This window comes from Paramisgurnus dabryanus, chromosome 17, assembly GCF_030506205.2.
Source record: "Paramisgurnus dabryanus chromosome 17, PD_genome_1.1, whole genome shotgun sequence".
Lineage (NCBI taxonomy): Eukaryota > Metazoa > Chordata > Actinopteri > Cypriniformes > Cobitidae > Paramisgurnus > Paramisgurnus dabryanus.
Genome location: NC_133353.1, coordinates 28,385,594 through 28,453,029, shown reverse-complemented (window position 1 = coordinate 28,453,029; position 67,436 = coordinate 28,385,594). Strand labels below are relative to the sequence as shown.

The following is a 67,436-nucleotide window of genomic DNA, read 5'->3' as shown; positions in this document are numbered from 1 at the left end:
GCGCCGCGTCAGTGCCGTTGCTCGTGGCAAAAGTTGAACATTTCTCAACTTTTCAAGCGGCAGCGCGTGCGTCAGCCAATCATATCGCCTTATGCAAATAACCTAGGCAGAGCCAGCCAATTACGATTATGGAAGACCGGAGCATGTGCTGCGGCCCCTGTGATTGGGTGTTGGCCACGCTTCAGACAAGCCTTCCGTTAAGCTTTAACGCTTACGCCCGTGTGAATGCGCCGTAAGACATTTTTCGACTACTGCCGTTGCGGCAGTGACGCGACGCCAACAGATCCACAATTCAGTTTGGCAATGCTTGACGTCACCCATTAAAATTGAATAGGAAGTGTTAATGCTTACGCCCCGTGTGAACGTACCGTAAAGGTTCTCATAAATTGCGTTTAAATAGCACGCCGTTGAAAAGTCATGCAATACATACAGCAAAGTCCAATCCCATTCACTTAATACCACACATCTTTTCGTGTCTTTTTATGTATTGGTTTTTGGGGTTAGAACAACTTTGTTACATTTCAGTTATCTTTACCCAAACTCCAATTCTAACTCCAACTTCAAGCAAGCATGGCCTACGGATAGAAAAAAATACATACATAAAATAACATCCTAACCCAAATCCCAAGCGACAATAGTTTAAAAAAAGAAAAAAATTACACGAAAGATGTGTGGTATTAAGTTGACGGGAATGCAAAATTGGACTGCACGATATGTATTGCACGACTTTTCAGTGGTGTGCAATTTATACGGATTTGATGAATATGGGTGGAAAACGGGTGTGCCTCATATATCCTGAAAAGTGAAGCTGCTCTCTCTTTGATCGCCCCCTGGTGGCTGGATGCAGTACAAATCAGAAACCCCGCCCTCTCCATGCAAAAGAAACGGGATTCGGGTCAAAATAAAAAAAAATATTACACTTCCAATAAAATTTTCCGAAAGATAGTTTTGGTCCTTTACGTAGTTGTTATCACACGGATGTTATATTAGTCAAAAAGTTTCATTTTAGCTAGTAATTTGATGCTATAGAAACGGGGCGTGTCATTATGATTGACATTTGTAATTGACAGCTTTTCTTGGAGCTTCGAGGGAAGATTGAAGATATAACTAACTATTGATTTCTTTTTACAAAATGAGTTGTATTTAACTAACCATATTTTAGCAAGCCAGTCAAATGAGACATTCGAGGGGAGTGGTTAAAATGGGCGCGGAAGCGGTTGGCGGAAGTTTGATACCACATTTCCGCCTCCGGGCTCCCCGGACGATTCCTTCTGTGCATGCCCTGGCTCCAAACTGACGTTTTTGCATAACATATCAGCTTCCATCATCGAACATTTTACGCTCAGTTCATTACAATGGAAGGAAGCGGCGTCAGGTCGTCCAATTTTTTTTACAGTCTATGAAGGCAAACATAACAGAGGTCTTTTGCCATTGTCATGAGTTTTTTTTTATCGTTGCGGGCAAAAATCCTTGGTCTTGCGACACGTTTTCTTAAAAAATGCGATGGAATATGCAGGATATTTATGCAATTTTAAGTGATGAAACTGCATGAACTTGCAAAAACAAGCTTTTGAAGCTTTTTAATGATGTTCAGGTCACAATCACGTCACTTCATAACGTTTCCATGTCAACAGGGGACATGGCTGTGCTTGTGTGAAGCAAATGCAACATTTTTCAACTTTCTGCTATATTCTGCTAGATATATGTGATTTTTGCTACGAAAATGCAGGGATTATGAAATCATGCCTGCATATTTTGCCCACGGAAATCTGCAATTTATGCTGCGAAAGTGCGGCATATTTGAAAAAATTGGGCCTCTGCATAAATATGCGGACTTTGGCTGATTACGCGTAAAATCATGCGATCGCATAATCGCATGTTTCTGGAGGGACTGAATAAAGTTAACATTTATTGGCTTAGGATGGAATAGATGCATTTGGCAAATGCATTTATCCAAAGCATGTGTAAAGGCTTTACAAATCCAAATAGATAAAATATCCAAACTAAATAAATCAGAGGCCCCATTGACTTCCATAGTATTTTTTCTTACTACTATGGAAGTCAATGGGGCCTCTGATCGGTTTGGTTACAAACATTCCTTCTTTCGTTCTCATCAGATGAAAACGTTTTATACAGGTTTGACACAACAGAGTTATGAAATTATGACATAATTTAAATTTTTTTGTGAACTTTCCTTTTTAAGTAGAAATTCGGGAACTATACATTCACATGCTCAGAAGGGAAACCCCAAATAATTTTGAAGAAAACTTTATTATTTCACAAAACTTCTCTCTTAACAGCCCTTAAATGCTGACGCTTATCTTTGAGCAAGGTTATTCCTCTGTGCAAAGTACTTCGGCATAACATTTGACTTTTAACTCTGCTTAAAGCTCTTTGATTTGAACAAAGCGCACAACACAAAATGCGAAATAAAGGCAGCCCGTACAGAAGCCTTCACATCACAAGGCCTTATTCAAATGAAACAACACAGATAAGTAGCTATGGGGTGTGTGCGCACACATCATACATATCAAGAAAAGAGATTCACCCTTAGAGGATACCGAGGCACGTTATCAAATATGAGATGATCTTTGCATAAGATAACTCACTCCGCAGCTCTGAACATGCAAATGGAGAAGCAGTTGGAAGTGAAACAGAAGCCAGTTGAAAGTGAAATGCTCGTGGCTATTCTCCCTCTCTGATTTAAAAGGTCCGGCTTTGAGTTGGCATGCTGCAAACGCTTACCCACTTGAAAGGCCCTATTGACTTTTTAATGATCTTATGTGGCTCTTAATTAATGACTGGCTTGTGGTCTGTCCTCCCCGCAACATTGGTAAAGCAAGAACAGAGTTGGTGGAGCTCATGGGAAGGAATCTGCCAGCAGGTGTCACTAAGTCCTCTAAAACCTTTTTTTAAATCTCATAGATCTTCTACCTGTACATTTAAATACACTTGAGGGTCATCTGTGTGTTCGCACATGAACAAACGTTTCAGTATCATGATGTATAAATGTATTGAAGTATACTGTACACTGTCAGAAAAATGGTCCCATGTAGCTGTCACTGGGTTTTTTAAATCTCTTAAAAGAATAGGTTTTTTAAATAGGTCCTAATCAGTGGCGCCTGTTGACTTCTTTTTTCGAGGGCGCTCGATACGAAGTTCGTCACAACATGTATAGCCCGTCATGTGTGTGTGTGTTTTTTTTTTCAAAATATGTGTTCTGCGCGTCGAGTGATCCTATGTGCATCACGTGTCTTGTCAAAATAAGTGCCCTGCTGCAAACGCGTCTAAAGGGTTTATGATTAAAGAGATGATCGCGTTTGCCAGATACTCGCATAATCTCATGCGTAATCAGAGTTTATTGTTAAGTGAGTGTCTTGCGTGTATTTTGTGAACGTGAGCGTCTCTTTTATCATAAACAGTTTTAACGCATCTTCATCAGGCACTTATTTTGACAAAACACATGATGCACACATGATCAGAGAACTCAAAGCGCAGAACATATATTTTGAAAAAGGAACGACACACATGACTTTCCTCACACTTATTTTGAATTAGCGCCCTTAGGATGAGCAGTCACGAGCTGCCACTGGTCCTAATATGTCCCATTTAGGTACAGATATGTATACATTTTCTACCAATATGAGGTACTATTATAAACTCTTTGGGTGCAATGTGTGCTTTTTGAAAGGGTACCGCTGTAATGACAGCAAGGGATCATTTTGTGACCATTTTGTTCAGCCAGTGTGTATCTATAGGATGCCTTTAGTCTAAATAGTCGCATTTAGTGTAAAGATTATTTTTGAGGTTAAAGGGACACTCCACTTTTTTGAAAATATGCTAATTTTCCAGCTCCCCTTGAGTTAAACATTTGTTTTTTACCGTTTTGGAATCCATTCAGCTGATCTCCGGGTCCGGCGGTACCACTTTTAGCATAGCTTAGCACAATCAATTGAATCTGATTAGACCATTAGCATTGCAATAAAAAATAATTAAAGAGTTTCAATATTTTTTCTATTTAAAACTTGACTCTTTTGTAGTTAAATTGTGTACTAAGACCGACGGAAAATTAAAAAAAAATTTTTTTAGGCCTATATGGCTATGAAATATACTCTCATTCTGGCGTAATAATCATGAACTTTGCTGTCGTAACATGGCTGCAGCAGGCGTAGTGATATTACGCACTGCCCGAAAATAGTCCCCTTGGTTACTTTCAATAGTCGGAATGAGTATAGTTCCTAGCCATATCTGCCTAGAAAATCACAACTTTTAATTTTTTCGTCTGTCTTAGTACACGATGTAACTACAGAAGAGTCAAGTTTTAAATATGGAAAATATCGACCAAGTCTTTGGTTATTTTTTAGCACAACGCTAATGGTCTAATCAGATTCAATGGATTGTGCTAAGCTATGCTAAAGGTGGTACCTCCAGACCCAGAGATCATCTGAATGGATTCCAAAACGGTAAAAATAAAATGTTTAACTCTAGGGGAGCTGGAAAATTAGCATATTTTCAAAAAAGTGAAAAGTTATTTTAATTTGTGATTTATTGTTTTCTACAATACTTATCATTCTGTGAACATATAATGTTGATATCTTTAATATTGACTGAGTAAGGCCGTGTCAAACCAAGTAATATAGTTATGAGATTGAGATTTTAGCCTGAATTTGTTGCATTGATACAAAGTGAACGGAGAACACCAGTCTGCCATCTACTTTGGCATTTTCGGCTATACCGACCATAACATTGTGAATTCTGGAAGCCTTCCCGCTAACATCTGCCAGCGAATGGGTTTAAAGTTGTGGAAGACACTCAGCAGATTCCTCGGCATGTGTGAGGTGACAGACCCATCTGTCCTCGGAGGGACCTTTCACTTACCCATTTACTCCGAACACACTTCCGCTCCACAGTCCTGATTCTCCCCTTGGTTGCCATTCGGCCCGCATTGCCATTTCCAGTAATATGGCTTCAAGCGCGATCAACTCCGAGCCTCCTCATCAGAGGGACGAATGGACACGAATGGACAAAACTTGTTTTGGCAAAAGGTGTTCATTCTGTCACCGGGGCACATTTTACCCAGACTCGCACACTTCCTCCATCCTCTCTCTCATATCTCGGTGTAGCTGTGCACTTGGCTGCCCGTTGCAGGCCAGTTGGGTACTTGAGCAAGGCCGTATCACCCGAGCAGCAGCTCTCCTAACAGCCCCCAAGCTGCGAGAGACCGGAGCCCTCGTAAAAGTAGCAGAAAGATGTATTAAAGGTAGTAAATATACACATCCAGCCCAGTGAGCTGTGAAAGTTGCGAATTGGTTTTTAAAGCTTTGTTAAGACCAGAAAGCACAGATGTTAAAAACAGGTTCAGATGTAGCGACAGATGGTATTTGATTATGAAGCAGACTGTTCGTGTAATGCAAGGATGCTGCTTCAGCCCTACTGCAAGGAGCCTGTCGGCTCTGAGCTCAGGCCCCAGAGGTTCTTCCTCCGCGAAAGGGAGGAGGGAGAAACGGACGACGGACGTGTAAAGAACCCTGAAGAAACCAACTTGGCACGTTCAAGCGAATCTGTCTGGGTCTGGATGCGGACAGATGCAGCTGCATCCATGATGCCAGAAGGAATGATTGTCTTTTCACATAAAGGCAAGGTCGCATATGCCTGTTATAGTCTCGGTTTTAAATAACCAAAGCAAAGTGACCCGATCTGACATAGGTTTAGTCCGTCGTCTTTCCGATTTAAAATAATTTGCTAGTTAATTAATCTTTATTCACGCAAATAATAAGTGTAAGCGTTCATTGTCGGCAAGGTAATAAAATTCATTCTTCCACAAGGACGGGCTTGCGAGAATATCGAACAAAACCTTTATCCCCTCCGCTTTAATAACAACCAATTAATAACAGCGATCCTTCTTTTCTCTTTTCCGGGCGAACATGGCGCTAGCGACATTATTCTCGTGTTATCTCTTTAGGGAGGGGAGAGAAGAGGGGATGGTGGTAAAATTTTCAACAATGAATGGGCCAACACAAACACAGCTGTTTTATTGTTGAGCTGTTAAGATGTGCTTTTCAAAGGCGCGATGATGAAATCAAACAGAAGGGAAGCGGCGAGCGGCTCCGCTCGTCATTATGGCACGGAGGGTGGCGGTGGGGAGGGCTGACCCCACCTCCTGTTCAGCGGGGCCGCCGGAGCCGTCCGGGCCCACTAAAGTGCCTCTTTGTATCAGCCTATAAATTACAGCAGCGCTCCTTCCCTCCGCAGCGCCACAATAGCTCGCGAGCTGCTCTTTTCTTTCACGCTCCCCACGCGCACCTCTTTCCATCTCTTTTCTTTCCAATTAAGATCAGACGTGATCATATTCCAAGCGCTTTTTTCAATCGCTGATATTAAGCAAGTGGAAAACGACACCATTTTAGGGTTTTCTCAAAGTGACTGATGAAGTAAGTGTGAAGTTACAAATTTGATTTATATAGGAAAACACCTATACTGCATGAGCAGACCTGTAAAAAATATAATAAAATTTCAAAATTACACAGAATGCTCTTTACATTTTATATATATATATATATATATATATATATATACATATATATATATATATATACATATATACATATATATATATACATATATACATATATATATATACATATATACATATATATATATATATACATATATACATATATATATATATATACATATATATATATATATATACATATATACATATATATATATACATATATACATATATATATATATATATATATATATAATGTAATAAATAAATAATATATATAAAATAAATAAATATAAATAAATATAAATAAATATAAATATAAATAAAAATATAAATATATATATATATATATATGATCTATATAATGTAATGTAAAGAGCATTCTGTGTAATTTTGAAATTTTTAATACGGATTTTGCATGTATGACAGTTATACATGTGATACATTTTCATTTTCATAATACATTTATAAAAATGATTATCACCGACCCATGTAAATTTACTTTTATTATCCACATTTAGGGTCACAGGCTCCGTCAATGCTTCATCAGTCTGTTTCTGTATCATCCTCATCTTTCCTCTAACATCTGAATAACACGCTGAGCTAAATGTTAATAAACGGCAAAAGAAAACACCTGATCTAGGACTTAGTTTTTATTTTGCACAAGCTTGCATATATACTGCACATACATTCAGTTTCTGAGGAGATGGAAGGCACACGAGGCACTTTGACTACTGTACTGTGTAGGTGGTAAAAAGCAAAAGGTAAAAGTCAGATTAAGTGATTAGAAAGAAAAACTCCAAAAAAAAAAACCACACCTTCCAAACAAGATAGATGAGAAGTTTTCTTGTACATATTTTTTTTCATCATCAACAGTGTCTGAAATGAAAATGGCTACCTGGACACAAGTGTCTCTTTATGTCTCTACGGAGTTAAGGACCCCAGGAGAATGTTATATTGTGTCATTCTACCAAATAATATTACAGTACATCCCCAGAAATACCAAAATTGTACACCATCACCGAATAAATTATGATAAATTAAACCAATAAATTATGAAAATTCTGCATGACAAATCGACAACAAAATCCACAATGCTATGCATGTGCACAGATCAAATAATTCATCATGAGTATCCTTCGAAATGTGTGAAATAAAACCTGTAACAGTTTCAGCTGCAATTCCCATATTCTTTCATACAAAAAAAGCATATCAATGCTATATATTTACATCATATTGCTAAATCATAGAAAGGCAGTGTTTTCTCATTTTCTGTTTGTATATTTACATACACGTTTAAGCCAGTGAAACCATGTTTAAAACCCTACAGGGAGCACATACTTCATAAATACAGCGTTAAATCTACAAAGTGTCAAGATTCTTGTACAACACATTGCATTCGGTACAAATAATCGTTCCCCTCCCAGGAAATATACAGGTAGTCATATACAAAGTTTCCCTCTCATCTTTGTGACTTTTCTTTCTGTGTATTAAAAAAAAAACAGTCCCAAACCACTGTTTGGCAATTGATTTTCGGATTTTTACAGATAAAACAGATTTAAAAAAAAGCAATCATTCTCATGTATGTAAAATGTAAATGCCAAGTAGTGAAATGTACAGTACTGCTCAAAAGTCTTAGGTCACCATGCATGCCACAATCAGATTCGTTGTTTTTGCAATGTTATAGTGATCATATATAATTCTTTCTCAGTCTATTTAATAGATTACAACCAGAAAATACAGGAAATGTGTATATAGTATTAAAAACTGTATAAAAATTTCACGTTTTTAGGGTAAACTCCCCTTCCACTTGAGCAATAGCAGGAAACTGCAGGATCTCTTAAACCTAAATAAAATTAAATCTTAATTTTTTAATTTTAAAGAAATTTGTCTTTTTACTTCATTCTGCTTAAAAACACTCAAGATGTGTTTAGTGCCAAGAGAGGTCACACTAAACATTTAATTCTGAAAATGTATTTTTTTTTTTTACATATTTCCTGTTTGTATCTTAATAAAATAGACTGAAAAATAAAATAAATATGGATGGACAATAAAACTTCTAAAACAAGAAGTCTGGTGGTGGTGGTGGTGGCCTAAGGCTTTTGCACGGTACTGTTTTTGTACTGTACCTAAACCCGATCAGATTTGAGATTATTCAGTCTTTCGTAAATGTAGCCTGTTGACCCTAAAGGAGTGCGAAATACACTTAAACAACTTAAAGCGACACAGAAAATGACTTTGTATAACAACAAACTCATCTTGTTACCAGATTAATGTACTGACGGCAACCTTAACTAGTGTTGAGATGAAGGGGAGCAAAAATTTGACTGACAGTAAACCAAACTTCACCACATATCGTAATATAGTACAACAGCAGTGCAGGATAAAGAGTTGAGATTTTGAATGCCTCTCGTTTCCCTTAGCAATGTATTACAGTGATAAATACAAATAAAACCAAACAATAAAGAGAAACAATAAATTATAGGAAGAAAACTGATCTCATTGTGGGAACTAAAACTCCTACCATTTGTGTATTCACACACTCACATGCAAAACTTTCACACACACCTACCGCCTCAGTGCTACGCATAAAGTCTTAAAGTATTTAACATCCAATTAAACTGCAGTAAAGGGCGAATTTTTTTTGTTTCAAATAAGAAAAATATAACCCTATTTTTAATTTGTGCTCAATTGTACACTTTATAATGCACCGTTGGTCCATCCATATTGGTATTAAATTATATTCTTGTTCATAAATTGATTGATTTATTTGCGTGAAAAAACATTAGCTGGTGTTGATCAGATTCATAAAAGTGTGTACGTTTCAATGTCTCATTACGACCTGCATTGTGTTGCTTAGAAATGTTGCACTTCAAATAATTGAAACAGTGCCTTTCACACCACCACAAACACAAAACTTCTTTAAACTTTAAACAAACTGTTTATTCATATCACAATGCATGTAAAGATCACGTATGTCAACACAGCCTCGCAAGAGACAAAACAGTGCCAAACATTTCCTTTGATCGACTTCTAACTTTGTTTTGGATTTGTTTTCCTCCTCTTTACAATGCATAGTGAAAAGCTTGGCGTTTTTGTTAGTCCGGGGGCTGTGGATGATGCCAGCCCTGGCGACAGTATGACAGCACCTCATGCTCTTTTGTGCCTATTAATCTAGAAGTCAGCAGGTTTTTTAAGGCATTGTGCTGACAATAATTGCCGGCCTGCGTTTCAATTCATCAGCTGGATTTGCCCGACGCAAACGGCACGGCCTTCCAGAGCAGATCACATGTCCGACTCTTGCCCTCTACAGCTCATTTATGAATTAGGAAAGGATGACATGATTGTTTTAACTTAAAAAAGTTAAATTTAAACTTTAAGTTGAATTAACTCAAAATTTGTACTTTTTTAAAACTGAAACAAAAATGCATTCTTTTTTACGGTAGGCTAATTGTTTTCGGGGTATGTTGGATTACGTAGCTCCCTAAAATGAAATTCTTTATTTTAATAAAAGACAACTTCAGTGAAAGAACTTCAATATTAAACTCCTCATGAAAATTGTACTACTGATAAACTGTACACTGCCATAGCTTAATTGAATGATTGTGAATGTTAAGCAAATCTGTACATTTCTAACAAATAAACTATGTACAATCCCGTAACGTAAAAGTTTTCAATTTGTGCTCAAATTATGCCAAATCTGTATTGGTTTACGATCATTTACGGTCCAATTACAGAGGTGTTCCCGGCTAGCAGGTGGACAAGATCGACACAAAACTCTCATCTTGACGCCGCCGTCGAGCACGTGTTGAGCGAGCGAATGTTTGTGAATTGCAGTGTATGCTTGATTTTGGTATTTGTGTTTATGCTGGCGATTTTGACAGTGTGCTTTTTATGAGCAATAATGGTTTCTCAGTGGGAAGGCGTCCATCTTTTTGTGCCGCACTGGCTTGCCCCAGTATGAAATGGCCATGTTGCTTAGTTACAGGAGAGGCTGCTCCATCAAGGAAAAAACCTACGACTAGGCCTCCCTCCCTAGAGCCAGTGCTATCAATGTGGACACAAAACACAGGAACATTGGACCCTAGCCAACACAGAAGAATGGCTAAACCAAAAAAAAAATCTAACAAAACAGTTAATGCTGTTCTCCTTTCAAGAATAACATCAAATATAATATATTTATAATATATATATGAATTTCCCACATAGAAAATGTATACCCCTCTTTATTATTATCATCATCATCATCATCATTTTTTTGTCCAAAGAATAATTTATTTTATGTAGCATTGCCATGAGAAACAAGAATACCACATGTCAGTTTTTTGTTTTTCCTTCGTTTTTTTGCAGCAAGCATTAATAACATTAATGGTAATAATTATATTAATCATAAATAATAATTACATCTATACAAGCTACAAATGCAAGTCTTATTCAGCAATAGTAAAACCATCACACATTGCAAACATCCTGGGGTAAAACAAAGCGACCAATAAAAGAAAGAAATTCAGGGTGTCAGTTCCATTTGTTAACCACCGTGTGGTAAACATAGTAATGCCCGTTTCAAAGGCAATAAATTGGGGATTGAATACAGTCGAAACGATCGATTTCATAGACTTTCCCAAAAAAAGAAGCACAGGAAAAAATTAACATCTAAGTCATTTCGAAAGTAGCTCGGGTTGGTTTAAAAATAGGAATGCTACCTCTTACTTCATAAAGATTCAGGAAAAGAAGGGAGGAGAGTTGGTAAGCAATTGAAATCACTACTCATGCAGAAGCTCCTGCAGACAATTGGGAGATTTGAAAATCTCCGGGACCTCGCTGTCCAGCTTGCAGATGACCTTGTATATGGCCTTCTTCCAGGAAGGATCAACATCTTTGCCTGCCACAATGGCATTGAAAAACTCCCGTAACGTGATCTGTGCCACTTCCAGGAATCGCTCCGGAACCTGCTGATACACAAGGAGACGATGACATTAATAAACGGATTACGTTTCCATCCCAAGTCTATGATTAAAGGAAGAAAACTCGAAGAAAAGGGGTACATTTGGTTTTGTGAGGAGGATGGGGGGATCAGGGGACGCAGATGCTTCAGGAGCCCTTCTGGCAGTAACTGGTTAGAGTCGAGTCGGGCTGCCAAGTCTAAAGGGACGCGAATAAAAGCCCTAAACATCATCACTACACGAATTCCTTTTTGTTTCAGTTGCTTTAACGCATTTTGGCAGAGGAGCACTTAATCATTCAATTTACATTTTTTTGTAAATATTTTGTCTAACCGTAACACTACAATATTTTTGTTGACCTGAAATATCAGAATAAATGGTTACAATATGCACCCCAACTTTCACTTGAGGCTGAAAATAGTTAAAGGATTAGTCTATTTTCTTAAAAAAATCCAGATAATTTACTCACCACCACCACGTCATCCAAAATGTTGATGTCTTTCTTTGTTCAGTCGAGAAGAAATTGTTTTTTTTAGGCAAACATTCCAGGATTTTTCACATTTTAATGGACTTTAATGGACCCCAACACTTAACAGTTTTAATGCAGTTTAAAATTGCAGTTTCAAAGGACTCTAAACGATCCCAAATGAGGCATAAGGGTCTTATCTAGCGAAACGATTGTAATTTTTGCCAAGAAAAATAAAAAATATGCACTTTTAAACCGTGATCACGTCAAAAGGTCACGGATGATGTATGCGAAACTACGCCCCAGTGTTTACAAGTGTGGAGAAAGAGGACCGTTCCGACGTTGTTGTATGTTGAATGATACTAATTAATGTCTTTGTGTCAGTTTATTGTTTAAAATGGTCTGGAAATGTGCGTTTCATATATGTAACACGTGACCTTTTGATGTCATTACGCAATTACGCGAGGTCGCGCTGGCTCGTCACACAGCCGGAGGAAGACGAGAAGTTGTAGTTTAAAAGTGCATATTTTTTATTTTTCTTGCCAAAAATGACAATTGTTTCACTAGATAAGACCCTTATGCCTCGTTTGGGATCATTTAGCCTCCTTTGAAACTGCAATTTTAAACTGCATTAAAACTGTTAAGTGTTGGGGTCTATTAAAGTCCATTAAAATGAGAAAAATCCTGGAATGTTTTCCTCAAAAAACATAATTTCTTTTCGACTGAACAAAGAAAGACATCAACATTTTGGATGACATAGTTATGAGTAAATAATCTATATATACAGGTACCAAATGTATTAATATCTTTACATAATTGGGACCTTTTAAAATGGTACTGCCCCAGTGACCATTTTGTCTAACAGTGTCCTTAAAACAGCCACTTTACCGTAAGATTACTTAACCGCTTTTTTACAATGGAGAAACAAAACAAAACCTCTTTTTCATTGGAAATTGTCAGGTAACCCATCACACGACATCAGCTTGTGGTGAATAGTGTGGTGAGATTTAAGAACTTGGAAAAATTCATGAGGTTGTAACCAAGAGGAACTCATTGGGTTAAACATTACTTGAGCTGTTCCTCTTTTAGAGATTACTTCCTAGAGGGAACGAAACATAATTTGTTGACTTCCCCTTATTTGACATAAGATTGTAAGCCAAGTCTCATAAAATGTCTTTGTTCCAATACGCTTCCACTTTTGCAAGGAGGAAGAAGATCATCTGGGCCACTGTCAGAGGCCAATAAAATACTAAATTCTGCTTATCGGCATTTACTCACGCTACAGTAGATTCTGTAATGATCATACGTTTTATTGCTTGGGCACCACTTTTAAGCAAAAGTTCTCAAATGTATAGAATATAGGGACACATTACGCTGGCTACATTGTCCATACTCTTGTACTCTCAGGCGTGCAAGCGATTCGAGAAAAACAATCACAGCCGGAAGGACACAACCAAGGAGTTTGCAATCCACAACCAGAACACATCCTCTCCAGCATGAGCCACAGAGAGTCTGTTGTCCGTGAGAGAGGGCCAAGACCGGGGGCGAACTGTAGACCGGCCCTGTGATCTCTTTAGCACCAGTGACAGTCGCTCTCCGCTAACACTATGGAGATGATTAGCCAGGCAAAGAACGAAGTCACCTCCCCTACAGCTAGACAAGACGCTTCCCAGACACGGTGCATACTGTGCCACACACGCTCTCACTGACACCCACGCGGTCAAACGCAGATGGGGAAGTAGCGTGTAGGCGCAAAACCAATGCAAAAAAGCAACAACAACAAAACCACATAGGTTGCATAGGAGGACCAAAACATGTCTCAAACGTTACGTTTGTTACCTGCCATGCAAAAGCAAAAGGTGTCGTAAGTTGCCCAAATGCGCTTTCTTTGCTTTTCCTCGCCATAGAAATCAATTCTCTGACGCAGCGTAAACTTGTTCTTTGTTCCGAAAAAGCGCACGGTGTTAAGTTACCATACCCTGCAAGGTTAAAGTCCGTAGTCGGTTTTCTCTGCCGTGGATGGAGCGCAGCACTCACTTTGGCATCGGTGCCATCAATCAGTGTCTGACTGCTCCTCAAAGACACTGCCAGGTGAGCAGTTGTCTGGACGAAGAATCTCATCCATGCGACCCGCGCCATCCCCATCTCCCTTTTTTCCATTAAGTGTGTTAAATATCCTGTCATCAAAGGCATACCCTTGTCTGGGAGGCCTTGACCAGTGAGTTAGCTTAAGATGTTTGACTCTGCCGCCACAGTCATAAGTGCCCGACTCGTTGGGATGCAGCATTAAATTATAGCTTGGCTATAAATACCGTACTTATAAACAGCTGTAAAACTGCATGGTTCGGTTCACCGGAGTATAGCTGACGGCTTGATCGGGTACATCAGTACATGTACAGTATCTTACACCCCCCTCTCCTTGATGCTAAGCCCTCAAACCCTGTCCGTCTCAAGTGTTATGTACAGTACAGTAATTTCTAGCTCCGTTATTTTTCTCCCGGGGCAAGATCATAGGAAGGGATAAAAAGAAGAAAAAACTGCTTCTCCTTCTCTCTCTCTTTCTCTCTCCTCCCCGAGGGGCGCAGCCTTCAGGGGTCATTTGTTTGATTATGCTGACTGTCCCTAGCCTCGGCAGTACACAATAAAGGCCTGACATAGCAGCCTGTTTGCCTTCTGTGTCCTGCAGATACTCATCACAAGCGTCAGGACATACCAAGGTTAGTGGTCACTGGGACGGCGCTCATAGGCGAAGGGCTTGCCAAACGCACTTGGCTGATGAATGAATGTCACATAGAATGGAGGGGGTGAGAAAGAAAGAGAAAAGAGAAAGGGTGGGGGGATTACAAAGGTTATAGATATCCAACCTCCCAGGCACCCCGTCTCAAAACACACCCTCTCTTATGTTTTTCGCCAGTTCCGTATGCTTGAGGATAGTGAGGAAAGCATGAGGATGTTTTAATAGCTCGAAAATGAACTTTTATGATCTTAAGAGAACTGATTGTACTGCATTAATGTGGGGGTCTTGAAGACCCTTGCAAGTGTGAAAGATAAATTTTCTTATTTTACATGCACGCATTTTCCTGAGATCAAACTGGCATTTATATTTAGTCTGAGAAAGATAAAAAAAGTTAACTTCAAATGTCATGTTTAACATTGGGATCTATGGGAACCCCCCAAAATTAAAAACTTTAACTCAACTAAATATCTAAGTTAAATCATAAAAACAATCAAACGACCAGCTCTCTGATAAACCAAAAAATTGACGGCAAAAATAATACAGGTGACATTCTCAACCTCTGGGTGGTCTCCAAAGGGAGTCAATCTCTTTCTGATACTCCTCTGTGTGAAGCAGGTGTGCGCACCTGTTTATTGCTAATGTGAAGATTTTATAGCTAATAGATTTTGATATCCTCTTTGGGGCTGAGATAGACATCAAAAGTAGTCATTGACTTTAGCGTAGGGTAAAGCCCAGGAGTGCTGCATAGCTAAGAATATTCCTGTGAGGAATTTCTCCAACTCATTTTTTTCCATAAAAGGGCAGCAAAATGCTGACTGGGGAAGAAGACAATGTCAAGGAGAAAAGGGTATTGGTATTTTGGATCCTCTTGACTGCTTGCCTTGGAAAGAGAGAACGAGAGAGAGAGAGAAAGAGAGAGAGAGAAAGAGAAAGAGAGGGAGAGTTATTCTTGTCACAAACCCTTTTGTCTACATTTGCTGACTGCTTGCCCATAGCCAGCAGCGTGCTTTAACTGTTTTGTCACCTCCACGGCGTGCACGGATCAGCTGTTGTTCTTTTGTTACGGCTATTGTGTGGACTAAGCCTCTAAGGCCGCTCTGCTGTGCGGTAAACACAGCTGAATCGCACGGCAGACAATTCCACATCAATATTTCATACGCTCTCTTTAGGACTCCTGATTCAGTCAAGTTGAGAGGAAAAATACGCCCGGGGTCGATTTAAATGCCCCGCTGGGCCCCCGAGAAAATTAATGCTAATAAAGGAAACGCTACATGGATCGTGGTCGTCGTGTTTTTGTGTGTGCTGTCACACGGTGTGTTTTGGTTCTTGGCTGTGTGTGATGTGAAAGTGTGAAGGCGTAAGTGATTACTCAATTACTTCTCGCAGTTCTGGGTTCCGGTCAACACTTTGCTATCTGTGGTGATGTGTTATTTTAATACTGAAGGAAAAGTGAATAAAGATAAACTCTGTCATGTATAACATCACGGGTGCGATATTCGTCTGTGGTACACAAAAAGAGAAGTTTAGCAGAATGCTGCGGCTCTTCTTTTACAACATAGTGGTGTCAATGCCAAAAACATATTAAAACTAGTTATTTGTGTGTGTGTGTGTGTGTGTGTGTGTGTGTGTGTGTGTGTGTGTGTGTGTGTGTGTGTGTGTGTGTGAGGAATACACAGTACCGCATCTTAAGTTATTCATTTGAAATCTTCCCTTTTGGCATAGCTTTCCAATCTCATTGATGTATAGCTATATTTAAAGGGATAGTTCACCCAAAAATGAAAATTCTGTCATCATTGAATCACCCTCAAGTTGGTCCAAACCTGTATGAATTGCTTTGTTCTGCTGAACACAAAGAAAGATACTGTATTTGTAATCGAGCAGGAAGCAGGAGCACCATTGACTTCTATAGGAACACAAAAATACTATGGAAGTCAATGGTGCTCCAAAACTGTTTGGTGATAAACTTTGCTCAAAATATCTTCTTTTGATATTTTTACAGACTTGGAACAACTTGAGGGTTCATTTTTTCAGAATTTTCATTTTTAGGGTTAACTATCCATTTAAAGGGACACTTCACTTTTTTGAAAATATGCTCATTTTCCTGCTTCCCTAGAGTTAAACATTTGATTTTTACCATTTTTAGAAACTATTCAGCTAATCTCCGGGTCTGGCGGTACCACTTTTAGCATAGCTTAGCATAATCCATTGAATCTGATTAGACCATTAGCATCGCGCAAGAAAATATAGTTCCTAACCATATCTGCCTAGAAAATCACTAATTTTAATTTTCTGTCAGTCTTAGTACACAATGTAACTACAGAAAAGTCAAGTTTTAAATAGGAAAAATATCGAAACTCTTTGGTTCAATGAATTATGCTAAGCTATGCTAAAAGTGGTACAGCCAGACCCAGAGATCGGCTGGATTCCAAAACTGTAAAAATCAAATGTTTAACTCTAGAGGAACTGGAAAATGAGCCTATTTTCAAACAAAGTGGAGTGTCCCTTTAAATATGGTACATCAAGACGTGTAAGGTTTGTTGTCAAATGTCATTGGATTTCTTGTGTCTGTATATGTGAATCAAAATTCAAGAGGGCAAAATAGTCTGCAAATAACTTAAATTACTAACATTTCCTCCAACAATGAAAAGAGAAGTGTTGGAATATATATATATATATATAATTATGTGGTGTATGAGAAAATCGAACTGGTTTGGCGCGACACAAGGTTAAATAACTAATGACCAATTGTCATTTTAGGTGAACTATCCCTTTAAGATTCCTGATGGATTTGAAAAATCATAAAAACAAAAATCTAATAAGGATTAGCCATGCTTGTGATTCTTTGTATTGCCAGAAACCACTTAAGAATGAGGTTTGCCATCGCTGTCATTTTTATTTAAGTATCATTACCAATAACAGTAACTGGCCACCACTTCTGTCCCCCCCAGCTTGATCAGTTTTCTGGCAACACTGCCTTCTCAGCTCTGCCGTTGCCAAGGATGAGAGGACACAGAGACCGTCTTATGAAAAGAGGGATATTATATCGCCCCTCCGCTGAGAAACACAAGACGAGAGGTGAATGGGGAGGGGCCGGAGCGAAAGACGTGTATAGGAGCTATGATCGGTACTTCAACCAGCATTCATTCACCCCACCATGCATGCACTTGGACCCTCTAAACAAACTGCCCCCAAATCTAATCTGTTTGTTGGGCAAATATTGATTGAGGAGAGACTTACCCTCTGATAACTGCCATACAAATCAAGCACTGCATGGGTAGGGGAAGGAGGGGGGAGCTAAAGCGTGTGTGGGAAATGTCATGGACGAGCGTGGCGGATGAAGACATGATCTGTGAAACTTTTGAGTCTCAGAAGGCCACCGCGTGGGGAACTGAGAGCTCGGGCTCGCTCTCTGAGTTTTTTCTTGAGAGAAAGGTTATAGTTTCCTCACAAGAGTTAATCATTATAGGGGAAGAGTCCACTTTCCTTTTCATTGCGGCTACTGTGTGATATTAGCTCTGCTTGTATTTGCTCAGCCTAAGCCATTAAGTCAAAGGCCAGTAGGATTTCTCAGAGATTGTGTATATATATATGTAGGATAAGAACATATAACCTTGATATCTTTAATATTGACTGATCATGTCAAAGATTGAAATTATTGTGAAATCAATGATCTTTGATGCACTAATTCGATTTTGAGACTTAAGCATGGATTTCACAGATAGGGTCATATGTGCAACTGAAATGTTTTTAACAACAATCCAAATAGATTAATAAAAGCAGAGCCTTTCAAACAAACCATTTTGAAGCCAACTCATGAGAGGGAGAAAGACTTACTAGAAAAGAAAGGAGAACAGAGCAGGAGGTTGAATTTTTTTAGGAGATAATGGATCGACAGAGCAAATAAGTCTCAAGGCCAGGGGGCTGAAAGGATAAGAGTCCACCCCACTCACCATTCACCCGCCCACTGGCTCTCAGTTTCTCCCTCTATCGCTGCCTGTCTAGAGTCTGAACTTCAAAAGAACAACACCCCGTCCAACGAGAAACGTTTAGCTGGACGCTGGACGTTCGGCTCCAGCTAATCGATAGCGCACAGAAAAGCAAAACCTTGAGGTTTGATAAACTCTTGGCTGGCGTGTCAATCAAGCAAACAGATTGCGTGTTTCCCTCTCTGATAAAGATTCTTTCAAAACCCACTGTGATGCAACTGAGCCTCACAAACTGTCCTGGCAACCTTGAAGCATGGCGTAGGTTCTCGCTGCAAACGCTGGACAAACATACGCAGCCTGCTGCTGATTCTGCATCGGCCTTGATGAAATCTATTTTTCATACTTAAGAAAACTTTGAGCAAGCACCATATGCCCATTTCTCAAGGCAGGCTGGCACATTGTGTTTGTGTGTGTGTGTGTGGATATATTTGCGCTCGCCTTTAAATAAGGTCATTCAGGTGTTCGCTTTTTCATAGTGGATGGGATTGAAACAAGCAGAACGCGAAATGCAAATGTCTGTCATGTAGTCACTGTCATTTCATTTAAAATTTGTATGATTTTCTGTCTTCTGTACATTTAATGAAAGTAATGGTGACCACGGCTGTAAAACATTTTCAACATACAATTTTAATTTTATTGAACATTTCTGGTTTATTCATAACACAATATGGACCACAAAACCAGTCATAGGGGTTAATTTTTTAAATTTAGATTTATGTGTCATCTGGAAGCTGAATAAATAAGCTTTTAATTGATGTATGTTTTTTGGGTAGGACAATATTTGGCCCACTACTATTGGAAAATCTGGAATCTGAGGCTGCAAAAAAATCTCAATATTGGGAAAATATTATTAATGATAATAATAACAAATATTATTAATGATAAATAATTTTTTATATATATTTACGGTAGTAAATTTACAAAAAATCTTCATAGAACATGATCTTTACTTAATATCCTAATGATTTTTGGCATAAAAATAGACAAATTTGACCCATACAATGTATTGTTGGCTATTGCTACAAATGAAGAGTTTGGTTCAAAAACAAAATTAAATTTTTATTTTTTATTGCATTCTGCAGAGAAAGAGGACTGGCGTTTATCCCGTTTTGAGAAAAAAATAGAGAAAAGCTTACAGAATAACATGGCAGATATCGGATTTTGCGTAAAATAAAGAATTTACTTTTTAATACTGACCAGATACGATACTGATTTTGGCGGTAACATTTTTTTTAAATGGCGTTTATCGCGTTTTGGAACCAAACTCTTCAAATGTTCCCATGCGACTTTTAGGATTAGTCCATTTTCTTAAAAAAATCATCCAGATAATTTACTCACCACCATGTCATCCAAAATGTTGATGTTTTTCTTTGTTCAGTCGAGAAGAAATTATGTTTTTGAGGAAAACATTCCAGGATTTTTCTCATTTTAATGGACCCCAACACTTAACAGTTTAAATGCAGTTTAAAATTGCAGTTTCAAGGGTCTTATCTAGCGGAACGATTGTGATTTTTGACAAGAAAAATAAAAAAATATGCACTTTTAAACCACAACTTCTCGTCTATATCTGGTCATGTGACGCGCCAGCGCGACCTCACGTAATATGTCATCACGTCAAGAGGTCACAGAGGATGTATGCGAAACTACGCCCCAGTGTTTACAAGTGTGGAGAAAGAGGACCGTTCCGACGTTGTTGTATGTCGAATGATACTAATTAATGTCTTTGTGTCAGTTTATTGTTTAAAATGGTCCGCAAATGTGTGTTTCAGATATGTAACACGTGACCTTTCCACGGCATTACGCAATTACGTTAGGTCCCGCTGGCGCGTCACAGGACCGAAGATAGACGAGAAGCTGTGGTTTAAAAGTGCATTTTTTTTTTTGTCAAAAATGACAATCGTTTCGCTAGATAAGACCCTTATGCCTCGTTTGGGATCGTTTAGAGTCCTTTGAAACTCCGTTAAAACTGCAATTTTAAACTGCATTAAAACTGTTAAGTGTGTTGGGGTCCATTAAAGTCCATTAAAATGAGAAAAATCTGGAATGTTTTCTTCAAAAAACATAATTTCTTCTCGACTGAACAAAAAAAGACATCAACATTTTGGATGACATGGTGGTGAGTAAATGATCTGGATTTTTTTAAAGAAAATTGACTAATCTTTTAAGATTGCTTTTGTGGTCCAAGGTCACATGTGTTACTGCATGGCTTCAAAAAATTTAAATATGAGTCATATGGACTATTTTAACTTCACTTCTGTGGTATTTTATGTACTTTTTTGGAAACCCCTGGCCACCATCTAATTTTATATTCAGCATCCTTTAAAATGTCTGTTAGTGCCCTATTGAAAGTAAGAAACCCTTACGAGTTCGCAACGCCAAGAGGGTGAATAAACGTTGACAGAATTTTCATTTTGGGTGAACTATCCCATTAACCCTTCCTTATAAATATGCTCCCCAAAGCAAACAATGGTTCAGCGACATGTGCTCTTCAAATTCTGGGGCAGCGGATCTCTGACCTAGAGGAGGGTCTGAGTTCAAGCCTGCTTGGGCTAAAGGTTATGAAGTCATTTGTCTCGAATTGCTGTTGAACCCCCTGAAAGAAGAGAGCATTTGAGGGAGGGCGAAAGAGAAAGAGGGACATCTGGAGGAGGAGGAGGAGGGAGGACAGAATGGCCTGAGGACGGGAGCAGGCAGGAGGAGGAGAAAAGGCAGCTTGGAGTTGGGTCTTTCTTGTCTGGATGAAGAAAGGATCTGGCACCGAGACTAATGAAGAGAAGAGGGAGGGAGAGACAGACAGGGTGGTGTGCAGGAGATGTGCCAGGGTTTGGAGAAAGCCGCACATGAGCGCTACAGATGTGTTCGAACCCCCTGGAGCAAAATAATGACATAATCACCGGTGGTGTCACTGAGCAGACTGCACACAAGGTGACATGGGACAACACGAAAAGAGGGCTGAAAACGCAGGAGCCTGTGCAGTGATGTTCATGTAGCTTGATTGGTAGAGTGTCACGTTACGATTGCAAAGGTTGTGGGTTCGATTCCCAGATAATGACGTGTATACTTCCAATGCACTGTGTACAACATCAAAGTTTGATATCAATCAATATTAAAGATATTAAGGTTACATTTTCAATAAACACTTTACATTATGTAGGATGATTCACAAATGTAGAACTTTCCATCAAAAGCTTTAGCTACAGTATAAAGACCCATTGGCACCTGTAGTTCGTCCCACAACGGGAACTTATCTTCAGGAGGAAGGAGTTGTACAGGCCCTTATAAAACTACTTAAAGGCCTGTTTATGTTCTGTCACAGGTCCCTTCATGACAACAGAATTCCAGCCCATGGCAGCCAGCACTTAACGCTGAGAGGCAATTAAAGGAAGTGGATATTCAGCGCCACAATGTCACACTTTAGGGCAGGAAGCATGTGACACTTGTCGGTGAGACATGGTCAAGTTCATCCAGTGTACTTGGTCCGAAAATACCCATTAGATGCTATTTTCCTACAAGGTGTTCTTGAGTAGGCTGATATGAAGTCAAGAAATCCTCGCGGAAAGCGATAAAAGCTCTTCCATGTAAATCTGTGTCATTTACTTAAAGGGATAGTTCACCCAAAAATGAAAATAATGTCATTAATGACTCATCACCCTCATGTCATTCCAAACTCGTAAGACCTCCGTTCATCTTCGGAACACAGTTTAAGATGTTTTATATTTAGTTTGAGAGCTTGTTGACCCTTCATTGAAAATCTATGCACGGTATACTGTCCATGTCCAGAAAGGTAATAAAAACATCATTAAAGTAGTCCATGTGACATCAGTGGGTCAGTTAGAATGTGTTGAAGCATCGAAAATACATTTTGGTCCAAAAATAACAAAAATATGACTTTATTCAGCATTGTCTTCTCTTCCTCGTCTGTTGTGAACCGCGTGCACGAGGCTAAAGTTATGTGACTGCAGTGACGCGTTATCCTCAGACATTACAGCGTGCGTCTCCCTCAGATTGTAAACGAAGCCCGGGCGCACAAAAAAAAACAGCTGGGGCGCACCAGATAACACGTCATCCGCGTCACTGCAGTCACGTGACTTCAATGCACGCGGTTATCAACAGACGCGGAAGAGAAGACAATGCCGAATAAAGTCGTAAAAATGTATTTTTGATGCTTCAACACATTCTAACTGACCCACAGATGTCACATGGACTACTTTAATGATGTTTTTATTACCTTTTGGACATGGACAGTAGACTGTACGTAGATTTTCAATGAAGGGTCAACAAGCTCTTTGACTAAATCTAAAACAGCTTAAATTGTGTTCCGAAGATGAATGGAGGTCTTACGAGTTTGGAACGACATGAGGGTCATTAATGAGATTATTTTAATTTTTGGGTGAACTATCGCTTTAACTGTGACTGGCTATCAAAACAGTCAGTTTTGAAACTTCCTGAGGAATCTCAATGGTCCAAAATAAGAACTAATTTGAACACATTGCTTATCAAAGGTCTCATATTGCATCATGGGTATTAGGGTACGTTTGATTTAGATGTATATTTTTCTTTCGCACTACCATCTCTTTGTGTAGTAGTTTCCTTGGCTGGTACTAAAGAGACTGCAGGGCTTGGAAATCCCATTGTGACCAGTGGGGTAGGTCAGACAACTTAGTGACCATTAATAAGTCATTTTGCCAGGATGAAACAGAAACGCCTGAAAGCATTACACAGACTTATCTAATATCTGTGTCTTTCTCTCTGAGTAATATGGGATATAGTGTGCCTACAGCAGTTTGGCATTGAGTCCCTCTTAACTGCCATCACCAGATATTTAGGCTAAAAAAACTGGTACGATAAAACAAATCTATATATAAGTGTACATTTTTTGGCATCTTTATTATGAAATAATTCACAATATACAAAAGTGGCCAAAATGATGTCCAACTGAATTTATTTAAACTTATTTTAATGCATTTTTTTGTTTATTTTGAATAAAACTTTATCTGATTGACTATGGTTTGTCTTTTTGCTAAATTATTTAGGCCATTTAAAAGTTCTTAAAAGTTTAATGTTTTATTTGTACCATACACCTTATATATATTTTATTGGTTTAATCTAACCAGAGTGGGCATTAAAAACAAATATTGTATAAATTTCCCCCCACACATATTTTTTTTGCTATTTTAGTAAAAATTTGTCTCTTTTAATGCAAATTTAATGCAAAATGATGATTATACGATCCCTTGCGAAGTACAGTCAAGGCCATTAAATGTAATGTATTGTAGTGTAGAGTTCTCCAGGTCACCTCCACTAATGATTAACCGACTCGCCGAGGAAGTTCAGTTCCCACAAGAGCAGCATGAGAAGAAATCACACAGACCTTGCATGTGATCACATCAACAGAGATATGGGAATAAAGCCACAGATAACAAGAAACACTTATTTCCTTAAGCGGCAGGTATCGGCAAGACTGCTATTTCTAACAGGATTAATGTAAAGAAAACAGCATCTGCCAGTCCAGTTTAAAGTTATTAGCCAAACGGGCATCACAGTTCATTCAATAAAGACCTAAAAAGTACGAAAGCTTATTCTGTCAGCAGGCGCAATGGGAACAGAAGCCAAGTGTCGTCCCATAACCAGATTACCGGAGCTCCTCTGACGTGAAGCACGGTAATAACTGAGCTAATATGACGGGAGTTTGTTTTCATAGCGCTCTATTAGGAACAGTTCAGTGTGACAGCGAGCGCGGAGCGTGGCATTTATAGCAAAACTGGAGTGAAGAAAGAGGAAACGTATTATAGTGTACTTTCACTCTCCAATGATGAATTGATTCAACGAGGACATTAGCCTGTTAACATTCACAGCACAGTATTGTTAAATACTACTATTAATAGTATACAGTGTTTTTAGATCATTTCATTGTTAGGCTTCTAAATGCCATGTCGTTTTAAACTGTTGTCATTGTAAGTGTCAGTCCATCAGACAGTATGATCTAATGAGAGAGAGGAAGATGATCGTGACCCAAGAGCCCTTGAAGACAATAGTCTGCATCATCTGACCACATGACTCTTGATATCACATGACGGGCTCAGGGTGCACCACAAAACACTGATTGTGAGGAGGTGCCATCCCAGCTGCATGTGAGCTTGCCATACAATGGGCACCAAGTCGGACTTTGTCTTGAGACTTTCATTCAGCATTTAGATCTTTCATTGGTGATGATGAAATACTTTTGCTCCATACAGAATGCTGCTTTTTGTCGAACGTGAACATTTATTTCAAAGGCCATGTAATTTAAGCGAAATATGATGTATTCATGTGGTTTAAGGTACACCTGTTATGCAGAAAGTTTGCAATAAATCTCTTAAATTTTAAGTTTGTAGTTTTTTAATGTATAAATGCTTAATCATATTCCAGTTTAATATGCAGATTATTTATATATCTATAAATAAGACATCTGTAATCTGTAAACTATGAAACCACCATATTTTACTATGTTTTCACCTCAACTTAGACGACTCAATACATACCTATCTTTATTCAATGCGTGCACTTAATCTTTGTACAGAGCGTTGTGACTGTGTTAGCATTTAGCCTAGCCCCATTCATTCCTAAGGATCCAAACAGGGATGAATTTAGAAGCCACCAAACAATTCCATGTTTTCCTTATTTAAAGACTGTTACATGAGGAGTTACACGTGTAAGTATGGTGGCACAAAATAAAACATGGCGATTTTTTAAGCGGATAAAAATTAGAACTATATTGTATGGCGGAAGGAGCACTTAGTTTGCAGAACTTCGACCTCGGGCGCAGTAATATTGACGGAAGTTTGAGCGAGAAGGGGAATAGTCAGGAGTGATAATGTTACTGCGCATCAAGGTCGAAGTGCTGCACACGAAATGCCATACAATAATAAGTGCTTAATTTTTTTTTATTTTGTGCCACAATACTTACTCGTGTAACTACTCATGTAATAGTCTTTAAAAAGGGAAAACATGGAAGTGTTTGGTGGCTTTTAAATTCATCCATGTTTGGATCCTAAGGAATGAATGGGGCTAGGCTAAATGCTAACAGAGTCACGACGCGCTGTACAAAGATTAAGTGCATGCATTGAATAAAGATAGGTATGTATTAATTTGTCTAAGTTAAGGTAAGAACATAGTAAAATATTCAAAATTGGTGGTGTTTTCCTTTAAAACATTACTTTGCGATGTTTTGTAGTGAATTAGTTTCCTAATTCGGTTTGGTGCGATTTGTATAGATATTTAAAGGCAGTAATGCCAATTCATGGCAATTCGTACTTATTTAACAAGGTGGTTAATTCGTATAAATGCATCTCATTCGTACTAGGGATGCATAACGATTAATCGCGATTAATCTACAGCAGAATAAACTTTTTTGTTTATATCATATATGTGTGTGAACTGTGAATAATAATTATGAATATATAAATATGCACACACGCATTTATAATTTTAAGAAAAAAAAATATTAAGTATTTATATATAATATAAATGATACATAAATATACAAATGTATATAGACGTGTAACATTTCTTAAATATATACATGCATGTCTGTGCATTTATTTATACAAAGTTATTATACACAGTTCACACACATATATGATGTAAACACTTTTATTCTGCTATAGATTAATCGCGATTTATCGTTATCCCTAATTCGTACGTATTTGTATGATTTTCTTTCGCCCCAGTGACGCTGGCTTTAGGAGCAGGATAAGGGGTGGAGTTTCATCAATGCTTTTCCTTATAATAGTATGTTGTATGCATACATTTTATTGTATGAATTCCCGTAAGAAGTCCCCTAATGCAATCCTTTTTGTTTTTGTCCAAACAAGAAACCAGCTAGTAAGGGGTTAACAAAACTGAAACTATCTCAGACTAAGCCTTTAAATGTCCACTGTTATCTGTAAGCGCGGTCCGTAGCTTTGAGTGGCGTTATAATGGGCGCGTGAGGTAAGCTGGCAGACCACAGCGCAGGTCAGTGTTGGGTCAGAGAGAGGAAGAACTGAAACCAGAGCCCGTTCCTAAGATGTGCTACTGTAGAGCGGCACAAGCGAGCGTCGCAAAGATAAACAACAGTAAACCTGCCCGCCACGGGGGAGCTGCGTGTGGACTTGGGAGGCCAGGACCTCCTGGCAGTCTTGATGGCAGCTCTCTACACGCTTATTGATAACCTTCTTTACTCGTGAGGCAGGGGAGATAATACACTCCTGGAACAAGGGTAAAGGGAGATGAATGTTAGACAATAGACGGTCGCAGTGAAGGGACCATCCGCACAGTCTTTGAACTTTTCCCTGTCTCCAAAGGACAATTAATAATGAAGGCCTTTGGGGTAGGTCACACTAGGCATGGACAAGAGCACGGATGAGAGAACGAGAGGGGAAACAAAAGGAAAGAGGAACCTGGAGAAAGGGGGGACGTGTTGGGTAGTTGATCTTTTTTGAGGGGTAGAGCGTTGGTGATCAGAGCGCCTTACGTCGCATTATGTGCTTGGTGTGCTTATAATGAAAATCCTGACCAGCCCAAAACAGCATCATGGGTCAACACACAAAAGGCATTAAAAAAATATTTCATTATATGTTATGTTCCTGAATCTTAGTTGGTAGAGCATTGCAATAGCAACGCAAAGGACTGTTGTTTTGATTCTCCGAGATAATGTATAGCTTGAATGCACTGTAAGTTGCTTTGGATAAGATTTGCATATATCTGCCAAATATGTAGCCTACATTTATTATTAAAAATTCTGTTATTCCTTTTTTAACTATAACAGTTTCTTATTAAAAAAGCAAACTAAACTAAACGAGAAAGAAATGCAAACAAACAAACAAGTCCCAAAGTTTCATTCATTCATCACGATAATAGCCACGGACACCCGATAGCCTTAAGATACCAATATGAGAACTTTTGAAGTCAAAGGAGGTCTGTCTACGTCTGCTGTGGGGATATGGCCACCAACACTTTTTCAAAAAGGCTCAGTGATCACAGAGAGCAAAGAAAAAGACGGAGAGACTAAGCCTCCTCTGTGTTCTCCTCAGCCGGTTCATGGGAGGAGGCTACAAGGACCGAAGACAAGGCAGGTCTGGGGCAAGTTAGGGGGGGCACTCAAGGGGTTTGACAGAAGAGCCTTGATCTATTTTGTGGGCGAAAGATGAGACCTTCCCAGAGCTGTCATAAAAATGTCTCCTTATCCCAGTGGAGTTTGTGGACCCCACCCTTCTTACAACTCTTCAATGGTGCCTGTGATGTGATACAGTAAGTGTGAAGACGGCTCCTGAGAACCAGATGCCACAATTACAAGGCCTGGAAACGCCACTTTGGCTAACAATGCTTAACTGTGCGGCAAGATTTAACAGGTGTTCGCTTTCTTTGTACGCTTTAATGTTAAATGCTCTGCCACTTTTAGAGATTTTAAAGGAACAGTGCAACAAAAATATGTAAAAACTATATTTACCTTAATGTTATCATAAACCTATGCTTTTATATACAGTACTGTGCAAAAGTCTTAAGCCACCATGCTACCATTAGATATGTTTTTGCAATTGTATAGTGATCATATATAATTATTTATTAGTCTCTTACAACCAGACAATACAGGAAATGTGTATGTAGTATTAAAAACAGTATTAAAGTATAAGCTAAAGTCAAGTAAATCCCCTTCCACTTGAGCAATAGCAGGAAACTGCACGATCTCTTAAACCTAAATTAAATTAAATCTTAATTTCTAATTCTAATCAAATGACTTCAGGACTTCAATCTCCTCAAAAAAGCTCAAGATGTGTTACGTGCCAAGACAGGTCACACTAAATACTGACTGATGCCTGAAGAAGACATTTAATCCTGAAAATTGTTTTGTTTTTAATTTTGTGTACATATTTCCTGTATTTTCTGTTTGTATCTTAAAGGGTTAGTCGATAAAAAAAACAGATAATTAACTCACCACCATGTCATCCAAAAGGTTGATGTCTTTCTTTGTTCAGTCGAGAAGAAATGATGTTTTTTGAGGAAAACATTCCAGGATTTTTCTCATTTTAATGGACTTTAATGGACCCCAATACTTAACAGTTTTAATGCAGTTTGAAATTGCAGTTTCAAAGGACTCTAAACGATCTCAAACGAGGCATAAGGGTCTTATCTAGCGAAACGATTTTCATTTTTGACAAGAAAAATAAAAAATATGAACAACTTCTCGTCTTCCTCCGGTCCTGTGACGCGCCAGTGCGACCTCATGTAATATGTCATCACATCAAGAGGTCATGGATGACGTATGCGAAACTACGCCCCAGTGTTTACAATTGTGGAGAAAGAGGACCGTTCCGACGTTGTTGTATGTGGAATGATACTAATTAATGTCTTTGTGTCAGTTTATTGTTTAAAATGGTCTGCAAAATGTGCGTTTCATATATGTAATACGTGACCATTCCACGGCATTACGCAATTAAGTGAAAATGGTAATCCTTTCGCTAGATAAGACCCTTATGCTTTGTTTGGGATTGTTTAGAGTCCTTTGAAGCTTCGTTGAAACTGCAATTTTAAACTGCATTAAAACTGTTACGAGTTGGGGTCCATAAAAATGAGAAAAATCCTGGAATGTTTTCCTCAAAAAACATAATTTCTTCTCGACTGAACAAAGAAAGACATTTCTTTTTTTATGGACTAATCCTTTAAAAAAAGAGTGAAAAATAAATATGGATGGACATTAAACTTTGCTAAAACAACAAAGCTGTTGATGGTGGCCTAAGACTTTTGCACAGTACTGTATGTGAGCCTGTCTGTAAAATCCAGGTTTAAATTTCATAATCTAATTATGAGATTAGGAGTATCCAAATTGATTTCACTTTTATTTCAATCTTTGCATTACTCCGTCAATATTTAAGATATCAAGGTTATATTTTCAATGTTCTTTACATTTTATGTAGAAAAAAGTAAATCACAAAAAAATGACTTTAGCTGTGTTGTCACAGGCAGGGTCGCATTTTAACTCAAGGTCATACTTGACATTATTTCCAGTTGTTTCCGCACACAAACCTATCATAACCTTTGGCTTAAGAAGTTTATTAACGTACTTTTACGTATCTTTAAAAAAAAAACATTTTGGTTCTTTTTGGAGCATGAAACTTCAGAAATCTAAAAAAAAAAAATCTAAATAAATACATCATACAGGGCGTGAAAGAACAGAATTTTCATATTTATTTCTTTAAGAAAATATTCTTCTAAAGTTCATATTAAGCTATGCCGTATAATCAAATTATGTTCCCAGACAGCGGTTAACCAGACCTGTTATGCTTGATCAAGTCTGCTTACTACATTCACTAACACCTTCATCTAAAAGATAACACTTTCCATATTGCTGGCGGCTCTAAGAGAGTGAGCATGAGGTGATCCTGTCTTTTCTGGGAATCTTTCAGGCCTTCTCAGCCTGTCTATGCAAATCCCCTCGACTGTGCTCATTTGTCGCATTGTCCGGCTAAGAAAAACCGAGCGGTAATTAGGAGAGAAATGATGGCGTATTGAGACATTGCATTGGAGGAGGAGTCGAATGAAGGATAAACAACTTGAAAGAAAACAGCAAGCTCGGTGAGTGCATTGGAGGCAATTAATGAAGCTTCTTTAATTACGGCCTCTGCTCGTTCCACCGTGAGGAATGTGACAATTATGTCATTACCAAGTTTGTAATGGGAAAGTAAACGGGGTGAGTAAACTCGAAGAGGATGAAAGACACAAGGCGGGTTGAAAGAGGGACAGAGAAAGAAACGACAAAAAGAAGGGAGAAGGAAGAACATTGACAGACTAGATTAACATCAAACGATCAGCACAACAGAGGGTATATTCATTCGGGAGGAGCTCGCAAGGTGGAACTTTGATGATGCTAAATTTGGCAGAAAGAGCGACTTGCTGAATCGGCGAGGGTTCCGATTTCATGCCTCGCAGTCTGACAGGTGGAGAAGAGAAAATTTAATACAAAAAAATAAAAACCCTCGGCGTGAAGTGTCCCTCTGCACCACGAAAGGTGAAAAAAAACACGACCTCTCTCTCTCTGCGGCAAGCACTTATTGTGGGATATTGTCACACGCTAGACGAGACACCAGCCAACCTGGTAGGAAAAAAGGGAACCGACCGGGCTGGCGTTCTTTCTAAAATTTGCATCGAAGATCGAGTTTTCCTTGCATGGAAAATGAGCATTTGGGAAAGTCTTTCAGATAGTCCTGCTTGTACACCTGTGCAGCCTTTGTGGCTCTTGATATGCAAAGCAATCTCTCCCTCGGATCTACTTCTCCACCAACAACAGTCTTATTCATGGTGCCCTGCGTTTTCTTCCACAGCCATGCAAATTTCGCATTTATGTATGAAAATAGGGATGATGATTCTAAATATGTTCCTGGTTGCAAAGGTGTGGTGCGCGCTGCTATACCTGTCATTTTAATAAACCTTGACTTTGACCTGATCTGAATGAAAGGGGGGCTTGGGAGGGAGGTTGGATTTTTGCTAATAGTCAGCTTAATGATGATGTTGTAAGGATAGCGTTTGAATGACCAGAATCCCAGTGGGCAGATATTGATAGTGAGCTGAGCGGTAAATGTGAGCTCGGCAAATTGTATTTGACAAGGACGCTTGGACCTGAAGCGCTGCTCCCTGTTTGCCTCATCAAACAGACAGATGCACGTCTGTGTTTCGGCCAAGAAAAAAGATAAATTTCTTGTTCACGTTACCCCAGGAGTGCGGGAGGCGCAGGGAGGGGGGGTTTACAGGACGAACAGCTTGCCATTCATTGTCTAATCATATAAAGAGATCATTTTGCTTTGCTCATTTTAATTTTCTGAATCCATCACGCAAAGAATATTCTCAATGATAACACGAATCTCATATACAAGCTCACTCATATATCGTACACGAATCGGACGAAGGCTCACCTCAAAATCGTTGGCCTTGTTGTAGTGCATGTTGAGAGCGCGGAAAAGCTCGCTGTCTCGGCTGACGCTCAGCTCTTCAGGACCGGTAACGCCGTCGTTGATGGACTGGCGGGCGAACTTCTCCATCTGGATGTAGTAGAACTCACGGAAGTTGCTGAACCACTTGATCAGCTGGGATGTGATGCAGCGGTTGAACTTTAAAGGAGAAAAATGGAAAAACATTTTTTTATTATACATTCAACCAAATATTTTACAGTTAGGAAAAGCCCATTTTTACATTTAGAGAAGATTTTTTAGTTTATGTGATATTCTGACCTTAAATACTTCCTTCAGTCTGCATTAAACTTAAAATGTTTCATTTTTTACCATGCGTTTTACTGAAAACTAATAAAATCAAGTGTGACTAACCTCTAATCTGGTTAGTCAGTGTCACCCTTAAACGTCAGAGCGACAGATAAGACATTTGTTTCTACAAACGTGTTTACTTCACATTGTCCTTGAGGATGATGGGTAAGCAAACACAGCCGCAGCTGAGACAAATCGGTCAGGAGTTTTTTTTTTTAAAGCAGGCTTACACGGTTGGTGCGGATATTTGATGTTGTACACGAATGCAAACAGTTCAGTGTTGAGTAGATGAAATTATAATTGTGTCAATAGCCCGTAATGCAGTGACGCAAATGTACATATCAAGTAGCCGAGTTAATTCTGATACGCCTCAGGGCTTTTTCCCACATTAATAATCAAGTCCAGTAAATGATCGAGTGAATTAAATAAAAACCAACAAGTTTGCAATACGGCCATTTTCGCCGTACTTGAATAGTTCAGTTCAGGGACGGCCTTCGTGCGCTGTTGTCGGAGCTATATTTGGAGCGCCTGATCCCGGATCAGTAAATACACAGCGTCGGTTTGCCCTGTGTACTTGCCCCATGACCTCGGCGAATGACCTATGTGACAGCCTTTGTACGCGTGTACGCTCATGTGTGTGTGTGTGAAAGCAACGGCTGCCAGGAGCGTGAATGTACAGGACAGCTGACTTGAATGTAGCCAAGTTAAAAGCTATAAATCCGACGGGATTTCTGCTGGCTGTTCTGACATGCAGCCTCCTGCCTTTTGTTGTTACGGGTGTTCATCAAGCCATCATTGCCTCTGCCTCCCCTTTCGTTCCCCTTAAAGAGCATTAATCAAAAATCAACAGTGAGCACTTATCTATCTGTGGCCATGAGAACATGCAGGCCTCTGTTTAGATGACAGCCGAGGAAAAAGTAAGGACGGAGAACAAAGATGGGGGAGGGTGCCCGTGTTTTTAAGGGTAGATTACCATGTAAAAACTTGAAAATTTAAGGTGATGTGAATTCATGGTGGGGAACCTGAAAGGGAGTTGGGAGGCAATGCAGACAGGCTTGCCCGAAAGGCCGATGGACCGGGTGCGTAATTACCGTGGCACTGATGGGGTCTGTCATAATTCACTAAAAAAATGATTAAGTCTTCATCCGAAGGCATCGGTCTTGAGAAGTTCAGACAAGTACTTAACCTCTCCAAGACGTATGCATTCTTATGCCTTCTTTCAGCCTAGCAGCAAGCAAGAAAAGACCGAAAAAAGAACAAGCAAAGAATCAAGGCTATCTGATCTCTCGCTTACCCCCGTTTCAATAGAAGTTAAACCTATTAGGATCCGCTGAACTCGAGGGGGTTCTTTTTTCCGCTTTATCTGCGGGCCGAATTGCACGGTCCAAATTTCCAGACACTGAGATAAGGACCCCCGGCCCTCTGTGACGACTTATTCCAGCCCCCCGCCACCCTCTTAATTCTTTTAGAATAAGTAACAAAACATTACAAAATGATAGCAGGCTGCTCACTGGGGAATGAAAATTGCTTTGACATGGAGATTAGGCTCTTCCATTGTCACAAGACATTGTCTCATACGAGCGGGCCTCGCAGAAGGGGCGAGGGGAGGGGGCGATTTTTTTCCTAGAATGGCTAGCGGATGACATAATGGAGAGCGCAGGAAAGTAAGTCCGCATGACATCGTTTGGCAGCGCCGTATAAAGGGAGATTTAAAAAGCATTGTTGCCCAATAGAAATACCAGAGATTCGGGGGACAATAGAGCCGCGTTGCTGGAACGTGACAACTCAGCAATTAAGGATCGTGTCATCTGCTTGTCAAACAAAAATAACCAGTCCAGCTCTATCAGCTTGCAGCCACCCCATGCACAGAACAAAACACAAAATGAAAGGAAATAATCAACTTTATTTTTCTTTTCATGTGTAAATTTTTAACTTTTAAAATACTTTGCATTCTGACAAAATGTAATAAATTGTTTACTAGTATAAAAATTAAGCCTGCAAATGTATCACGTTTGACATCATATCCACTGCTGAGTTACCCATGGGACACCTCATCCTGTTTTTCTCAATCCCCCACTAAAAACCTTACATATTCACTGAGCACGCTCAAAAGATTCATAAAACAAATCAGTCTGACGCCTCTAATGTGTCCCGGCAGCGGTTGACTCTGAACAAGGGTGTAAGTACGGGCGAGAGCGTTTCACACACTCTTGCTTACGGGCCTGTGAAAGATTATTCCTCTGGTGACAGAGATCCCTCTTTCCAAGACACGGGGGAAGACTTGACCCGTCACTCTCCACGTTTCCCATGCTAGCCATGGACAATACGGGCATTTTGGTGGGGATGCTACTTATACCCAGTTCTATACATTTTAAGTCCCCCTCCCTCGCACGGCGTGCACTTAACACTGTGAATCTGGGAAAAGTTTAGCTCTATAGAGGGAAGTAAGCTAAGTGCTTTGTAGGTTACTTGATATTTGGCTGTTAATGGTATACGGTACGCTCTCTTGTTTTAAAGGGCCGGGTGAGAAAGTCTGGGTGGTTGAAATAATTTCCCTGACCTTACCGGAGCTGTCCGATTGAAATGTATACAACTTGACCCTAACTGTGTGACTCGGTTTGACTGCTCATAATCAGTGTCGCACCATCTTCCTGCTAATGCACGCTTTAACCTTTCACCTCTCTCTTATATAGCTCAAAGGCTACTGTAACCAGAACAATAGACCACCAGGTGATGCGAATATGCCGTATCAGATTTGCAATAATTCAATTGTGAAGAAATACAGGGGACGTAAAGGATAAACAAGGTAGTTCGGCAGTAAATCACATCTCTGTGTTCTGCATGATAAAAGATAATATTAACAGTAAAAAAAACACAGAAAGAGATATTGAGGGGAGTCTAAGGTATTATGTGTTACATAAGAACACAATTGATGGGATTGTGACAGTTTCCTGTTGCTTTTCCTGTGAAAGGAGGTTGTATTAATTTCTGAATCTGTGAAGTCATAACTGGGAAATGTTCTCGTTGTTGTCGAAACTACCCGTAAGAAGCAGCTTCCTCTTCCTGAATGAGCTATTAACTATCACAGCAATCCTCATATTTATATGGGATGGTTAGTTTGATTTCATCTTAAATTCTTTTCGACTGTCTCACTATGTACAAATACCTTGAAGGGATAATTCACCCAAAAATAAAAATTCTGCCATCATTTTTTCATCCTCGTGTTTTGTATGAATGTATTTTTTCTGATGAACACACAAATATATACTGTATTTTGATAAAGGATGGTAAGCACACAGCTGATTGTGAACGTTGACTTCCATAGTAGGAAAACAAATATAATGGAATTATTGTGATAAATGATGAAGAAGATATTTTAATAAATGATGGTAAGCACACAGTTGCCGGTACTCGATGAATTCCATCGTATTTGTTTTTCCTACTATGGAAGTCAATGGTCACTATCTGTTGTGTGCTTACCATCATTTATCAAGATATCTTGTTTTGTATTGTAAAAAAAGAAATTCATACAGGTTTAGAGCAACATGAGGATGAGAAAATGATTTTTGGGTGAACTTTAACTGTTACATGAAACACACATACACTGTAAAAATAATATCACATCCACATATATTTTTGTGTTACTTTAACTTAAAAAAACTAATTGAAATTGTTTAACTTAATTTGTTTATTTATGTCAACTTATCACAAATCAAAACTTAAAAACTTGACTTGCCTAATTAAGTTTAAACATATAATTGATTTAATTTCATATGTTTAATTACTATTTATCTTTAAATTTCTAATGCTATCCTATTTAAATAAATAAATTAAAATAAATATAAATATAAATATAAATACATATATATATATATATATATATATATATATGTTATTGTTATAACAAATATTTTTATTTTAGCCCATAAAGTATATTTCATAAAATGTTTATTTAATACTTAAATCTATTTAACATTACTTTAATAACATTATATTACTTTACTTTACTTTACAGTCACGCTAGTTGAATTTTTAATCATCCGTTTATAAAAAAAACAATTCTGTAAAAAAGCAATTGTCAAATCAACCTATTTCCCACAGTCGTTACTTCCTATTTAGATCCCATCATTATAATGCCTGAATGTTTTAATCACTAATTCCTATAACTTTCATAGGCTTATACAGCCATAATTAGTCACTAATTTATGCTTAATTCCCTTACATATGTACTAGTTGATCCAACAAACACATGCCACCCATTGTTCACTTCTGTTTAAGCAGCCCTCTAAAACCATCTCTCCCAACACGCTGACCTTGTTTCGCAAAATGTTAATTTAATGTGTTGAAAATTTCACAGCCTTGTCTAAAGGGAGACCGTAATTGGGGCGTCTTTAATTTAAAGCTTTGATTAACTTTTGAAAAGCGTCTCGAAATAAAGGTACGGGAAAAGAAATGTTTCTTTGAAATCTGAGTTGACTAAATCTTTTGAATGAAGGACTCACAGGAGAATCTCAGTACAAATACATCTGAATTCTTTAAATACTACAGTATATTCAAATGACATTTTTCTATTAAATTATATCAGTACCTATTAAGTACTCTAAGAGCTTACAGTGCACTAACAGTGAGTGCGTTCTCATGCGTATTAAGCTGTTGGCAGATTTAGATGGATGCAACAGAAGCATGTGTGTGAGGATAAGGTGGTCACCCTGGATCCAGCACAGGGGCAGCTGGGAGTGAGAGGAGCCTGCTCTCCTCATTTAAATAATGTGGCCTGAATCTGTCACATTATTTCTCCTCCGTATGCTCCCTGTATGACGCATCAACAACAAATTAAGTTGTAAATAAAAGACAATCGGAGCCATTGTTTTGTTTGTGTTGTTGTGCTCCATTTTGTTTGTTGCCCCCTTCCGCCCCCTCCTACTTTCGTTTGTTCGTTTCAGTCCAACCTCTAATTTTCTCAGCTTTTATCAGCCCTCTTCCTCCCTTTCCCACTGTTGGGAGTTTTGGTTGTAAACTTATCACTCCAACAAGTTAACCAAAGGATAGTCGTCTAAAGGCCACAAGTAGTAATGACATCACAAAAATAGGCCGTAAGATACGCTATAATCTCATGATCTGTATTTAAACGAAAGCGTAAGTGATTGAAAGGGAAAGTGGGTCTTGTGCTATGTCGTGTTGTTCTCTTCGAGGAGATTAAGGCCAGTTATTTTAATTGGGGGGTGGGGTGGAGGGAGTTGGCCGTCTGTTTGGGACCCATCTGGACTAGTGGGACGGCGCAACTTTACACGACATAGTTAACGGTCAACGGCGAGCTCACCTTCACGTCTGAGAAGAACATCTTCAGCATGTTGGAGCTGGGGTAGCGTGTGTAGAAGAACATCAGTTTGGCCTTCTTCAGATGGTTTGGAGAAAGACCCTCTTGGATTTGGAAATTCGGAAGTCAAGGATAATAAATATTTAGTCATCACATACAGACATGGATAGATAACACAACTTAAACTCAATAATTACTTCATATTGTAAAAATAAACTTAAGTAATGTAAGTCTACCTAGGCGAACAGCATAAAGATATCCTTAACAATTTCCCTTTTCCAGTGACTTCATACTAACAACTAAAAGAGTCAATGTAGCATCACTAGTCAATAAACGTCTGCTTATCCCAATAAAAAAGCTATTTATATGGAGGTGGCATTGCCCTCTAGATTGGTAAACAGAGGGCAGCTGAGGGGCGTCCCAGGAGAGACCGTGGCTAACCAGAGCCATCTACCCATTACAATTAGCCCCCCAACCCCCAGCCCTCCACCCTGAGCCTCCTGGCACGGCCCCCGCTCTGCCAGTTAGGCCGGCTTTAGCCACATCTGCGCTCCAGACTGGCCCAGCCATTTCCTCTGCAAATTAACGGCTTTATAATTTATCAAAAATGAAGATGCATGTGGGGCTAAATCAGTGGGCCCCCACAAGGTCAATTAAGACCCCCACCTTCTATAAAGCATGGTACGGATGCACAGATCACGTTCGCTGAGGTACCACAACCTGAGTTCATTACATATTAACGCTACCTGCTGGTACAATTTGTACTTTACGTTAAGAGACAGCATGATGTCGTTCAAGATAAAAAATGTACCGCTTGTGGTATTTGCGATGTTTAGCTTCTGCAATAATGGGGCGTATGCAGATTGACATGGTTCTTGTGCCAAGAGAGGAGGAGAGGAGGAGAACCCTCGGTGACCTCCATTAGGCTGATAGGGAAGACCAAAAGAGCATTACTCTCCTTTCTGCCATCTGTCATAATGCATACAGCAAATAACAGCAGTGTATGACAGAGGGAGAGATAGAAACAGAAAGTCAAGCTGTCTTTTTCACAACAAGTCGGATTTTTCAAGGGCCTCGACGCTCATTTAAAAGCCCAGGCAGTGTGGTCGCTTGTCAAAAGTGCATCTTTGTGAAATGAAGTAAATAGATTGGCTGGAGAGGGCTGCGCTTTCATCTGTAAAGAGGACCTGTAAACACCTTTATAGCATTATTTACTTCGTAATGCTCCATTTAATGGAGAAAGTTGCAGCGGAGAAGTCTTTGCTGAATTGCTTCGGCAAATCTGCGGTCGTGCAATCTCTTCTCGGTATTTACACGGCGCTGATCGTATCGGTCTATTCTACCTTCTATCTGCTCTGTTAACAAGATTCATAAATCCCAGGTATCTCATTACTCCGTGCCATTAACATTCAAGTCATTCACTTTTAAAGAAAACAAACATTCTCAGATCTTGCGGACAATACGTGATGACTCACAAACGCACGTTTCCTACAAGTAAACCCTGCTTCCTAGAAAAAATACAGCTGTTCCTAGGATACGTAAATATGCGAAATGACAAAATAGGCCGTGTAAACACTGGCCCCACGGTGTAAAACAAGCCGGTCCGCAGTCAACGTCAATGAAGGCCATAATGCAAACATGAATATGAAGTATTTCAGGGGAGGAGAAAATGGGGCAGCTGTGGTTTATAGCCAAATGAGAAACTACATAAACAACAGCGCCATAGACGCAGTGCATCATCTGGCTTTTTTAGGTTTGGTTTTGTATGAAGCGAGTTGCATGTAAGGGAGACAATAACTACTGAAATGTGATCCAGCAGCCAGGTGTAAGGAGATAAAGGAGGAAAAAGGACATAGGGATGATAAATCCATAAATTAATGCTAGACATCTGTTCAGCAATATGAAAGATTAGAGCAACAAATGTGCTACAGCTTCTTGTTAAGAAAAAAAAACAACAGTGTATATATTTAAAAATAAAATCGTTTGATATCTTTAAAAAAAAAAAAGATACAGAATATGAGTTTTGTGTTACAAACAGCGAAAGTGCTTTCGAAGTCTTCCATTTGGCATGCGAGTTTGTAAAGTGATCTTCATAAAGCGCATTTTTTTTTCTTTTTGCTTGGTTTTTAATTGATGAAACCTGAATCGATGTGCAATAGCTGCTTCAGCACTTGAGCATGGAGTTGGCGCAACCCTGAACCTCTGTCCTCGTCTACTATATTAGACATGCAAACTGGTTTCACCTGCCGCCCACCCCCACCCCATTCTTACAACAACCCTGTGCCAGAGCTGTTCGGTCTCTCTATATGCAAATGATGGGGGAAACAGAACAAGGCTATTTTTCTTGAGATGCAAAGAGAGCACGTGACAAGGAAGATCATTCTGCCCATGGCTGAAGATAATTGGCTGCTTGTTTCTTCTAGAATTTGAATAGAAATTCATATTTGATTAAACACCCTATTTTGCAAATATTGAGATGTTGTTGTTCAGGTCTCAACTGTGCAGGTGCACAAGAATACTTACAGAAATAATAGGCGCTTTCAAAAGCTCGACTGAAGAGTGCGTACTTAACATTTAAGTAAATTAGGATTATTTCACTAAAAGGGTGGATATAGAAATGGCATTGGCATATTTGTTTTTTTAGTACATGTTGTTCATTTTGACTTTCGAATCTTATCAGACATCTAGCAGCTATGTGGCATAAGGTTAAAAAGATGAAAGAGAAGAAAAGCAGCTCTCTCCAAACACCTGTTCGCACCAGTCTACAATACAGACAACAGTACCTTCACCTATACAGCAAACTGGTTATAGCCGTAAGAAATAAGCTTTGTTGTTTCTCAGGTAGCGCATTATGTAAATTAAAAAGAAATATAGGGGGACACTTGTTTTTAATTATAAAGCTCCACAATGGGCATATTTCATCCTGCAGTAACACCCTTTCTGACACTGAATAAGACAAATCCTCCTTAACTAGCCACTCCTCGACTGAGGGATCTTTCACCATAACAAATATTTTACCACAACTTTCTAAGGCCTCTAAGCAAAGGATCCCACTTGTCCTTTTACTTCCCGGCTTTGAAATATGATTTGCTTTGAGCATTTATGTACAAAGTCTTGCATGCGCTCTGATGAAAGAGGAGGTTTTATTGTGCGTCTCCCTGTGATAGTGTGAGAACAGAGAAGATGGGAGGTATCTTAGCCACGGCGGGGCCTTTTTAGCACTTCTCCATTAAAAGCCACCAATGGCTGAGTTCTTTTTAATCTTGGGACTACCAGAAGTAAGCAGTAAGAAGTAAGCATTTACGCATTATAAAAGATATTTAATCTTGCTAGAACTGTTTAAAAACTGAAAAGAAGAAGCACATGCATGGGAGTATATTTTTATCGAAACAACTTTTGTAAAAGGATATTGTACTTCCTGAATACGGAGAGATATCAGACATGTCCTGAAGGTCTCCACACTCTGACTTAATGAGGGACAAAGACAGGCTTTCATTTCCCGGGTGCGTTGGTGAGATGGAACGATGGTGGCTGAGGTGGTTGGACGTCATCTTGGTCCGTAGGCTTGTGGACTCTCTGGACAGATCCAGAGATTCAGGAGAAGACCTGTCCTTTCCTGGGTAATGCCCTGTTGGGGGACCTAAGGGGCTCTGGAATGGGTAGCCCATAAGAGGAAGGGGAAAAGGATGGCGGAAGGAGGGAGGACTAAAGCCCATTGTGGAAGATAAAGGAGAGGGGTGCAGTGAGGGATGATGGTGACCCCCAGGTGTGGGCATAGACCCAGTCTGATCTGAGGAGCTCTTTCTCACCACTAAAGGCAGGGCCTCAGTTTGGTCATTTGAATTAGGCATCTGCATACTAGCAAAAGTGTCCAGTGGATTAGGAATGATGACATCTCCGAAGCATTGCAAGCGCTGGTTGGCAGTATGGAAGTTTGGGTTTTCTCCATTGACTGCGAAACGGTCGGGGGGCATCTGCAGGGGTGGGAAAACCTGAGGAACTGGGCGTGGGGGCTTAGCAAAGACCTTTACCACTGTGTCCACCACCTGGGACATTGCCGTGTTGAGCTCTTGCTTGAGCGTCTCGGCTAACTGTTTACCCTCTGCGTGCATGGAGGTTGGTCCTTGGCTCTTTCCACGCGACCCGTCGCGCTTGGGTTTGTCCCTCTCCGTCATTATGGACTGCTCGCGAATAAGCGCTCGTGCTCGATCCAAGAAGTGCCCAGGATCGATGTCAGACATCTCGTTGTCGGAGCGATCTGGTACAGAGTCGTGGGCTCGATTGTCCATTCCGTCAGAACGCATGCTGTCTTCGGAGACGTTCCCATCTTCGTCGTTCTCGGAGTCGGTGCTGTCGTAAATCTGATAGAATTTCTCCTGCAGTTGCCGAAGCTGTTTCTGCATGTCTTCGAGTTGGAGTTTCAGTTGTCGCCGTTCCTCGTGTTTCAGCTCTTTGCGGGCAGACACCAGCTGCTGGAAACTCTGTTGCTGCTGCTGTGGCAGCTTCTGTTTGCGCTTGTTCTCCCGATAGTTCTCACGAGGACTGGGGGGCTGGGCCATCCCCTCTCGCTCGTTATCGCCCGCACGAAGCGTGACGCTGGGAGAGTGGCTCATCCCGCGGATGATGTTCTCCACCCGGGCTCGTTTGGCCCTGAGATGCTCATCTGTTAGCCTCTCCATTTCAAATTGGGTCATGGAGGGCCTGTTGAACGGCGAAAGGCACTCCTGGGGGCTACCCCGCGAGGAGTTGCTGCAAGCATCTTCCTGCTGGATCTCCGAACCGGTGCTCGACAGGCCACTCCCCTGGAAATTAGGCTCACTGCCACCGTTTTTGGTCAAATTATTTTTCAGAAGCTGAGAGATAATGGTCGCCCCTGGAAAGGGCATCATAGAGTCTTCGTAAGAGTTCGCCCTCTTCAGTAGTTTGCGGAGTACGTTGGACTTCTCGCTGTCTGCGTGTTGCACCACTGAACACTCGACATCATGCTCGGAACCGTGGGGATTCATGGCACTAAAAAAGCTTGATTTTTCTCGGGTAAAAACCACTGATGCTGGCCCAACAGTCCTCTTCACTCCTATGTCAACTCTTCTTCTCTTGGTTTGTCTGTTTAAGAGGGCTGTGCTGTCATGATCAGGCATCACTGGAACTGTTATTTTGCCATCTTTGAAAGCCTGTCAGCTGGACACAGCTCGAGAACCCTGGGAACCTAGCCAACAAAAAAAAGGGACTGATGAATAATATTCTTTATATATAGATATATACACACATAAGTTTTTGTGCCCAATCTTAAATACAATTTTAAACAGCCTAATGCCTTTGAGAACTACACACAGTTCCTTAAATAAGTTGAGAGAGATTTATAAATAAATTCATTTAAAATTTTAAATGTAAAGAATATATCCTAAATAGGGCATACATAAAATTAAGTCATAAATCAGTGTGTATAACTGCATGCCAGAATTTAAGGTAAAAATTGCAATCTAAATCCAATGGAGGAAAAAACTTAAAAATCATACAGCTATGTTTAGCCAGACATTTCTAGACTCTTCCCACATGTGCTCACACAGACAACTTGCAGTCTTTGTTCACTTAGTAACTTTGGTGGTGAACTTGACCAACAGCAGAGAAATAAACATCACCCTTTAGTTATACAGTTGAAATGCAATATAAAACAACACAACAACAATAAAATATATCTTTTTGCACCAAAAATATGTTTATGCTAGAATGAGTTCAAAGCTAAAACCTTTTTTGTGGACAATACGGAGTGTGTATTAAAAACTAACTGCACATTTTTACAAGTTTGCTGACGGGTGATACATAATTTACTCATCCATCATTAGCTATCGCTCATATCGGATGAAACAGTATTTAATTTAGAATAAAATATACATAAATAAATAAATAAAAATTAAACACGTACTTTTTTTAACCCACTTCAAAAACAGTATCGCACTAAACAAGACCACAGTACACTCACTATTTTGCTAAATAGATATCAAAAGAGAACAACGCGACTACCCCATCAAAACAAAAAAATACAAAAGTATAGAGAAAATAAATAAAAGTACAAGTATTTACAAGATAAAATAAAAACAAGTAATATAGTGGTCATCACACTGAGCAGTAAGGCCACATGACAACTGATCTTTCCCAAATATTTAGACCATTTGTAAAATGATGTTGCATACATCAAAAATGGCATATAACTTAATTTAGTTCTCAAAACGCACATATTAACACAGTTAACATTTAAGATTTAAGAAACATATGGAAAGCTACCGTTTATACCGATCCTGAATAGATAAGTTGAGACAACAAGGACACAAAATCAGTCCATTTAAAGGGTCTTTGACCTTATCCAGCCAACGCGTCTTACGCGCACCTCTACTCTCCTAAAATTTAAACTGTGTTCAACTTAACACCAAAAGTTGGTATGGAAAGAAAGTTAAACTTATCCAAGTTCTTCGCCTAGAAATTTATGTGAACCAAAGATACACACATTTTAAATAGCCCAGAACATCTGGGTGGTCAACAACAAGTTACAGTTTTTATTAGAGGAACCGAGATGCATAGCCTCAAACGTGAATAATACTGAAAACTTTGACACTATCTTAAACATACTTCACTAAAATAGATACGTCGGCAATTTTGTCCTGAAACATATGACTTCATTTTACTGCGTAAACCATTGTGGGAAAGCAAGGGTTTAATGTGCCTGGCTTTAACATCATAAAACGATGATGAAGTAACGCGTCAGTGGCTGGGCTGTCAGTAAAAAGTAAGGGCTCGGTATATAAGCCAATGATAAATTCAGCAAGCGAATCTATGCAAATGGCAAGAAAATTAGTCAGTGGTATAAAACAACAGATTATGAACAAAAAGCAAATAAATCTAATAAAGATACAAAAAAAATGTAAAACCCGAAAATAAATACCTTACAGTTACGGAGAATTAACGCCAAGTTCAGAAAACAACGTTTCACGATGCGTCCCCAAAGTCTCCAAGCGGCATTATAAGAGCGCACCTATACTTACTTTACGATCAGTTTGAGAAAAACCAACCAATGTAATTCATCCAAAAGGACACGAATTTATAAAGTTAGACTTAACATCTGCTTAAAAGTAGAAACGGAGCAGCACGAAAGATAAAGCGATGCATCACATCAAAAGTCATCTGTAATGAACAAAACTCAGCGCATATGGAGCTACGTGAGCACAAGGTTACTTACTCTGAAGATGAGAGGGAATAGCGCTTCTTCACGACAGTGTAACAGAGAGAATAGAGAGGCTTGCTCGCCCCGTGATGAATATTGTAATTTCTCAGGACAAGCGAGAGCGAAGAGAGCGAGACAGAGCATGAGCTCGTGTGCGCCGCTCCTCTCCCTAGATGAAAACTGTATGTCTCAGCGTACGCGGCCAGGAGGAGGCTGAGAGCGCGCGCTCGCTCACACCAACAAGATTCACTTTAAGACGCGGCTGAAGGAAGCAGGAAGACGGCGCGTCATAATCGCTGTGATGTAACGCTCGCACCTACCAATAAGAGCACTCCGCTGGATTTACAGGAATACAAAACAAGCGAAGTTGCGCGCGGCGTGCTTGAAGACTCCGCTCGAGCGAAAAGCGAGTGATACGGAAACCTTTCGTGGCATCAGAAAAGATGTGGGATTTCTGTAAGGATACGCGTTTTTTAAACGATATGTGTTCTCTGTGTGGATTTGGTTTATTCCTGTTATTCTATATATCGTGTACAAAAGCACCGACGAGTTAGCTGTCATCTGATATTGTTGTTTGTGCTGATTGAGATATAAACATTTATTGCCTGTCTAGCAGCTCAGCGTGATGCGTTTGAAATATAGGCCTAACTCATATCCAAACTGCTTAACTGCTAACTTTGCAATGCACTTGGTCATTTTTTTCTTAGAGAATTAAATCCAACAAATTGTAATTACTTGAGTAGCCTAGTGAACCTACTTTTAAAAGTTACTATATTATTTTATCATTGAAGCCATAACGCGCACGGTATATTTCATCACCATGTTAAAAACTAAAACACAACTTACAACATTCATCAAGTGTGGTGTGCGGGATCCCAAGAAGTGACCGCAGCCTCGACCTCGTGCGTGCTTGTTAAAATCTGGGTTCGTGAAAATAGTTTCGCATGCCAAGGTTGTTGGGTTGTGGGCTTCTTTCTACTTAAGACCTTGCTTGTACTTTTAGATCCCTCCTCCTACGAAACAGGCGACGACGCAGCCAACTGTTAATGAAGAAATACTGAAGCGTTGACGTTCTTACTAATTTGACTTGCTTATTTGAATACAATTGAATAGAATTCTGTATTGTTTTTGCGGAGACAAACTCTAAAATCATTAGTTTTGTATTGTGAAATTATACCATATATATATATATATATATATATATATATATATATATATATATATATATATATATATATATATATATATATATATCAAAAGTGTGAAATGCATTAACAATAATTCATACGAGTTTATAAAATATAACCTCAAACGAGCTAATGTTTTATGTCATTAATATTTTAAATACAAACTCTATTCTGTAAAGTTTGTTGAGGTTTGACAAAGTAATTAATGCACAAAAAATTACTGATACATTATGTTAAGACGTGTGAAATATATACTATATAGGCTATATTTACTTTTTCATAGATTTGAAATAAAGATCCACGTTATATAAGAACGAAATAAAAAAGAAATACATATTTATGTTATTTAGACGCATTATTTTGTGAGCCATTATCCAATCAAATGTTAAATTCTCACCGTCCTATCAGGTATCTTGCATGTAGGCGGATTTCTCAAAGCCTTAACCTACTTTTCATATAGTCGCTATGTCTGGTTGTTAACATTCAAAAATAATAAACAAAGCACCCATCACAACATTACTTATTTGTGCTATAAATTTAAAGTCCCCCTTTGGGGCTTAAACTTACAGCTTTTGGTGTTATAGCATCTTAAAAGGATGTGGCTCTGCAGTTTCGTGAGTAATGATTAAAATACCTATATATTTATTTTAAAGAAATCGTTTTATAATATTAAAAGCGATACACACCAACACCAGGCGTTTATTCCTTTTAATATGCCAGAAATCCCGCAATTTCATAATCCTCCAAAGCACATCATTCCAAAGCATGTTTGGACGTTAAGTGCAAATGAAAGTAGCCAGCTGTTTAACTTATTAATGAGATTAATATTAAGAGTGTTGATAAAACGTGTTTATTAAATTTTGTTAGAACAATGTTCAAACTAATTCAAAAGCTTTGTTAAATGGTAAAATAATATGTATTATTTTTAATAAAATGTATTATTATTATTATTAATTTTACATTATTTTAAATTTCAACGATATTCATATTTTTAATAATAGGCTATGCATCCCTCGAGATTGTTACCTGAGTGCGACTATTTTCTTCCGTGTTATACGACAATGTTCCTCTTTTAAAACCCTGTCCAAGCTTTGGCTGATTGATATATTTTTTATTTGATAAAAAAAACTTTCTTCAAGTTTAGAATAGGCTTTCCTTTCACAGCAACAGCCCTTTTCTTTTCCTTAATCGGGGACAAAAGGAAAGGCGTGTTTTTCAGTCAGTTTCCATGTCGCAAGCAAATGTTATTGTGGGTGAATAAATGACTGGGAAGGCAGGATTTTGTCGCAATGAATTTCTTTTCCAAAACAGGTGTTCCAACTTTTTGGTTACGTGAGCATCTTTCCCAAAGGCATGCTCGGAGTGCGAGCTTAGTGGAAAAATACATGACAGCATTACAGCAATAGTGTTTGGAGAAGGAAAACGCCTCTTAGGTGTAGAGGAAACCTGTTTATTAACACTGCCACCTCTGATCTGTTGTTCACCTTTTTGGTGGACACTCAGATTCACTGAATGTCTTAGACTCGCATGTGTTTCAGTGACACACTTAAATATTATACTGAATAATAGAAACTCTTAATTTGATTTTTCTTTTATAATTTAGCACTTGGTGGGCTATTGGTGCATTAAAAACTGGAGGCGGAAAAGAAAGGCAACGCATTTACAATGAGACCGCAAAAATGTAATTCTATCTGTCTATCTCATACACCGATTCACGATGCCGACTTATTCAAAAGGCAAAGTGTTCACCTGTTCTCCCAGTCTGTTTATTCACACAGCATATCAGGATTTTGAGCAATGAAGAAATAATCGACACATGTTAATAATTTAAATCTATATTATCAGCGCGTATTGTGTTGTATTAGAACAGACATGAGTTAAATTCCGATAGTAATGCAGGTTTACTTTTGTTTCAGTATAGTCGCTTGTTTTAACATTGCACTAAACAGTTATATCTGTTACATTAATCTGCACTATACATTTATTCTGTATAGGAATTTGAATAGAGAATTAGAGTTTGAATAGTCAATCTCACTATAGGGTAAAACGTGGGTTTTATTAATGTAAAACATTAGAAAGTGCATACAGTAATAGTTTTGTGGGGCTTCCCTTTTTTTAAATTAAAATCAATGACTTGCTACATACATACTTGCAGTGGAAACACACTTTTTATGACTTCAAATTGATCGATTTATTTACTTATTTTGTGGCACCATGCTTCTCTGTGGGTAGTTTTGTCTAAAGGTCATCTACCGTAAATACAGCTGACAAAGCGGTTCATTTCTATTCTATGTAACTTGTTTCACTTGCTATGTGTTTGGGATGTGCTTTTTCCAAATTGTGTCAGTCATCCATAGTAAGCTGCTGCAGTTTGCATAACTGACTGAGCGAGGCTTTGTATAACTTTAATCCATCCCGCGGTTAAAGCATACATTTATTCAAAGGACCCAAATAAATTAGCAATTCAGATACAATATCAACAAACAAGGCCAAAAAAAAAACAGAGAAAGAACCAGGCTTCATATGTCACTTCTGTGGATTACAGACGTCCTGGGGACTGATGGTAAAGAGGGATCAGGCGGATAGACTGGCAACAGATAAACAATATCTAATGTGGTGTGGACGGTGATGTTGACCTGCTACCTGAACCCGAACCTTGACCTCTGGAGGAGAAACGGTTCTCAAATGTATGGAAATGCAAAAAACAGAGACCTTGAGTAGCTGTTGTGTATCCCATATTAGAGATTGTTTAGCCAAATCTATGCTGATATGGCAACCAAATTTGTTTCTTTGTCTCTAGTTGTAAAGTGCCCCATAATTTTACTCCTGTTCCATAATATTTCATCACGTCTCCGAGCAGAACAGATAATATCCTCCACCTTGCTAATCACGCTAAAATTGAAAGGCCATGTGAGGCTAAAAGAATAGAAAGGGGAGAGATGTAATAAGACTAGATTAGGGGTGGAGGCACACAAGAATAGATAGAAAAGGGGGAATATTACTGCACTGTAGATGCTGTTGTGCACAAATTCAGTCAGCTTCCAGGGGCCATCAAGATTCAGGGAGTAGCTATTATTCTACACATTAGCGCGGGCTAGCTAAAAGCTCTTATGCTTGAAGGGGTCTTGGAGGTCTTCAGGAAAAAGGATGTGCCACTAAGAGTGGGCAGTGTTTAAGAGACCCCCGGTACTCGGTGAAAATGGGAGGCTCTCGATGTGACAATGTGTCATGCCGGATTCATTTACAATACTGTCGGAGCTGAGAATCAAATATGGTATTGGGACGTGGAAATTATGTTAGGACACGTAACCATTACCGTGATCCGCCCGTTGATTATACAGAAAAATAAGGAAAACAATGCGAGGTAACTAAATATAATGGTTTTAGAAGATCTCAGAGGTTCAGAGTGTGGTCGGTTGGGAAGATTACTGAGATGGTAAGTACAGAATCAGTATAGGGGTCTTATGGCACAGATGAAGACTTTAAATAGTACATTTATTGTGGTCGACAAATGCTTAGAAAACAATAGCTAAACTTAAAATAGTATAACTTTAAAAATATATAAAATATGTCCCATTTCCACATTAAAACATCTCAGAATTTTCCTGTTTTTGTTTTGTCTCAAGGCACTCAAAACAATTTAGCAAGACTTGTGAAATTATTCATTTATGCAACCTCCAAAAACAATCCGCCGATTGAACCGGTTGCTTATTCAACAGCGTGTTTATTCATTCCTCTGCGGTGATTTTACTGAAATTCACTGCAGAGGTCTTAAACTTAACACATAATTACACAATGGTGAGCCCTGCCTGTGATAAGCTTTTGAATGAATGAGTAGCCGCTGAGACTAAATTGCTCTCGCTCTCCCGCTCCCTCCTGACGCGTCTGGCCTTTAGGTCAGGGTTTGAGGCGAGTTGGCAGTGCGGAGAGAACCAGGCCTGGCCCCGTGCCTCAGTGCCTGCGGGACCCTACCCGGACCCGCATGGCCCCTCTGGCCTGCAGAATGAATAGGGGTCTTCAGACATCAGTGCACTGAACTGAAGCAGCCTTAACAGCAAACAATCCTATCTGCCTCCTCTCCACTCCAGCTCTCTCCTGCAACTTCGCCGAACGCATCCAGTTTGTCAGAGGGCTTATGTTTGTTTTTTCTTCCACTCTGTGAAGAAAAAAGACCGGAAAGCTGGAAATGCCCCTAAAATGCACCGAGGGGAGAGGACCTTTTGAAAGGGTTGTTGCGTCACGGTGTTAGCCTTGATGAAATTGTCAGCTCATGCATGAGCTTGTGTCTGAATTAAATGAAGAAAAAAAAACATGGTGCTATTTAATGGAATGTTTAAAAGAGCAAATTTGCTGAGATAAAATGAAGGTAAAAGTATAACAGAAATATATAATTGAATCAAATACGACATTATATTTACATTGTGTATAGAAAATTGTGCAGAAATCTGTGTTGTTCGCACCTATAGTTGATAAGAGGTATGCTTATTACATTGTATTTAAATCTTGCCTGCTAGTTAAACTGCTGGTTAAACAGTGCCCTTCTAGTGAAAAATATTTTTGAAAATATTATAGTGTTTTAAAGTCTGCTTAAAATTAGTGATGCACCGATGTATCGGCCGCCGATATTTATTGGCCGATTTTTGATGAATTTGATTTTTGATGAATTTGAAACCATCGGCATATCGGCAATAGCACGAGAAAGGCCGATACTGATTGTTTATTAATTAACTGCATAAAGAAATCCATTATATGTTTAAAAAATGAGTTAATGTTGTTAATAAAATAAATGCTGAATAGCAAAAACCACCTTTTAAGGTTGTCATGCTGTCTTATTATATTAGTTTTAGCTTAATTTGTGCCTCTCTTATTATGTTGGTCAGTTAAATGTTAATTAGATCCAATCCATGTTCAGTAAAAATAATTTTATGCTTATAGACCAGCTGTATAGTATTGTATACAAGTATTTAATATCGGTATCGGCCAGAAGTTGTCTGTTTAAATCGGTATCGGCCCAAAAAATCCTATCGGTGCATCCCTACTTAAAATGCCAATGTGTGATAAATGATAAATTAAAAAAATTATGCAATAAAATATACATGGGCATCATGACGTGATGATGTCACAATACATAACGTAACATTCATTCTTCAATAAAAACAACATACAATTAGTATCTATTTTTTTATCACATTGCTGAACATATAAATTACCGGGACAATCCTTAGGATTTTTTTCCCATAAAAACTGGGATAAGGGATTAATTCATACGTAGAAAAGTAGGCCAGTAATGGGCTCTGCAGCAGCACACTTAATGAAAATCAATTAGGATTATCCTTATTCTTCCCTCTATGAAATCACAATACAATTTTTTGTCTTTCTTCCAGTTAGCATGTAAGAAAAAGCCTCAGGCTGTTTGGACAGTAACAAGGATATTTATTCAATATATAATAATTACTAATTAGTGTTATGCTCACTCTACATGAACAAAATTTGTCTTGAAGGAAGCCATGATACCTTAATGTACGCACACGCAACAGTTAACGTCTGATTTTGTTAATGCAACTACAATGCGTCTTTATTCTGACAATACACTGTTTACTCAAGCATTCAGCTCTTTGATTAGGGCTGGAGATACATCAGGTACGACTATAAGCAACAATATCTGCGTTTGCTTTTTAGAAATGCCTTAAAGGAGAAAGGTTGGAATATTAGAAAGGAATCCAATCATTGTTCTTGGAGTTAAACAATGATAAACCTGTATAAATAAGATGAATGAAATTGTTAGGTGTAGACGTTCATCACAATAGAGTTCGCTAACACGCCTTATTGCATTCACAGTGAAAGCTAAAGTCGTATTTGCGTTCCTTTGAGATCACAGCTGTACAATGAAGTCATACTGACATCCAGACACATCAAAAGTGGCATCTTATTTCTAGCTGTAAAGGATATAATAAATGGACTTAGGTTTTAAAAGAACCTACTGATGGTTGTCATTCCCATGGCATTGTGTTTAGTGTTTTGGATCATTATAGAGATCTTTTTAAAATCTCCCATCGGTGATCGAAGGGAAAAACTAGGCATGCATTTAACGGCGAGGTTTTCAGTCAGAACACGATGCATTTATTTGGGTCATTTTTTATGGCCTGGTAAATGGAGAGGGTTTTTTTGGCCACCCATCCGCCGTATTAAGCACCCCACCTGCTGATGATTACCCATAAACACTTCTTTCTGCTGAGATGTACCTGGCAATTAGTCTTTGAAATGCCCCATGCTTGATTTACCTTTACAGTACAGGTGAATGGTGATGCACTCGAAAAGCTCGACCTTTTGTAGTGCTTTCCGGTTTGTTTACAAGCTTTTTTGGGTGGTGTAAAAACCATCCTTTAAAATCATTCTGCTAGATGATTTGCTTCTATACCGTAATTACAATATCAAACTGACATTTGAGAAAAAATCCAAAGATGAATGTTGAAAGATATTAAATACATTTAAATCTATGCCATTATTATATTTCTAGCATCGCAAAACTAAACCATGAGGTCACTAAACACTGGTCTGGCATGTACACTGGCAATTCAGAAAAAATTGTCAGAAATGGTCCCAAGACGTTGGCAGTACACACAGATATGTATAAGGGAGAGCGGGGCACAACCTAACACTTTTTGGTTTTGGCTCAATCATTCAAAATATATTTGACTTTGATTAATTATATTTTTACACAAGCAACGCACACATCTCTGTTACAAATGAACATTTGAAGTTTGTTTCTAGCACTTACCATTCTTGGACAATTACACCAAACGTGACAGAAGTGCAAACGTTACAACTTACCCCATAGGTGGGGGGTTAGTTGTAACACTTGCTAAAATTAATTTTGCAGGCAAATATTTCAATACTATTTTGTCTATATACTTGAAGTGGATATTGTTTATATATCTGTCTATAGTAGACAGGTATCAACACTGTATTCATTCATCCAGCCCTTTTCTAACAATAGTTCAATTATAAATGGATACAAATGTCTAAATATGTGAGAAAAAGCAGCACAATTATGACAATTTTTTAAATGTGACCCAGTCTGTAATAACCATACTACAGTTTCAAAATTTTTTGATAAGACAGGCACATTTATTTTGTTGGCAGCCAGCAATCATCCGTGTGTAGCCTATTTAAAACAACGGCAAGAATTACACTAACGTTAGCCGTTTTCATATCGTAAGTGCTGAGGGGTTAGTTGTAACACAGCGTTACAATTAACCCCGCTGGATCAAAATATTTTCAAGGTCCACCAAAAAAGTGGCCAAGAGCTGCAGACATATTTCAAAACAATATGTTTTAGTCAACAAGACACTGATTAATATGATATAGCATTGGATTTGATATCTTACACACCCAACTTAGACCAAAAAAAAACATATGATGAAAAAATGTACTTACATGCCACCAAAACACTCGTTCATCAATAACTCTATAGAAAAACATTATACATTTCCAATAATTTGCTGAAGATCGTCTTTTGGCAAAATGAAAAAAAAAAAATACCGGACAAACAAAACGGTCAACCTTGTGCAACAATGTAAACAGTATGTGTTACAACTAACCCCGCGTTAGTTTTTGCCCCGTGCGCCCCTGCATTTGGTACCAATGTATCTTTGAGGAACTAATGTACTAAAATTAACTCTTTAGGTGCACGGTGATAGCTAGAGACCATTTTTGACCCCTATGTATATGCAAAAATTAGGAAATCATGTTGGCATGCACTCCTAAAAATATAGGTGCTATAAAAGGCTATTCAAAGCAATGGTATAAAAATATTTTTGGTTCCCCAAAGAGCCAATCAAACTTTTTATAGTCTAAAGAACAGGTATTGTGCGTGCATGTTTGTGTGTATTTAAGGAATTTGTGTTAGTAGGCCTGACTGGTTCCAGTTTCACCTTTGCTGCTAGATACAAGAAAATCCTCATTATCAAACTGTAATAGAATGAACCTCTATTAGAAATTGAGGATGCATGCAAATTCAATTTCTTAGTGATCTATAAAGAGGACTAATAGATTTGCTTTAGAGAGGCACAGCTGGTACATGTTTACGTGTTTTTTTAGAACGATGTGATAATGGATGATCAAGAAAGAAAGATGGAGAGAGATATTAAGCATGTGTTGTTCCTTATGTTAAGGTGATGTTTTGTTCTGCTTGTTACCAGTGTTTAACCATTTGACACACATCATATGAGAATTATGCATTATCCATGAGCGAAGCCTCTCCGAGGGGCTAATAGACTTTCTCAACCTGCTCCTTCTGGAGAAAAACAAACAACAGGTGCGTCTTTCATGTCACGTTCTGTCTGCCGGCATCGCTTGCGCTTTAGTGGGCAAATTTTTGCGACAATAAGTGAATTGTTATTGACGATTCTGTATAAATTCTTTTTTGTCCTCTTAAGTTTAAAGCAAAACTGCTTGATCTCATTCAATATCCTCTTGGTCTATTTTCGTACACTTGATTCAGGGGCTTGTAGACATCAATTTAGCTCAGGTATAAAGACAACCCCACTCCCGAAGCCATAAAGCTGCATCCTTCGTTTGAGCTCTCAAAGACTTCCTAAAAGGAAAAAAGTGCCCATTTCTGCAATAAATCATCGTAGTATGCGAGTGAAGGGCAGTGCGCACCTTGTCTGTACACCACCGTGAAGCGTTAAGTAAACCATAACATCCTGCGTAGAGGCAAGAGAGGTCACTTCCGTCTGTCTGAGCACTTGAGCACGTGTCTAAACTCTGTCTTGAATGAGTCTGTCCACTTAGGCCATGTCACGGAAGTTTTTTTAACTCCCACTTACTACTTCCTGTCTGAAGTGTTAAATAGGGGAACTGGTCATTTAACAGAAAGATAAGGCTTCTCGTTCACTCTTTAATTTTGCGACTGCTTTGTCTGGTACTGGTACCTGGGGACTAATTTAAGCTTCGCAAAATAGTCCCCGCAGGCAAATCTTGTGTTTTTGGAAGAGAAAGTAACGTGAAGACTCTTAATTAGTTTCCTATGATGCCTAATTCTGAGGGTACAGTTTTATTACCACAAGCAGTTTTTAACTTTAAACGTTTGCCAGGCCGGCACACTTTTTAATCATTTGGGTAAGCCTACGTTTTAAAATAAAACATACATTTAAAATATACATAAAAAACTCTTTGTAATCAACTATTAGCTATGACTTTAAACACACACCTGTGACATCACAAATTATTTGAATTAGTGATGCATCGATATATCAGCCTATAATCTGTATCGGCAAATAAAAGCTTTTTTTCCACTAAAGCACTCATTATAGTTATGCGTTGGTCCTACGGCGTAGTCCCTGCGTCGGTTTTCATTTAGACTTCTGCGTCGCAGCCTCGACGTGCAATTACACATGCAGATCGCTAGCAGGCAGTATCCACGCGTGTAGCCCACAGTAGCAGTGCAGTTTAGCCAGTACCCCCTAAAGAAGAAAAGCTTGTTGTGTATGATTTGAGAAGACCAGCATTGATGGAGGTAAATAGACAGCGACTTTTGTTGCAGTTTAAATTGAATCATTCCTCAACTTGGCCCATCTTTGTACTTACGGTCGCAAGCGAAAATGCTTATGAAGAAATGCGATGCAGATTTTTTTTACCTGACGGGAAGGATTCTAGCGGATCAATTACAGAGCTTGCGCACCACGTAGAATGGACGCGTTTGTTACATTTTTGCGAGGTGGGCTTCAGGCTACGCACAGCCCACGCATAGCCTACACCATGGAACCTACGTGAACTATAAATTACGTTTAACGGAAATCGGCCGATTGTTAAAACCATTCGATGATCAGGACAGATTTTATCCTGTCAAAGAAAAGGGAGTTGAAAAACGCACCAAACTGTAAAATGTGAAAGTTGGATCACCTGAACTCTTTCCCCGCCAGCGTTTAAAAAAAAGTTGCCAGCCAGCGCCAGCATTTTTCATGATTTTCACAAAAGTTTAATGCCTTCTAGAAAATCTTCTTTAAATATATAAACAAACAATAGATCAAATGAAAGAACAGACCCACTGCTTTCAAACAACAACAAAAAAACGTTTCATCCTACCTTCATTATTTCTCTTTTTATCACCTCTTAAATAGGGGTAGGTTTCTTCAAAAACACCCAATTTTGAGCAAAAAGCTGAGATAATTCCATTTTTGTGAAGGACTTTTGATAGCGATCAGATGCAGAGCGATCTTTAAAACATACACAGAGTACTTTCTCTTTCACGAGAGGCACTACTTCCGGGTTGTATAAGTTGCGACACCTCGTGGAAAATAGCGGTATTGCGGAAAGCCGGAAATTCTCGTCATTGGCAGGGAAGCGTTTTCTCGTCAGTGGCGGCGAAAGAGTTAAAATATAACGTCAGTTGGTAAAACCTAAAAAAGAGAAGTTTTTTCAACCTACATTTTTTCACTTTTACTTGAAAAAGCTTACATTTTTAACTCTGGATTTCCACCAACTACGGAGCGGCTGCAGATCGGCTCTTCTGCGTTACGTCTCCGCACTCCGCCATCCGCCAATACCCACCAGTTTTGTATTTATTGCAGAGCGGCTGCGTGCTGAAGTGACGAGGACCCATGAGGTCCCGCAAATTCACATAATGATTGCGCAATATCTAGTTCTGTCTCCACCCATTATGACGTTAAATTATGATGTTTTGCTGGATCAGCCCAGATCACAACACGAGATCTCGCGAATTCAGGTATGATCACGCGATAAAGTCATGGCTCCGCCCTGCGGAGGTGTCCGGCATCCGGCCAAAATAGAAGGTCTGCGTATTTGTGCCGGAGGGCTGTGGATGGCCGGAGCTGTGACGAATTCGGAACGCAGTCAGTGGAAATACACACATAGACTTGACTGGAAACCGATTGACTCAGATTGACACGAGTAAGTATGGTGGCATAAAATAAAACGTTAGTTTGGAGCCATAGGAATGAATGGGGCTAGGCTAAATGCTAGCACATTCAAGAAGCGCTGTACAAAGATTAAAAGTGCACGCATTGAGGTAAGAACATAGTAAAATATTGAAAAACGTTGGTGTTTTCCTTTAAGTAATCAAATATCTGTACCTGCACTGAAATTTTGTATTGGTGCATCCATAATTTTTAACGTGTAACATTGAAAATCTCTTAGGATAATGAATTATTTTACCTTATGGAGAAATTATTCTGCTAATGAATAATAATAAACATTTTTATTAGTATTCTTTTTTTTTGCTTTTTGTGCCAAAAATCACTGTAACACACTGGACCATTGCTTTAATATGAGGCATCGACATTTGCAGAACATACATTGTAGTTGGAAAAAAAGAAGTAAATCTTTACTTGCCAGCAATGAGGCAAATAACTTAGGAGAAAAACAGCATTCTTTAGCACCGAGCAGATCAAACTTTCCAGAGATTGGAATTATTTCACATTGTCCCCAAAGAGGGGATTTTCCCTTGATCCTTGACTATGGGTTGAGGACAGTCACTTACGTCTGAAGTTGTGACAAGCCATAATCCCTGGAGATCATATCTCATGAAATAGAACAGAGGAAGAGGAATCATTTTGGAGCATTGGCCCATCTGCCACAATCACCCCACTCCAAATAACCTGGCATCAGCATTCTCTTTCAGCTCACAAAGACACACGAGTGCCCGATATCTTGACCCACTTCATTGGTTTCGCCTCAATGAGGATGTCAGCTGAAAAATTGCTTGTTTGACTAAGGAGAGCCCTTTTTGTTTTATGCTTCTTTTTAAGATTCTGTTGGGAGGATGCAAGTCGAATCAACACAGGAAGGGAAGGATGTTACAGGGGATTATGTATGTGTGGCATAATGGTCCAGCTTACTCAAACAGACACCGGCTTCTTTGGGCTCGGTCAGTCGTGGTTAATGGGCATGACACCTAGTTTATTTTGGATGATGAGGTAATTTTGAGTGTTGGTTTAAGAAAAGAGCCGATAGATTGTGCAGCGATAACTCTTTGTTCATGAATTTATGGGGAAGTGGTGGTCAGTAAACAGAGGGGGAGCATCTTGTGTCTTCCTATTATTGCAATTACGGCCGTAAAACTTTGTCATGAAAATAAAAGATGAGAGGATTTATTTTTTGTCTATTCATGTATGTGACATATTATTTTAACCTTTTAAGATCATACTGTAGATTATTTTAATATAATTAAATTGATAATTTGCTTGACCTCACTAGCCTGACAAACAACACATTTTAATAGTTTTAATAGTCATGCTTTGTTAAAATAAGTAAACATCTGTCACATCAGAATTATTTAATGACACAAGGGAGTGTTCGGTGCATATGCATCACATTATCCATCTAAATGAAACATTAAGCATGCATACATAATGATACTGTATTTGTCATTCATATTTTTTGATGTATTAAAACATGTGCATGATAAATAATGCTTGTAAAATGGTGCAGATTTATAATTGTATTTACCAAAATAAAGATTATAAATCAAGGCAATTTGAATCATTTAAACAAGACTTTATTTACAATATGTAAATCCAAAGTGTACATTATGTAAGGTGTTACATTATCCAAATATTTACACACATTTTTAAAAAAATCTGTGTTAAGGATGCAAAGGATCTCTTGAGCACAAGCAAAACGTTACTTCTCAGCTAAGTAAATCGATTGTGCCAAAAAGTGTCAATTAGCTTTAAAAGGCCCGAAATAGCCTACACAATGGTCCTCTTAATGTATGTGAACTACACTTACCAGATGTCCTTTTTGTTTCAAACAGCTGCCTTGTTTTATGTGAGATTGAACGCTTAGAGTGCTTTAGAGTATCTTTCTCAACCATTAGTCATGGCTAACTCATTAAAACAAATACTTGATTCTTCACCTTTAAACCCATTCTTGTTAAAACAGATGAAATAATTGAGAAGATTCACCCATCCAGAAAGATCCAGCAGTGGGTGGAAGACACTAGTGCCTATATCTGAGAATTAGTCGGATTGGTTCCTTTTTCGATTGTATCTAAAGGAGAAATACGGCTTGTAAATGTAACACACTGAACAATAAAAGCCAGTCATGGACAGCTTGATATTGTACCACTACATGTTTTGAAAGAAAATAAACGTCCTGATTTTGCATGATCGCAGAGTGAACTGAAAGTGCCATGTTTCTCTATTTTGCTCTATGAAAGTACTTAATAAATACAGTTTAAGGGTCAAGTGGGTAATTTGTGACCCTTCTACTGTATACATTAGACTGGTATGTACTTAGACAATAGAGATTTCCCACAGACTGATGCCGTGCCGTCTGCACACATCAGCGCCTCACAATATACACGCATAATGTTTTATTTTTTTCATAAAACGATAATCACTCAAATCCTGATTTTCAATCCCTTGGCTCAAGCCGACAGTTTAAATAAAATCACTTCAATCCCAGGGGTAGGAGAAATGAAAAGGACAAGGATTAAAAATGGTCAGACCTCTTTCTTCTGGATTGGATCACGACCCTTCTGTGTGCGGAGCTTAGAGCAGACGGTGAGCTTTCACTTTTTTTATTTTGTGGAGCAGGAATGGGCTTACAGTATTTACTGAAGGACTGGGAGGAGTGTGTGCAACACGGGGCTCTAATTCCATGATCCCTCATCATTAGGGTTAATAGGAGACAGGAAGCAGGAGCACGGACATTTTGTTAAACGCTTTTGAAAAGTTGAATGCAGTATCTAATAAAAAATAAAAAAATCGACGTAATGAAGAATAGATCACAAAATAGTTTAGAATAGAAGTGCTAACCTGCACAAAACTCATATTGATCGATTTATAATCATAAGTTGATTTCTGGGGTATTCTGCTGAAACCGTTTATTGTAATAAATAGATAAGTGTTAAAGGTATCAAATATAAAAGCTATTTTAACTTATATTTGTATTTATTTTTAATCTAATGTTTTAATTACAATTAACAAAAGTTGTACATACTGTATAAAAGCAATTAATTTAGATATTTACCCACATACATTTTTATACACTGTTGTATTCTTTGGAAAACAAAGTGAATGTTTTCCTATTCTAAGCTGATCTTTAAACAACAGTTTTATTGTTTATTTGCTCCTTTATTGCAGATCAGTCTAATTAAAAACTTTATCCATAATCTCCAAGCCTCATTTGCATATCATATAAATAGCGCATTGTCTTTAAACACTGTCCTCATCGAGCCACAATACAAAACAACTAAGTCCTTAAGACACTCAACATAATTAAAGGTTAATTAAATGCACTGCATACTTTAATAAAAGGCAGTGTGATCTAGTTTACACATGCTAAACTACAGAGCGGACTCATTCAACGCACAATAGATTTTGTAAACAATGTGCACAAGTCATTTTTATGTTATCATTTTGTAGTAAAATTACGCAATTGGTATCCAAACCAACTTACAGTGCATTCAAGGTATACCTTTCCTGTATGTGTTTTTCACACGATTCGAACCCAAAACCTTTGCGCCGCCTACGCAACTGACCTACAGGAATGCCTGTAATGCACACACTCCAAATGGATGTCCTTTATAAAAGCATGATTTACACTCAAGAACGTCTAAGCACTGTCCTCTCTCATATTAGTGGCGGGATAGGATGGATTCGTGCGTGGGTGGGGGATCGCGATCTTTGAGACATCTGTCACAATTTGCAACTTGTATGCTTTTTTATAAGCTGCCGATTTCTTGCATGACCGCCCAAGAACTGAGATGTTAAAATATAGCCTACATTGCACAGCCCCCCATATGAGACGAGTAATCTTCCCACATCCTCTCTGAGAACTTTATCACGGCTTTATGTTGTGGCGAAATCCCTTTCATCAGATCCGCAGATTATGGCATTATTCAATTTATAAATAATACAGTAAAACAATGAAAGAAGCCCTTTGAGCAGAGGACGTGGCTGTGCCCTGATCTAGGAATGAGTCTTGTGAAAATCCACCAGAAGAGTCTCCCAGGGCTTCATTATGTAGGCCTTCTCATTCTGGCTTTGTAAAGCAATTAAAGCAACAGGGCGAAATTTTAGAAACATACTTAAATACTTCTACACAGCAGAGTAGGTAAGGTAACATACAGTATTAAATGTAGGGGTGTGCGGGGCAAAAACTAACGCGGGGTTAGTTGTAACACGGACTGTTTACATTGTTGCACATGGTTGAGCGTTTTGTTTTTCTGGTATTTTTTTCACGCTGCCAAAAGATGATCTCCAGCAAATTATTGAAAATGTATAATGTTTTAACAGAGAGTTATTGATGAACGAGTGTTTTAGTGGCATGTACGTAACTTTTTCTTCATATGTTTATTTTCGTTGTAAGATACCAAATCCAATGTTATGTCATATTAATCAGTGTCTTGTTGACTAAAACATAGCATAATTTTGAAATATGTCTGCAGCTCTAAGCACTTTTTGGTGGGATTGAAAATATTTTGACCCAGCGGGGTTAATTGTAACGCTGTGTTACAACTAACCCCTCAGCACTTACGATATAAAAACAGCTAACGTTAGCGTAGTTCTTGCAGTTGTTTTAAATAGGCTACACACGAATGATTGCTGGCTGCCAACAAAATAAATGTGCCTGTCTTATCAAAAATCATGTGTCAAATTTATTTTTGTTGATATCTTTAATATTGATTGAATAAGGTCACGTCAAAGATTGAAATCATAATGAAATGAATGGCTAAAATCAGACTTTAATTTTCATTATCTCAGAATTTGATTTTGAAACTGTAGTATGGTTATCACAGACTGGGTCACATATAAAAAATTTTTTGTCATAATCGTGCTGCTTTTTCTCACATATTTAGACATTTGTATCCATTTATAATTGAACTATTGTTGGAAAAGGGCTGGATGAATGAATACAGTGTGGATACGTGTCTATTATAGACAGATATATAAACAATATCCACTTCTTCAAGTATATAGACAAAATAGTATTGAAATATTTGCCTGCAAACTTAATTTTGAGCAAGTGTTACAACTAACCCCCTGCCTGTTACAATGAACCCCACCTACAGTATGGGGTAAGTTGTAACGTTTGCACTTCTGTCACGTTTGGTTTAATTGTCCAAGAATGGTAAGAACTAGAAACTAACTTCAAATGTTAATTTGTAGCAGAGATATGTGTGTGTATAAAAATATAATTAATCAAACTCAAATATTTTTGGAATGATTGAGCCAAAACCAAAAAGTACGGTTGTGCCCCGCTTTCACCAATATATTAAAATCATATAGCATTTCTACTATCAGTTGAAATGGGAATAAACTGTCTATAAATGCAGAACCATAGAAATATGACTTAGGTTAGGGGTAAGGTGTGTCATGATAAAGGGTAAGTTGCATTATTTGGTAAATTCATGAATTATTAAAATATTAAAATATTGTATTGATTATTATTGTTTCTTTATTATTTTAACTATTTCCATAAATCAGTCAGGAAAATAGGCCATGTCACATTCCTGTGCCACGCATTTACTATAATAATTATAAAGGTTTTTTACATTACATATAATATAAAACAAATAACACATATTATTAAACTTTTAATTAAAATTTGCTTTGACACAAAATTAGATTTTACCTGCCAATGTCAATCAGAGGCAGGTATATATGACACATCCTAATATGGTCATGTGACAAACATCACTTACAATTTACCCAACCGCACATCCTACCCCATTCCTTCTTGAAAACGGACAATGGAAATTATACAAAACAAAAAATAACAACCCAAAAGAGAGATTGAATAGATCTACACAGAAAATATTTGAAATGCGGTATTATACTGTAAATACGGTAAACTTTCGTCAGACCTTAAGCCTGCTTAGACACAAACATTGCTGAAATCCTCATAACTGCCTCTCTGAATCAGTCTCATGGCCATCTGTTCTTGTTTCACTGAGAAGGAGCTTGACATTCGGCATATTCATTAGAAAGTAAAAGCCTTTTTACTCCAAATCTTCTGCTGTGGTTGGCTATGAAGGTCGTGGCTTTAATATCTTCTGCAGTGTCTCCTCTTACTCTCTTACAATATGTCAGGGATAAGTTAGCATCTGCTTCTTGAGTAAGGATCTGCGATGGCCTGCGATCTGTGCCAAGGATTCTCACATACATGACTGCCAATGAAAGCAAACGTCTGCTCATGGCAGCTCGAGAAAGGCTGTTTTCAATTTTTATTGTCTGTAAGTAAAGACAAGAGGTCAGATTTTTTACTTGCTGATGTCAATTGAGAAGGTTTTTTTACATACAGCAAACTATCAGATATAAGTTAAAGGTTTGGAGTCACATGTTTATTTTCTATTATTTTTCCAACATTTTAAAGGGGCCATGGCACAAGACTTTTTTAAGATGTCAAATAAATCTTTGGTGTCCCCAGACCACATATGTGAAGTTTTAGGTCAAAATACCTTATAAATAATTTATTATAACATGTTAAAATTGGCACTTTGTAGGTGTGTGCAAAATGTGCCGTTTTGGGTGTGTCCTTTAACATGCAAATGAGCTGATGAAGTGCAAACACTGATCACAATAATGGTGGTTTGTTGCAACTGAAAATCAATTGTGCTGTGAATAATTTTCTCTCGCTCTATTTTTCTCTGCACTAATTGACAGTTATGTGGTTGGATAGTGCAGATTAAAGGGTGGTATTATTATAATAAGAGCTCCTTATGACATCATAAGGAGAGCCATATTTCAACAACCTATTATTTATGTGCTTGCATAGAATGGTTTACCAAAACTAAGTTAATGGGTTGATCTTTTTCACATTTTCTAGGTTGTTAGAAGCACTGGGGACCCAATTATAGCACTTAAACATGGAAAAAGTCAGATTTTCATGCCATGGCCCCTTTAAAATAAAAGTGTTGCCAAGAACAATTAATAAAATGACTTGTGTCATTGTTTTTGTTAACAAATAAAAACCTTACTAATACTTTTTATATATATTAAAACTTTATGGGGTGGTTTCCCTGACAGGAATTATCTTAAGCCAGGACTAGGCCTTAGTTTAATTAGGTAATATAACTAGTTTTAAAAAACATGCCTTACTAAAACATTACTTGTGTGCATTTTGAGGCAAAACAAAGGGCACTGATGTATTTTAAGATATGTCAGTGCAAGTTGTTTACATTTATTTTAGTTTAGGACTAGCCTAATCCCTGTCCAGGAGACCGTCCCTATATATCTCAAATAGACTTCTAGCCTACAGATCTACAAACTTTATGTTTACTGAAACCGTCTTGAGCATATATAATATTTTGTCAGCCTGTACAATCAGAAATTACAGGACATTTATATGCAGTATTAAAGAAACAAAGCAAAAATAACAGCTTTTATTTATTTGCATTTAATTGGAGTTCGCCTTACTCTTGAGCAATAGCTCTCTTAATGTAAACCTAAATAAAATGAAATCCTTATTTATAATTCTAATCTAATAACTTCTTGAGTTTTTTAACCTTTTAGAGAGGTAACACTAAATGACATTTGACTGATAATTATGGATGGTCATTAAACTTTATCATTTAAAACAACAAAGCCGATGGCAGCCACACATACTGTATTTTGCACACATCTAAACAAAGATAATTTTTTAAATAGAAATTTACATTGGACATAAGCACAATTTAGACTTTTCTACAAAAATACAAAGGTCTTATATTACAGTGGTTCTCAAACTTTTTCAGTGTGCAGCCCCCCTTGTGTACGGTGCATTCCTTCTGGGCCCCCCCCCTCAAAGAAAATGTATGACAAAAAAGCAATTCAAAAACATAACATTTTAATTAAAGAAAACATTAAATTATACAAAGTAGTGCTGTAGATTAGTAGCGTTATTTTTGTAGGTTTAATTACACAGAATTAATGATAAATTAATGTATTTTATAAAACTGGGGGCCCCCCTGGCACCATCTCGTGGCCCCCCTGGGGGCCCCGGCCCCCAGTTTGAGAACCACTGTTATATAAGCATAAAACTTTTCTTTTTATGAAAAGGTTGACATTTGCATGAAATTGCCTGACACCTTTTAATGTAGTTTTTACATAAAACTTTAATGAAAAGTTTTTACTCAAGTTTTAACCATTCTGATATCTTAGATGTCAATACCTGATGGTTTAAATACCCATGCAAAGTCTCTGTTAAAGTTTTTAAAGCATTTTTTATTATTGTCCATAGTTAAGTAAAGTTCACTTTTCAGAATTGTCATGTCCATAAGCCTGCATGTTTCCCTCATCTAAAATAGAAAACATGAGTAACTGATATTTTTCTGATGTCTGGACTTTATCATCAGGGGTTTAGGAAAATATAAACAGATGGTTTAATATATTGGTAATTAATGCATTCCTGGAGAAAATATATTTCAAGTTTTGACTGCAAATGTCACATCTATAATGCTGGAATTGCTCTGTTTTAAAATAAATAACACATGCCAATAAATTATGAGATGAATTGCTTTAAGGAACATGTTTAAAAATATCCAAAAATGGTTAGAAAGCATTTGATTTGCTATAAGATAATAATAAAGTTGATCATCATCCGATCTTAGCAATTAAGCCTCCATTTAACACTTTAAGCTTTATTTAATATCTTATAACAGTCATCTGGTCGATTCTTCTAGAAAATGGGTTTTAAACTCAAACTGGCTTTTGGCCATTTCTGAGATGGACATCTTGTCGGAGCGCTGCAGATCTATTTTAACATAAAAAACACAATATTTGTGTATATGTACTGCATTAAAATTGTATTACTATATGTTAAATAATAGAATCTAAAAATGGCTGGTTTACCCATAAAGGGTAAATATTGGACAGAACACATGTTGGGTTAAAATGTCACAATTTTGGGTTGTTGTTATGCAACGCATGAACGGAACCTTAAACTTTGCATCAATAATCAAAAAAATATAAAACTAAGTAAATAAAAATCTTTCTGCGCTGGATTGTTATATTTTTTGGCAGCAGACACGGGCCATAGATATGGGGAGGGAGGGCCAGGAGGTTGAGACCAATGTTCTAGGACATTAATAGAAGAACATGCTAACAGCTTCCACCTGCTTACAGTTCACCTTTCAACACCTCAAAACAAACCACGGGGAGGATGAGGCCAAAGTCAACAAACATCGCCTTCTGACCCGACCTTGACCCGTCAGCACCCATTAGCAATGGTTTTCGAATGAACCTGGGTCCGAGGAAGTGCTCGCCGGTGAGTCACTTACAGGAAAAAGTAAGACCCTGCATTAAATGTTTCTGGGGAGTTCAATCTTAAAACTACTTGATCTGAAAAAGACCATCCAAACAAACCCAAATAAACCAAACAGTTCTGTTGATGCCGTGTCACGTTTTTAAAGCATTAATACCCAGAATTGATCAAGAACCGTAATAAAGGTTTTGAAAGACTCAGACAAATGGGCTCTGTGCAAACAACAGGAAACCACGCATGTCATCGGTACAAAGTCCTCAACAAAGACGAGTATTGCTGTTATGGACAGGCTTTGAGCTCAGATGGAAAAATCACATGAAAGAAAACGGCATCTATAATTAATAAGGAAGAACTTAATTATTATGCATGTTCGAGAGAAATAAAAAAATCCATTAGAGACGAAATCAAAAAACACAGTTTATGCTGCTTTTAAAAAGTCTTATTACAAAGACGTGGAGAGGGGGCACTTGAGCTTTTAGTCTTAATTTAGAGAAGTCCTGTTAAGGGTCTGCTCCTTATGTGCGGTACTTTACCATCATTGTTCGAGCCTCCATTGCTTTCTGCATACATATGAATCCTGCCTGAAAACATAATCTAATTACCATAAATTGCCTTAGATTATGAAGGTCACTTTTCCCATGCACTATGAGCAAAAAACATTTCACATTTACCTTGCAACAAAGACGTAAGGAATAATAATGACAGCGAGCGCGCCGTGGTTATGCCAAGGCTACTTATGACTTGTTGACTGCAATTAAGTTGGTGTTTTATTCTTCATAGCCTGATTCTCAGAATATGCAGCACTTAAGGGTCTTTAAAAAGTGCTTATCTTCTATAACCGATGTGAGTTTTTAAAAATTATGTGATTCAAAAGCCTCAAGAATGTAGCGGTTCCTCGTCGTAGAGATTTGATGTTGTATCGTAATAATGTGTGTGCTCTTTCGAAAAATTCCCAGAAAAGTCCAAAACACACACACACTTTCATGAGGAAACCTCAATACAGTGACATATCCTCAACCACCACAACATCATCATGTTATATTCAAGTAATGTCAATTGTAGATGATTCAAATACTTTACTTAAGACATGAAAATCCCGTAGCTTTTCTACTTTTTATCAGCGATGTGGAGATTATTGTATTGTCACTTTCCAAAAATAATAAAAGCACCATAAAAAAGTAACCGGTAACACTGGGGAATACATATATTAACTTTTAACTACATATTTTGCCATAACTCCTAATTTACTAATACTCAGTAAGGACGTTATTGTAAAATTTAAGTGTAGGTATGGGGTAGGATTAATGGATAAAGAATTAGTTTATGTATTAATACTTTTTGGGGTGGTTTCCCAGACAGGCCTTATCCTAGTCCCAGACTAAAATGCATGTTTAAGCTGCCTTAAAAATTAAAAACACCTCCCACGGTACAATGGAATTTTAAAGTGTTAAAGTGAGAATAGGTCCCCATACCATTGGCCGCAATACCGCATTACCAAGTAGTCTGCACAGTGAGTTATATTCCAAGTGTTTAGCCCTGGATGATGAACAGGCCTTTATTTTTAAAGGTAAACAAAACCCAAAAA

At 38.3% G+C, this 67,436-nt stretch overlaps 1 protein-coding gene across 3 annotated transcripts; it reads right to left on the bottom strand.

The window, feature by feature from the left end:
- Window positions 1-7,149: 7,149 nt before the first annotated feature.
- Window positions 7,150-45,619, bottom strand: prox1a (prospero homeobox 1a). Of its 3 annotated transcripts, none has more exons than XM_073812494.1 (5): window positions 45,297-45,619; window positions 40,646-42,440; window positions 37,238-37,346; window positions 31,573-31,767; window positions 7,150-11,463 (listed from the first exon to the last, which is right to left on the bottom strand). In XM_073812494.1, the coding sequence occupies exons 2-5, from the start codon at window positions 42,370-42,372 to the stop codon at window positions 11,278-11,280; spliced, it is 2,217 nt and encodes a 738-aa protein (XP_073668595.1). In that variant the 5' UTR covers window positions 42,373-42,440; window positions 45,297-45,619; the 3' UTR covers window positions 7,150-11,277. The 3 variants fall into 3 exon arrangements, with proteins under 3 accessions (XP_073668595.1, XP_065144487.1, XP_073668596.1); XM_065288415.2 differs by lacking the exon at window positions 45,297-45,619 and adding an exon at window positions 44,466-44,884; XM_073812495.1 differs by lacking the exon at window positions 45,297-45,619 and adding an exon at window positions 44,172-44,213.
- Window positions 45,620-67,436: the final 21,817 nt, after the last annotated feature.

Excerpts from the sequence above, each read along its gene's own strand:
- prox1a (XM_073812494.1), bottom strand. The coding sequence starts at position 42,372 with ATGCCTGATCATGACAGCACAGCCCTCTTAAACAGACAAACCAAGAGA. Across the intron at positions 37,347-40,645 it reads TCTCCGTATTCAGGAAGTAC|AATCCAAGAGGGTCTTTCTC; the intron begins AATATCCTTTTA and ends TCCGAATTTCCA. Across the intron at positions 31,768-37,237 it reads TGTTCTTCTCAGACGTGAAG|TTCAACCGCTGCATCACATC; the intron begins GTGAGCTCGCCG and ends TCTCCTTTAAAG.